This window comes from Microtus oregoni, unplaced genomic scaffold, assembly GCF_018167655.1.
Source record: "Microtus oregoni isolate MIOR12 unplaced genomic scaffold, Mior012 000033F_ref0000390, whole genome shotgun sequence".
Lineage (NCBI taxonomy): Eukaryota > Metazoa > Chordata > Mammalia > Rodentia > Cricetidae > Microtus > Microtus oregoni.
This window is the reverse complement of record NW_024543092.1, coordinates 14459601-14531689: the sequence shown is the minus strand read 5'-3', so window position 1 is coordinate 14531689 and position 72089 is coordinate 14459601.

Below are 72089 nucleotides of genomic sequence, written 5' to 3'. Positions count from 1 at the left end.
GCCTCTGAGACCACTAACCACTATGGCCCCTATGAGACAAACATTAGAGTCAATGTCAACTATATATGAAACACGGACTGAAAGGCAGAAATCTGTGCAAGGACTGGGAAGATTGCCCAACGGTTAGACTACGTCCATGCTTGACCACGACTGTTGGGATCCTGGGTACCCACATAAAAGCTGGGTTAGATGACATCCTGCCTGTGATTCTCAGCACTTGAGAGTCAGAAAAGAAGGAGCCTCGGGGCAAGGTTAGCTGAATCAGTGAGCTCCTGGCTCAGCAAGGAATTCTTCAACAAATAAAAGCAGGGGCTGATTAAAGAAAACCCCAGAGACATTCTCTACCTCCATATATACACATGTATGTAGGGTTTGGGGGACACAGACAGACAAAGACAGGGACAGTGAGAGACAGAAAAACATTCAGAAAGAAAAAGACAGAGAGAGACAGAGAGAGAGAAATAGGGAGACAGTGAGAGACAAAAAAGCTCACACAGAGAGAAACAGAGACAGTGAGAGACAGCAAAAAAAAAAGAAGAGGGGAGAGAAAGAGAAATTAGTAAACAAATGATGCTAACAGGCTTATTTATTATTTTTTAAGAGCAATGTTGGGTTCTGTTTCCTAAGGGAGAGATTCTAACATTCTTTAAGCAAGCTGTCTTGTGTATGAATAATTTAACAGGAAAGTCCAGAATAGATATACTCGCATTATTGGAGGGCCGTATACCACAACAGTCACCTGTGGAAATGAGTAAGAAACAGGTTAAAATTAATGGCCAAAGTGGTTCCCGTGTGTTTCCATTAACCAGATCGATTTTTGCTTTTAGATAACTAAAACTGTTGTCTTATACTCTCTTGGTTTCTTTTTAAGATTTATTTATTTCTATTTTATGTATATGAATATTTTGCGTACATGTATATCTGTGAACAACTTGGGTGCCTGGTGCCCATGGAGGCCAGAAGAGGGCATCAAACCCCTAGAACTGGGGTTACAGACTGGTACCTCATGGATGGTGGGAATAGAACCCAGATTCTCTGGAAGAGCAACCCAATGCTATTAACCACTGAGTGGTCCCCCAGCCCCTTGGTTTCCTTTTTAACAGTGGCTATTACCTGCCTCTCACCCATAAAATACAGTGATACTTTTCTAACTTCAAAAATAGGAATAATATAAATGTTATAGTGAGCTTGGCTTTAAGTACATCACTGGGAATCATTTGAATGCCGTAAGAGGGACTTTGTATCATAGGAGGAATTCAGCTTTGTTGTGTTAGAGTATATCATATTAGGAATATTCAAATGGTTCACTGTTTTGCAAAAAGACTCCATTTTAATTCAATGGTCCATTATACTCAGGCACATAAAAGAATCCTCTTAATTTGGTAGTGAGATTTCTTTTATAAAACAAATAAGAGTGTCTCCAATATATCTGGAACCCACTGAATATAGAATTATTTGGGGGATGCCTCTTGTAATTCTCCAGTTTTAATTTATAGTACCCATTTATTATTTACATGGTTTTGCTTTCTGCTGGAAGTTCCATGCTCTGCAGATACTCAGGGCAATGAGGCAAGTCCAAAATTATTTTTTGTTGTGCTATGTTATCATCCAATCTTTTTTATTTATGCTAAGCTCTTGTTTTAGATGATTCTTAGATTTTTCTACAATATCAGGGCTCATTCTTGCAGAAATGTATGCAGTTTTTGTGTGAGAGAGAAAAAAGGGAAGGTAAAAAATTTATTACGTTGCTTTTACAAAAAAGCCATATAAGTGTATATGTATACACATTTATACCATATATATATATGTACAATACGTATCTATACATACATATATAAATGCATACATATATGTTATTAGCTTTTGCCTGTCAGATTCCCAAATATTTTTGGAAATGTTTCTTTACATTTAAAGGGGAATATGCTATAGAGATTTGCATTGGTATGGATCTTGGTTTATTGATACAAATTTTAGATCAATTTTGTTCCATGTATATTTCTGCTCTTGATTAAGGTATTGTGTTTGGGTAGCTTATTTAAAAGTGTAATATATAATTTAAAAATATAGATTAATAGAGAGTCATCTACAATAGTCAAGATTATAGTCACGTTAGTTAGATTTTCTAAATGTACAGAGACATATTTCAGATGGATAGGCATTCTTCAAACCATTCAAAGACTACAGAATGTGGTATTTAAAATGTTTTAAAAACTTAGGACTTTTCATAACAATAAGACACAGCTGCTCCTAGCAGCACCAATTACTTCAAGAGGAAGATGGATATAGAAGAGACTCCTTATGGAGTTGAACAAGAAACTGCTCTTGCCTAGACTGCTTGATGGTATATTGGATGAACTGGACATGCAGGACCCACAGAGAAATGACTGCTAAATTTGCCTAGAGGTGAGACTGTTCTTTGAGGTTCCTGCTTCATGCACGAGTCTGTCAGAAAATCATCAGGACTCAGAAAAATGTGACAGAAAAACTGCCAATATAAAATTTCTTGCCTCATGGAAAAGTCTGATGAATACTAAGAACCTATAGGCTAAAGATGGATGCCCCAACAGTACAGACAAACTTTGGGTGAATGTCCAGGAAGAGAGAAGTCTGTCAATTCTAGAGTTTTGGAAGTTGCTTACAATGTACTTTCTGATTACTTAGGTAATATTATATCCTTCTGGAGTCATTGATGGAGTTGAAGAGTAGATAGTAATAATATAGTTTTTCTTAGCTATGATAAAAGATAAAATATATGTAAGTATTGTAATTGTAATTCTTACTTGATACCTATTTTGTTATGTGTAATTTTACTATGTTATTTAAACAGAAAAGGGGAGGTGATGTGGGATTCCCCTCTGTATGCTCTAAATACCATTGATTAATAAAGAAATTGCATTGGGTCTGCAAAGGAAATAGAGGTAGGTGAGGAAAATAAACTGAATACTGGGAGAAAGGAAGCAGAGTCAGGGAGAAGCCATGGAGCTGCTGCCAGAGACAGACATGCTAAAACCTTGCCAGTAGGCCATGAGCCTCATGGTAAAATATAAAATAATGGAAATGGGTTAAATTAAGATGTAAGAGTTAGCCAATAAGAAGCTAGAGTTAATGGACCAAGCAGTGATTTAAATAATATAGTTTCTGTGTGAATATTTGGGGGCTGAGTAATTGGGAACCAATGAGCAACCTCTCACAACATACATATATAAATAAGTGCACATATGTCATAGCTTTTGCCTGTCAGAAGCAAAACAGTATATCTTTTGCCATGCAATTGTATGATTACTAATTTTCCTATGACCTCTGATAAACAGAGTGGACCTTCACGACTGCTAGAAGGCAAAGGAGTCAAAGATAGCTCAACCAGTTGACCTCCAACAACTGCTTCAAGGGTCTTTTCAAAGAAATGATACCTATGCCTTTTGCAGAAGTGACAGGGACATAAGCTGACTTCAGGCAGATTTAACTGTGACTTTAATTAGAAGATCTTCTTTTCACTAATTAATTATAGAGTAATAAAGTGAACAGGTGAAAGGGCCTTGAGAGATCAACAGTCACAACCCACATAACCTACTAGACTCCATATAAACTGTTCTAGACCCACAGAAAATACTTTTCAACTCTTGCAGGAAAAATGTCCCTGCAGTCTTCTTCCATGTGCTGACCTAGGAGAGAGCAGCACTCACACAGGAAAATTCTTCCAGCACATCCCTCAGATGTCATTTTCAAGGCAGCCTGAAAGCTGACCTGTGTCTGTCCTCTGGTGAACTTGTGGCAGCCTCTATCATTGCATTCCTTTCAAGAGCCATTTCCTGGCCGGGGACAACGTGACCAGTGTTTCTGACATAGCAGCTATGCTCTTCCTTTTATTTACTTTTTAGTTGGAATTTGCTGTTCAACATTTTCTTAAAATAGTTCCCATTTTCCTTGATCTTTGGAACCTGTTCTTGGAAAATGCAGAGAAGCAGTTAAAGCAAAACATAGAAACAACCCCTCGTGAAGTCCCACCCCGCCCTGCTATGCTCAAAGACACAAAAGCTCACTCATGTTAAAAGATACAGAAGAAACTGGCTTCAAGGCTGTGTTACACCCACCACCAAGAGTAGGGGAAGTAGAGCAGAAGGGAGGGTACCTCTACATTAACATCCTTTTTAATTCTCACAAATGCAAGTCCAATCAGCTTTGTACTTTCTAAGGTCATTGTCAGCTGTCTATTGGACTTCGGTGCGCAGACTCACCAGGGCACAAATACCCTAACATTTGTTGTTGAAGCTGTAGGAACTTGGCTCATAATTTGTTGTTATCATTGATGGGAATGATAATGACAATAGTAATAAAGTATATTATTTACACATGCTTTTATTTGGGTCAGTAATTATATTAGTCTCATAAAAATTAAAATATTATATTACATTGGCAACTATCCCATCTAATCCTTCTATCATGCCCAGAAATTATCAAGCTAGTGTTTATCTGGCCTGTCAAGGAGAAACAGCAAGCCCAGTGTGGCTAGAAGAAAAGATTAGATAATGTAGGCTCTATGATAGAGCGCCTGCCTGGTGTGGGCAGGGCCCTGGGTTCAATTTCCAGTACCATCCCATAAAAGGCGAGCAAAAAATTAGACTGTAGTACCAAAGAAGGTGGCAGGCAATCAGACAGCAACTGTTACTATGCAACAAAGGAAGGAAGGAACACCATTGAGTGGTTATGGGCATAAGAACACCTGACTTCAATTAAAGATTTACATTTAGCTTTCGTTTTTGCTCATTTTTGAACTTACAATAAGTGACCAAAAGTAGAGCAAGGAGATTAATTAGAATACCAGAACAACCCAGGTAAAAGCTAGAGATGGTACAGGTCACACTGTAGTTAAGGCTGTGCTGTGGGGCAATGTAGCCTGCCACTTATATTTTAAATACATGCTGATTGGCCAGTAGCCAGGCAGGAAGTATAAATGGAGTGACCAGGCAGGAAGTAGAGGTGGGGCAACAAGAATTCTGGGAAGAGGGAAACACAGTCCACAGTCATGACCCAGTCACAGAAGAACCAAGATGTGACTGCCTCACCAAATAAGGTGCCCAGCCACATGGCTAACATAGAAAATATAATGGGCTGATATAAGTTATATGAGTCAATAAGAAGTCTGAGCTACTAGGCCAATCAGTTTATAACTAATGTAGACCTCTGTGTGATTTCTTTGGAACTTAATGACTGTGGGAACCAGGCAGGACAGAAACCTCAGTCAACGAGGTAGAGTTAGAGATTTTTTTGTGTGTGTGTTTTGGGAGGCAAGGCAAACAGGGTTTTCAGATGGGCTAAACATCAGGTGTGAAGAAATGAAAATCAAAAAGAAACTTGAATTTGAAGGTATGCTAGAATTAGAATAATTAAACTAGCATCTTTAAAATATGAAAAGTTTGGACAGGAAAATGAACTTATCTTCTGTTTGATTTGGGTGACTCTCAGAAAGTCATTTGGGCAGCCCAGAGAGTGTATGAGTCTAAAATTGCACTGCAAAAGGACAATCCAAGACTTGCCATTTAATGCCAGGAGATTGGATGAGATCATCAAACACATATGTGTACTTAGAGACAGGGTATAAAAAGTACAATCCTCAGAAGTTAGGGGCATGAAAAGAAAAGGAAGCCCAAAGAAACCACTGCTGAAGAAGGGGGGAAAAAACAGAGAAGGCCCAGGTCAGAGGCAATTAAAGCTTTGTTTGGAAAGCTACTTTCCAAAGAAAAGTGAGTGAACCCTTCTGGAAGATGTTAGTGGAGTGAATGAAAAGATTGCTGAGAAATAACCATGAGAATGAATGGCAGCGATCAGGATCAGGGCAAATTTAGCTATTGTGTGGAGCCGAGCACCACCAGAGAGAGAATAAAACGAGAGTTAAAAGACAAAGGATGTGAGACTCTGAGACTCTTTGAAGTCTGAGAACGGTGATCAGAGATATCAAATGGCAACTAATATAACAAGAGCAGAATATGGAGTCAGCAGAGGAAGGAAGTTAATCCAGAAAAAAAAGAAGGAAGAGAAGAAAAGAGGGGGGAAGAGGAGGAAGACAAGATAAAGAATGGGTGATTCTATAAATGTATTTGTAATATAATGTAATTGTAAAATAAATGTAAATGGATAAATGCTATAAAGGAGCCATGTAGGGTTTGAGCTAAGTCTATAAAAGAGACAACAGTTGGATAGAGGTGGTATTATTATAGAATTCGATTCAAAATTAATAAACCATGTTCAGAAGCATGCAAAATAAATATGCAGAGAGTATATGGTTAAACTGAGCTTAAAACATAAGAATAGAAGCTCAAAGGTACATCTGTGATGTGGAAGGCTACAAATCTATGAAGTCTTTTGAGGAAGAAAAGGTCAAAACTAGAATGAGCTGCTGGGAAGTTGTGAGTGCATAAGGGTGTTAACAGCCCATAATGAGAGTTTGAAGTCAATAAACCAAATTTTATCATGTTCAAGCTTTTGTTCAAGCCTTGAATATTATGAACTTGATAGAGATGGGATCAATAACTTAAGGATTATAGGCTTGGCAGCTTACAAAGATTCATCTACTTTACCTAAGGGAGAAGACTAGAATCTGTATCTCAAGTCTGAATTCTCATCCACTGTGTCGTTCTCAAAATTTGTTGTTGGCTCCAAAAGTTCTCTTTTAAAACTTCCTTTGTGGTGGCTGTTCATGTCAATGTGATGATATCTGGCATTAATAAAACACTATCGGCTGGGGTCACTTGTGAGGGAGGTTTTTCTTAATTAAATCATGTGAGATGGAAAGGCCCACCTTTAATCTGGGCCACATCTCCTGGTGGCAGCCTGCATTAAGGGCATGGGGGAAGCTCTTGCTCTTTGCCGCTTGCCATCACTCTCACTGGCAAATTCAATCATTCACAGCATTAGACTCTACTTTTATGGATGCCATAATCTACCGAAGGCCAGCTGTGACATCCAGACTAGTGGATTTAACAATTACTGAATTCTTAGGTCTTCCAGTGATAGAAAACCATTATTGTACTATCTGGACCACATCTGTAAGCCATTATAATGAATTTGATCTATAATAAATCATATATATATGTATATATACATATATATTCATTCTATAAGTTATATTCCTCTAGAGAATGCTGATTAATACACCCATTAACTGGAAACAGCCTCTGATATGCCAAAATAACCTCTATACAAGCCAGGGTTTCTAGCTGGAAACCTCCTTACATTCAGACAAAGCACACTGGGAATAGAGGGGAGGCAAGACTTGAAGTCATGGACATTAGCAAACCCTTCTTCATTTTTGTGTTTTTGTTTTTGTTTTGTTTTGTTTGTTTTGTTTTGTTTTGTTTTGTTTCATCATAATGGCACTAAGGTTAGGTAGCAACATGCATAGGGCTAAAACTCTAGTAATGTTCTGGATAGATAGACCACAGAAAGTATCCAAGCAATTATTGGGAAATCAGTGGCCCAATGCTGTAGAGTCCAGTATTCTGAATGTTAACCCATGCTAGACTGATAGACTCAATATCATGTCCATGCAGAATGGTCAAGCCATGATGTAAAACATTTGAAAACTGATATAAGACTTCAACAATTATCCAAAAAAAAAAAGTAAGACAGTTTTGGGGCCTCACAGAATTGGTGACCCAGTGAAGCAAAAACATGGACATGCTACATAACAGAATCCATGATCCACAGAACATACTATTCACTGCCTGTCACACACAATCGAAAATTAACACCAAAGAAATGGGAAAATACGGCCTACTCTTGAGGAAAAGATGATAAACAATTGATGATTTCAGCTGGACGAACCTCCGGAATCACCCCAATGAGCTAGTCTGGGCGGCTATTTTAACTGTGTGCCATGAGGTTAAAAGCATGTCCTCAAAATGAATAAGAAGACTTGTGGTCTCAACAGAGAAACAGAAACATTCTGAAGCAAACTCATAACTACTCAAGTGTTGAGAACAAGCGACTGATGAGTGCCAGGCTTGAACTGGGCATTGGTATCACACACACACACACACACACACACCCAAGGCTCAGGGGACACCAGAAGGGACAGAAGGAATACAAGAGTCAGAACTTTCAGAGGAGTGCTATTTAACTTTGTCTTCCTGCTATGACATGGTCATGGCTTTAATGAACATACAACATCTGTGATTGACTATACATGACCTTCATAAGACTGAGCCCTTCAGCATCCCCTTATGTATAGAATAGAGGCTCCTGAGATGCCACCCTTTCCTGAGGCACTAGGAAGAGTTGGCGGTTTCCAAGAGAAGACTTGTCATTTTCTTAACTATCTGGTAAGTGGCCTGGGCTCCAGTAAACAACATCCTGCTCGAGATCCTACAAGCAACCATTATTAAAGTTGGTGGATAAAGAAAGGAAGGAGACTATTTCAGAAGAAGACAGTTGGTAGGATTGGGAAGATAATGAGAGAAGGTGATAGAGGTGAATATAATCACATACATTGTTTATAAGCATGAAATCATCAAAAATGAGGAAAGGGCATCTTTCAAGAGCTGACCATTAGAGAAAATGTGAGTGACAAACCCTCTATATATTTTAAAATAAATTGTCCAATATGATGAATAGATAAAAAGAAGAATAGATCCCAGGGGAGTTATGTGAACCATCAAAAGATATAGTAAATATATTATGCAAGTGTCAGAATAAGGTGGGATGTCCTTCTGTATATGTGCTGCTTTTATTAGTTAATGATTAAAGTTGTTTTGGTCAATGGCTTAGCAGAGCAAAGCCAGATTGGAAAACCTGAACCAGAGAGATACATATTCATTTTTCTATGATTTTCTTCCTTTTGACATGGGGTCTCATTCTACAGCTCAGCCTGTATGTGACTTCACAATTCTCCTACCCCAGCCTCAGGTGGTAAGGCTGCAAGTCTGTGCCACTATATAAATGCAAGATTCCAGTCTGGATAATGTGGCACACCCCCTTACCTGTGCTCAAGACTTTTGCCTTCTGCCCCATGATGAGCACGACATGAGCAGAGGGGGAATGATGCGGGAGGTCCTTCTGTATATATGTGTTGCTCTTATTGGTTGATGAATAAAGCTGTTTCAGCCAATGGCTTAGCAGAGTAAAACCAGGTAAGAAATTTAAACAGAGATAGAGAGAATAGGCAGAATGGAGGCAACACCATGTAGCCACCAAAGGAAAAAGATGCTAGAACATTACTGTAAATCATAGCCTTGTGGTGGTACATAGATTAATAGAAATGGATTAACTGAAGATGTAAGAACTATCTAGGAATACACCTAAGCCATTGGTCAAACAGCGTTGTAATTAATACAGTTTCTATGTGATTGTTCTGGTCTGGGAAGCTGGGAAATGAAAGCGCCATCTCTATTTACAACCAGAAGGAGAGAAAAGAAAGGAAAATGAAGCTATGAAAATGGGTTTAAGTTCAGAATGGCCCCAAACTTCCCAAGATAAAACGTAAATGTTGAAGATGTTCATGACCCATACACACCCCAAGAAAAGACATAAATAAAGAAAATCCTAACTAAACATATCATAACCCAAACTCAAAATCTTGAAAGATGTGGAAGAAAACTTGAAACACATCAGAAGAAAGAGAAGGAGAAGGCATCACTAATACGGAGGCTGTACAGAACAGGTAAACACAAATTTCTCATTAGAGACCGTGGAAGCCAGAGACACCCTTCTCTGTCCTTAAGACACTGGAATTAAATTAGATGCAGATTTTACATCAAGGGAGACAGATCTTTAGAAATCAAACTAAAATAACATTTTTCAAACCTAAAACCAGCAAAATATGTCAGTGTAAGAATTCTCAATATGTATCTCCAGGCTGAACAGAAACTTATTCAGAGGAAAAACACCAAATTAAATGAGAAGCGTTGAAACTGGTCAACGTCTGGAAAGATTTTTTTTTCTGAAGTTTTATAAAAATGTACTGTTTCAACTCAAATTCCCAACATCTACTTGTGTGATCATCAAGGTAGACAGCTATGATTGTATACATTATGTATGAAATATAAATGACCATATGTGGAATTAAATCACTAGAAAAACCTGTGTATCCATAAGATTTCTAATTTGACACAAAATGGTACAATATTCACTTCAAGTAACCTAGTAAATTTAGGATATATATTGTTGTCTCTGTAAAAATCCTATTTGGGGCTGATGACTTTGCTCAATAGCAAAGGTGCTTACTGTCAAGCATGATTCTTTGATTTGATCTTGGTACCCACGAGGTGAAAGGAAAGGACAGATGACGGTAAACTGTCCTCTGACAGCCACCCATGTGACATGGCATGTGTGTGCCCCCACATACATATACATATGCACATACATGTAAATAAACACACACACACATCTTCAAAAACAATGAAAACCATGTTTTAAATGTAGAATGTTGTGTAACTAGAATACTAATGAAGCAAAGCAACACATAAGTTAAAATGGAATTAAAAACTATTCTAATAATCTAAAAATGCAGGAAGAGAAAGAGAGCATGAAAAGAAATTAATTAACCAATGTGTGGTGATAGTGTAAGCATATAAATAACTACATTAAATGTTACTGAAACAAAAACCTAATTAAAAGTCAGAACTGAACAAAGTAAATAATAAAAGTATCACTTCCATCAAAGAGCATTTAAAAGACACACATTTAATATGAAGAAGCAAACTATTCTAGAGAAAATACATGGAGCAGGAGTCAAGTAGTTAAAGACCTTATGACAGAAAGGATGCCCAGATAAAAAGACACTGCTTAATGATATATTCATGAATATATATATATATATATATATATATATATATATATATATATATATCAACAAAGAATCAATATTTAGGCACAAAATTATTACAAAATTTAAAAAAAATAGGCCAGGCAATCCCATTATCAGAGTAAGAGATACTAAAAACATCACTAAACATTAAGAACAAATATCAGGGAAAACATAAAATAAGCTATCCTGTTAGCCACCTTGATCTAACTGATATTTACAGAACTTTCTACCCAATGGGAGCAGAGAGGACACTCTTCCGTAGACATATGGTGTGTTTACCATGGTATGCAATTAATTGTAAGGGTTGATATGATACAGCAAAATTCCAGTGGGTTATCTCTGAAAATGTGGCACGGCTCTATAAACCACCAGCAAGAAGACACCTTGGAAAGCTTCAAGTATGAGATTGTGAGAATCACACCCCTCAATAATCCATGGGCTGAAGGGAATAAAGCCATAAATAAAATCCATGGTGCGAATAGGCAAATAACAAACACCACACTTTAAATGTGAGACTCATAAGCAAAGCTAAGGGTTAAACCATACTGTAGACATTTATATTGGAAAAGAAAAATAAACGAGTCAGTTATTTAACGTTCTGATGGAGACTTTAGGAAAGCAAGAATGAAAACCAAAACAAACAGAAATAATGGGATGCTGACTCAAAATCAATTCAAAAAAAAAGGACACAGAGAAAATGAATGAAAAGAAAAAAATGGTTTTCTAAAAAGGTAGGTAAAATAAATGAGTTCCTACACTGCTCAGACAATGACAGCACACATGTAACATGTAACAGGGTTTTGCTAGGAGATCACCATTATCTGTATTACAGTTATTAGAAGGAGAGCAGAATGTTTCAAGGGGATGGGGTGAGGCGCTAGTATTTGACAAATGGTGAAATACGAAACCACATTGAAGAATGCTATTTATGCAAAGGTCTCCCAAAAAGACCAAAAAAATGAAGGGCAATTCAAGAAAATAAATTGCATTGAATAAAAAATGTAAACAGCAATGTATAATCAGCCACAAATGATTTCCATGCAGTACTATTAAAAGTCCCCCCCCCCCCAAAATAGAGCTTATCTTTCACTGACATGCTGGCAGGAAAGGAGGAGACACTGACAAGCCAACTTTTGGGGTGCAAGCTTGAAATCCACAGAAGGTGCCCCTCAAGCACACAAGTAAGCAGCCCTTGAAAACTACCAGCAAGTAAATTGTATATATGAAAGATATTCCACATTCTGTGCATCGTGGAAAGGCAAATTAAAACACATGAAAGCAGAACAAAAAACACTCTGATTTCTTCCATTTCATGCCAAGTCCAAAACAAGACACGGGCAGGTTCAGGGTCTGTGAAGGCCATTTCCTGGTTTTATAGCAAATCATTCTCACGCTGCACGTTCTGTAGTGAAGGGAGTCCTAAGTGCACAAGTTTCCTTCATGAGGGCTCTGTAATGTCACCAAATCACCCCGCACGGGCCTTGGGTTCCATACGCTATTGTTGGCGTTCACATGGGAGTCTGATAAGGGCCTAAACATTCAGTTTCTTGCAGGGAGGCCAGGCGTAGAGATGTATAGGAAATATGTGGGAAGCCTGTACCTTCTGCTCAGCTTTCAGTGAGCCCAAAACTGCTCTAAACATAGAGTTTATTTAAAACCAAGGTTTTATAAGGTGCCCTCATCTAGGCAGCTCAAAGTTAGTGAACATATAAATATGCCCAGAAACAAACCGCTAAGTCTTGTTAAAGATAATAAGACAGTTGAATCAGAGAAGAACCTTTTATTAAGTAGTACTAGAACAAATGGTTCGTCCATTTAACCTCACAATTTAACACTTCAGTGCCCACAAAGCATAGAGATCAAGTCAGATCTTGGACTGTGTGAGCTTTCTGTTACTGTAACAAAATATCTGAGACAGTCAGGTTATAAACAACCATGGGTTATTCGGCCACAGTTGTAGAATTCTCAGTCTTTGGCTGACTGTCTGCTTTACTTTGAATTTATGATAAGATAAGACACTATCAATTTTTTTTTGGTGGTTTTATTTCTTTTCTAGACAGGGTTTCTCTGTGTAGCTTTGGAGCCTGTCCTTGAACTTGCTCTGTAGATCAGGCTGCCCTCAAACTCCTAGAGATCCGCCTGCCTCTGCCTTCCAAGTGCTGGGATTAAAGGTGTGTGCTGCCACCACCTGACCAACACTATCAAATCTTAAGATGTTTAAAACAGCCATTCTCAACCTTCCTCATGATGAGATCCTTTACTACAGTTCCTCATGGTGTACGGACCCCCAACTATAAAATTATTTTCCTTGATATCTCATAACTGTAATTTTGTTACGGTTATGAATCCTAATGTAAATATCTGTGTTTTCCAACGGTCTTAGGAGACTCCCATGAAAGGGGTCATGAGCAGCAGGTTGATAACTGCTGCTCTAAAAGCACAAAGAAAAGACAAGGAACATGAAATATTACAAAAACCCCTTCTTCCTTGACAGAGCTAAAACCAATAGACTGCCAATACAGAGGGAAGCCACATGGACAACTGAAGTCTATATGCCCTGCAGATGGGAAGATAGCAAAGCAAAACAGCTCATAGGTTCCTTCAAAAACTGAACAAACCTACGACGTAGCCCATCCACCCCATCCCTGGATATTTACTTAAGGAAAGGGAAATACACAGTCACAAAAAAGGCTTGCACAAGGATGTTCAAAGCAGCTTCATTCACAATAATCCCAAACTAGAAAATCAAAATGTCTACAGAAGTGTGGGTAAAGTCTGTGATGTGCATACACCACAGAATATTGCTTAGAAATAAAAGGAACAAAATATTAACATGGGCAACAAACGGATGAATCTTAAAATCACTACACTAGAGGAATGGAAGACAGCAAGTCAGAAGGAACCCTTATGATTTCATTTATAATCATCAAGGAAAATTGCGTATTACTCTCTCATTTGCCTGGAATGGAAGTGTGGGGATGGATGGGTGATGAGAATGATTTTATCCTATGTGAGAATGTTGACCGGTGGGTGACTGTACATGACAAAACTCATCAAATTATGCAATTAGATATGTGCAATTTATTTTAGGAAATGTATCTTTCAATAAAAGTTGGAAAAGGCCTGTGAGTGTTCTAACTCTGGCCAAAAAGTAAATGGGGCTACCAAGAGTACAAAAAAGAACTCCTAGACTCTGGAAAGCTAACCAGAACAGACCGTGGTAAATGGGAGACCTTTCCGTTTCTCTCAGCTAGGTGAACATAGCAAAGCCATAGGACTGCAACATCCCATGTTGGCACTTTACTGTTCTGGCTCAGCATTCACTGGGAAGGTCCGTTTGGTTTAGAGCTCCAACAGGAACATTCTGGTCGTGACTCCGTCTTCAGTTAGAATTGTCAGAGACTGTGTAGCTAAGCTGGAAGGCTTGGCATCATTTCCTTATGAGAAGAAAGTCGCTGACAAACCCCCAGCTCTACCCTTGACTGTACTTTATTGAACTGAAAGCATTCTCTTCACAATTACTGGGCAATATTTCAGCTAATCAATGACCTATTTCAGACTTGTAATCAGACAATCAAATGTAACAACAATCTGTAATAAAATAGAAATAAAATGGCAATTCCAGCTTCCTTGGGATTTAAACAAATAAACAAACAGATAAACAATCAAAAAACAGGTTTTAGGGCTGTGGCATTGGTTCAGTAGGTAAAGTGCTCTCCAGCACCCATGGAATGCTGGGAGGGTATGGGTATGACAGCTTACCTGTAATCCCTGCCTCCGGAGGCAAAAACAGAAGATCCCCAGAGCAAGCTAGCTGACTAGCCTACTTGAATCAGAGATCTTGGAGTCCAGACGAGAGCCCCTGACTTAAATATATTATGTGGAACATAATTAAGGAAGACACTTGGTGTCAACCTCTGGCCTCCATGGCTGTGTACACTCACAAGGGCAGCCACACACAAGAAAAGTCATGCACACACATGCATGCCATATAGATTTACATGAAAAGAGTGTTTTAAATTTGTCATTGCCTTTAATTGAATTGTTAGAATAAACAAAAGATATTGCCTACCATGCTAGCATGTACGATTAAGACATTGAGTCTCCCAAGAAAACAGTGGCCAAGAATCAAGCAGCCTGAAATCATTTTAATTTGTATTCTTCTGGAAAAGGCACAAAAAGGATTTACATGTGTTTTAGAATTCAGCACATTGGTGAGATAAACAAATGACTTTTTATTGATACGCTAATTATGTCGTCTGTATGTATTACTCATCCCCAGCATGACATATAAATCCTGTTAATGAAAAGGACAAAAATAGCTTAAAGACTGAATGCAATTAATTAATGAGAATATTGTACCAGTGGGCATGACATAGTGTGACTCACTGCAGACATGGGGCTATCGGCAGCTTTCCTAATGTCATCTTACTGATCAACAATCAATAACTTACTTAGACCTTCCAGATATGGTCTGGGCTTGATTGATTCTTTGTGGTTTGGGTCAAGGCTGCATTGTAGGAATGGTGAGAACTGGTGCAGAGCCACAGTGAGCAATGCGGTGACAGAGGGTGTGGGCACTCCGTCCCTGAGTGGTGGCACAGGTGTGTAAGATGACCTGAACATCCGAACAACCTTGCCAAGGTGTAAGGAGCTGGACATAAAACTCTCAAAAGCATAAATGCAAATGGCTAGGGAACACTTTTACAAGTGTTCAACATCGTTGGCCATTGGGGAAATGCAAATAAAATTATCGTTGGCTTCTACCTCGCCCTGCTCGGCAAGGCCGTCATCAGGGACACTTACGATGGCAAAGGCTGGGGTAGATGTGGTGAAGGGGGAACTCTGATACCCTGTTGGGGACACTACAAACTAGGGAAGCCACTTTAGAAATCAGTCCAGAGAATACTCAAAAAGTTAGAACTAGAACTGCCATATGACCCAGGTTGACCACCCCTGGGAATATATCCAAAGAGCTGTGTCTCCTACGACAGAGACACCTGCGCGCCCATGCTCACTGTTGCTCTATTCACAACAGCGCGGAAAATGGATGAACCTAGATGTCCATCAACAAATGGATGGATAATAAAAATACAGTACATAGACATAATGAAATATTACCCAGCTGCAAACAAACGACAAAATCAGAAAATTCATGGAAATGGATGGAACTGAAAAAGAATTACATGAAGCAAGCTAGCTCAAGGCCAGAAAGACCTTATGTTCTCTCTCATATGCTGATCCTAGTTTCAAATATTTTGTTTTGTGTCTTTAGCCAGGATTACAAGTGAAGCCAGAGAACTAGAACTGGGTTTCAGGAGAGGGGTATTTTAAGGGAGGGCGGGTAGTAAATTGTGGGTGAAAGAGAAGCATCAAGGTAGACTCCTACACATAGAAAGGTTCAGTGATATGGAAGAAATCAGGGTGGGAAGGTAAGGGTTAACCCAAAGGGAAGAGAGATGAAAAGCCATATGGTAGCCTATTAGCTCACAACTCAACTTCAAACAAACACACAAGCTTCAGGACAGCTAAGGATAAAGAAGAGGGACATCCTGAGGGTTAAAAGATTAGGTAGGGATGGGGTTGAGGAAGGAGGAAGTAAGGGGTGAGTAAAGGAAGGCCTTTAGCCCCAACTTTAGGGAAAGAGAAGAAGGCAGATCTCTGAGTTCGAGGACAGCCTGGTCAACAGACTGAATTTCAGTACAGGCAGGGTTACACAGAGAAACCTTATCTCAACAAAACAAACCAAAAAAAAAAAAAGCCAAATATATATATATATGTGTGTGTGTGTGTGTGTGTGTGTGTGTTAATACCTTATGAAAACCCAGAATGCTAATTTCAAAACACAACCTTCAAAAAAAATTCTAACAAAAAAATTATTCCACATGGGTAGTTAATGTAGTTCCCAGGAGACATGGGTTATTAAATGAAACTTCTAGCGTAGCACATGTACCTGTCTGTCAAATATTTATTTGACCCAGGATCTTGCTTTAAAACCATGACTGATCTGACCTGGAACTTGCTATGTTTGTAGCCCACACTGGCCTTGAATTTGCAGTGATCCTCCTGCCTCTACCTCTTGACTCCTGGGATTACAGACATGAACCACCATGGCTAGAGAGATAAGTAGCATCTTAATTCTACATAAAATTATAGCAAGCATGTACAGTCATGACAAAGTCCCTTTGTGTTGATACTAAGAAAAGTGTATGTGTTCAAATGTATAAAGTATGACCAACATTGCAGACCACAATCAAATGGTCTTCGGTGGCCATGTGTCACAGACAGTACACAATGTATGGACACAAAGAAAGAATTTCTGGGGGGTGGGAACACGTGTTTGTTCAGCTATTCCCTATTGCTCCCAACACTAACTTTGAAGCCCTTTTCCTCTCCAACAAGCTGACTTTCTTACAATCTGGCCCTAGTTTATGACAGCTCATTGTGTAAACATGCCTATCTGAACCATTAAATTGTCTCTTGAAAGCTTCATGCTGTCTTTCCCTAACACACAGTGAAAGCCTCCGCAGCTCAGTGTGACTGTTTTGCCCACCTGCGAAGTCTAGAAGATTCCTAAAAAAACAACTTAGCCCTGTAATTCAGTTTAGCAAAGCACTAGGCGAAGCAGATTCCGGCCTTGGGCGGGCTCTTGCGTGGATCCATCACATCTGAAGTCTAATAACTTTCCAGGAGTGCAATAAAAGAATAGCAAACCATTTTTATTTGAATAAACTTCACTTTCACAAAACAGAAAATTACCAAACTACTTCAAAGGCCATCCACTGAAACCCCCAAGGAAGAGTTTTACTTTAAAATTTAGAAAAGGATTTGAACCAATGGTTCAGAAAGAAAGACACGAAGGGTTTTATTTACAATAAGAAAGGCACTGAAGTAAACTGAAGGTGGGGGTGGAAATCTCCTGAACAGGTGTAGAAGAGTTCAAGGGATACCAGAGCACCCTGTTAGGAATACCAGTTAGGAACTGCTAGAAAACAAAGGCATCGAAGAGTCCAGCTCTCTCCTCCTCTACAGTTAGGGATACCAGAGCACCCTGTTAGGAATACCAGTTAAGAACTGCTAGAAAACAAAGGCATCGAAGAGTCCAGCTCTCTCCTCCTCTACAGTTAGGGATACCAGAGCACCCTGTTAGGAATACCAGTTAGGAACTGCTAGAAAACAAAGGCATCGAAGAGTCCAGCTCTCTCCTCCTCTACAGATTTCTTAAGATTGTGTTAGCTTTTGCCAAGGTAACTGCTAATGAGTCTCTCTCTACTAGACATCTGGCTGCCAACCACGGATCTCTCTCCAAATTGGCTTAAGAACAATGAAAGAGCAAGAGGACAGGAGTGTCACCTGGGTTACCAGCAAAGGACTGGGTCAGATGAAATGAGACAAAGCAGAGAAACAACTCTCTGAGAGACCCTCCCACACAAAGTGGCTTAGCTCACTGTGTCAGCCTTTCTTCAGGACATGTCCAGGCCCTGGAGTTTATAGAATGAACTCATTAGCCAATGAATAGAGGACATTCTGAATGTGGACGACAACATGAGGCTTAAAAAGTTATAAATGAAATTATTTTAAGGTCATCAGTTCCAGAGAAGGAAGAAAACATTTTGCAAGCAGAAACAACATAACTTGATTTGTTAGCACTTAGGGAATGGTTCCTATGATTACCAGGCTAACACAAGGACTCTAGCCAGAGCTACAGCTGCTTTTAGAGGCCATCTTTCGTGTCTTCATAATACCTTCTGTTCTAGTTTGCTTTCTGTGGCTGTGACAAACAACACAACCAAAAGCAACTTTGAGGAGGACAGGATTTATCTGAGTTATACTTACAGGTCACAGTCCACCATTCCAAGTAGTCAGGGTAGGAAGTGAAACAGAAACTAGGAATATCTCTCAACACCCTTAAGCTCTCTCTCTCTCTCTCTCTCTCTCTCTCTCTCTCTCTCTCTCTCTGTGTGTGTGTGTGTGTGTGTGTGTGTGTGTGTGTGTGTGTGTAACTGGGTCATTGACCCACAGTGGGCTAGACCCTACCATATTGATAGTCAATCAAGAGAATTTCTTACAGACATGGTCACAGGCCAGTCTGATTGAGACAACTCTCAACTGTAGTTGCCTCTTTCCAAGTGACTCTAGATTATGTTAAGGTGACAAAAATAAATCAGGATCTTATGTCTTCTTTCTGTCTATAGACTTGCTCATCTCTTTTTTCTTCATTTTTTAAAAAAGATTTAAAGTGTGTTTATTCAGGAACAATGATAGAATTTAGAATTGTAAGACAGTGTGGAGAGAAGACACATGTAGCCGTGCTTCCAAATGCATGGCATGTTACTCCTTGATATACAGGGAAAATAAAATCGCATTCCCAAGGATTCCCAGAAATTCCTTAATGAGAGTCTCTTGATTTTGTACCCATGGCCCACTTTCTGTTCTCGTCACCGTTTTCAAATGTGGCTGTAGTTGTCTCCTCTCCACCTGTTCCCTGTTGAAATCTTCCAAATTCTCACACCTCCCCAATTCTCAGGGACCATCAAGATGGCTGTTGGTACCCATGACCCTGCTTCCCTAGAGCAGCATCTGAGCCTCAAGAGTTGCGGACTGTCCCTCTGCTCTGAGCCAGTAGGCCTGAACTTCCTGCCTATACTCTTTCCTTCTTCCAGCAGGCTCATCTTTACCCCATTCTACAGGCATTTCTTCTGAATTTCTTTCCCACATTATCTTCATTTGTCCAGTCTCTATCAAATGACCAAATCTGCCCCCATATCGATTTCTGGATTCTACTGCTCAGATTGTTCCCTAACAACAAGGTACTGCACACATATTTGCATTAAGTAATTCTACCAGCTTCCAAGTCTGGATAAACCAACACTACATCTAACTGAACCTCTGCCTTGCCATCCTTCTGTCTAACCCACGGCTCGTTAGAGATTTGCTTCTTCTCCCAGGGGTTGCCCAATTTCACCACTTTTCCACAGCTGCAACTCTTTTGACCTTCTCCAGACTGACCCTTCACCCCTTCCAGCACACAGATTTTAGATGAGTCCGCTTTTTATTCACTGACCTGTTCAACAGAAACCTTTGCAATGTTTCCCATGCAGTAGGCATGTCAGACACTGGAGATAAAAACACACAAGACACGGTCACAGTCCTTGCTCCTCTCTGATTGTTTGATTCAAGTCTGACTGAGTTGTGAAGTGCGTTCGCATACACTTATGACAGCTTTAATAAATAATACAGTGGTGCCCAAGCTGTTACAGAGAATGATCAAGGGAGTGGCCTAATGCAGAGTGTCAGAAAAGGCATCTCTGGGAACCTGCTGCAGTACACGTGGATTAGAAAGTGGGAGCTGAGGAAAACTAGTCTGAAAAGACTTACTGGCTGGCTCCAGCCCTCCCAAACCTCCTAGTGATGACCCAAGAGTAACTAGTAACACTAAAGGTAAGGGGATTGGGCAGCCTCCTCTTCTCCTCCTTCCTCTTCCTTCTTCTTCCCCTTCTTCAAGTTCATAAAGTCCACAAATTATTATGATGACTGATTTTAGATGTTAATTTGACTAGGTCCCATGGTAAGCAGATATCTGGTTAAACACTACTCTGCCATCCAAGGCAATTCTCTCTAAAAAAGTGGTTTTGAATGAAACCAACGTTTGAACTTGGCACACCAGATTAAATAGATTCCCCTCCCTTATGCAGTGACTTCATTCAATAAATTGAAGGTTCAAAAAGAACACCAGGGCTAACTTTTCTCCAGGTTAGGAAAAGACTCTTCTTGTCCATTGCTTCTGAAGCAGGACATCTACTTTTTACCACCTTCAGGCTCACAGTGAAATGTTGCTTTTTTTTTTTTCTCAAGACTTGTTGCCCTCAGCTTGGAGCAGACCATCGACTCTCTTAATCCCCAAACCTCCAGACTCAAAGGCAGCTGCCCATCAACTTTCCTGGTTCTCTGCTTTGCCAGCTCACACTTATATACCTTAGGAATTAACACTATGTTCATGTGAGCCTATTCCTTATAATAAGTAACGCAAGGCTATATTGTGTGAATGTTTGTGTGCACACTCGAGTACGCAAAGGGTTGGTGTGTTTGTGCTTGTGCCTGTGTGCCCTATTGGGTTCTTTCCTCTGGAGAAACTTGACAAACTCAGTTATCAGACCTCTAATGAAATTTTCTAAGGCAATTTCTCATATTGTTTTCATGTTAACTCACTATGTAAAGAATGAGAAAAGCGAATTGAGTACTAGTTTACTCTAAATAGATTTGTAGGAAGCCTTTTATATTCATCTGGGAGAACATCTAGAGACATTTACGAAGACAGAAAAGGAGAAATATACCAAGGCCACAAATCATGACAGGCAAAGCAGTTCATTTGAATTGAAAAGCAAAGAAACAAGTAACTTTTGCTTTGGGAAAGGGATGGTAGGGTAGAGTAGAAAGGGTAGGGCAGGGACAGAGAGAGAAGAGGCCTCGTTAATATGATGGACAGGAAGATGGGTCCCACAAGAAACAAAAGCATGGGAGAACATGATGGCCTCAGACTTAGACAGCTATCAAACTGCCGACATCAGAGGCTGATCAGTGGGTATGTTTGTGATTTCATAGAAGGCTTCTAGGTGTTCTCTCCTCACTCAACAGGTACTTTATTAACACAGCAGGCAGTTTCCCCAGCCATGACCCAGGAAGAAAATATTGAGTAGTTTAATCTAATTATTGTAATTACACTTTTTTTTCTGGTGCAGTTAGGCATGGATGTGTGCCAGAACCATGATGCTGAGAAGGAGGCCAAAACTCTTCAAGGAATATTTATAAGGTGGCCTGGGAAGATAGCTCAGGTGTTAGAATGCTTGCTATGTAAGCATGAAGACCCAAGTTCTATCCCCAGAACCCAGTTAAAGAGCCAGGCATGGTAGCCTGTGCCTGTAATCTCACCACTAAAGAGAAATGGACAGCAGGATCTGTGGGGCTCACTGATGGGCCAGCCTAGCTTAATCCTCAGGATTCTGATCCCAGTAAGGGACCATCTTAGGGTTTCCACTGCTGTGAAGAGACACTATGACCACAGCAACTCTTATAAAGGAAAACATTTAACCACTCCCTGTGAGCCAAGCATTCAAATATGTGAGTCTATGGAAACCATTCTTATGCAAACCCTCATGATACAAGAAAGCCACCTCCTGCCTCAGTGTGCAGGCATATGTTCCCTATACACGTGAACATGCACAGACACACACAAAAAATGGAAAGAAGGAAAAAGATATCAGGGCAATGGTAAAATTGTAAGCACAGGTATATAATAAATAATCTAACCACACACTTGAACACATACATATAAATGTACATACACATGCAACACACACAATAAAGACAGTAACAGACCAGGCCTAGAGTGCTCCCCTCACTGCTACGCATATGTGAGAAAATTATTTCTGTTTTTCAGTTTTTTAAAAAATCAAGGTTTCCTATTATTTACTACCCCAAGGCGAGAGAACTAAACCTGAGGTTACTTGTCGGGAGTCCTGATGAAAGAAACATATGAAACTGATGGAAATAAACTGGTTTAATATATTCCTGATTGAAAATTTTATGATGCATAACACAATTTTTCAAGCAATCCTACCATGTTATCTCCCAGAACATAATTTGTTAATCTATTTAAATATCTATTAGCTAATAAAACTGCAAGATACTTATTATATATGTTTTTAATGTCCCTGAAAAGTAAATAATGAATGACATTAAAATCATTTTACATTGGCAACTTTTTAATGTTCTGTATATAGCTAGCTAATAAAAAGAAAAGCTGTGCAGGGTATGGAATTTGTCCTAACCCATTTTATTCCTAAAATTATAACACAATCCCCCGAGTATTTTGATTAAATTTTTCTATACCTTTGAGATCATCTTCCCACTTTCTTTAATAGGGATAGAATGTTGCTCACTTTCTATTAGCAACATATATTTCTAACCTAAATTAGTTCTTGTAAAATTCTAATAATTAGAGAAATAATAATAGCATCATTGTTTTCTAGCACTGAACTTAAACAGCCTGTTTACACCATCTCAACCTCAGATTCCCTGGTGCTTTAGATGAGAAGCCAAGACTTAACTTGAGTGTAAGCCGGCTCTACCTGTGTGCAAAGCCATCCGACGGCAAAACACTTAACAGCTTCCTTCTAAAGCCCCGCAAGTCCAGTGCATAATAGCTAAAGCTCAAGCTCAAAGTTGTTTCATAAAAAGATCGGCGGTTTTTTCCCCATATGCTTTATGAAAAAATTTGAATAAAATAACCTGGTTGTTTTTACAAATATTTAGTGATATAAATACAGAGCTAATAAGATAAAGGTGAAAAAAGACTATCCAAGGCAGACCCCACATTTATTTGAGCAACACAAATTAAATTCAATTTTTCAATAGTATATTTTTTCAATCTAATATTTTATTGATTATTTGGAAATTTCACTTAATGCACTCCGATCACATTCACTTCCCAGTCCTCCCAAGTCCAACATCCCTTGTGACCTCCCCAAGGACAGAGAAAGAAATTATACACCAGGTCCAATTCGTGTTGCCCTTATGCTCACTGGAGCATGATCAAACTCCCAGTGGCCAGCCCCTGAAAGAAAAGTGAACCCTTCCTCATCACTACCCGTGCCAGAAGCCATCAGCCACGAAGAGCTACACTTCAGCAGACAGATCACAGTTTTCAGAGAGTTCTCTTCAATGGCTTCCTGTCAAGACTGTTTCTTTTGGGGGAGAAGTGGGTATGGGGGAGAAGCTGTCACAGAAGACTTCTACATCTCCCATTCTCAACTGTGAGTCTACAGTCGTCAATACCACTGCAGCTGCACAGATCATAGGTTTCCACATGGTCTCTGGCGACAGTATCGACCCCAGACCTCAGCATGGTCTCCGGTGGAGGCACAGCCCAAGGGCATCAACATGGCTTTAGGTGACAAGAAAGAACACAGACATCCACACAACTCTTGGCTACCGCAAGGATTAAAGGCACCATCATGGCCGCTGACAGCAACAGGGACCACGGACACCACCGTGGCCCCCCAGAACACAGGTATCAACATAGCCTCTAGTGGCAACACAGACCGTGGACACCAGCATGACTCCAAAAGCATGATGGACCTTAAACATCAACATGGCTTCTTGTTGACTACATGAATCACAGATACCAACGTGGCTTCCAGTAGCATCATAAACCATGAACGTCCACGTGGACCATGATCATCAACACAGCCCAGGGCAAGAACATGGACCCGCAGATGTCAACATGGTCTCGGGGGCATAACAGAACAAGAAGGGCTTTTAAGGAGGCTCAATTCAATAAACGAGCTGTTCATTCTCCATCTCAAACATCCGGTCGCTGCTCAGAGCCAGGCGATCATGAACTGGGCAGAGTATTTGAGGTCAGCACCTGCTCAGGCTCCAGGCTGCTGCACACCACACTGCCCGCCCCACTCAGCAACAGCATGCTCCTCCACCCACCACAGCCTTCCCCCACGCCTTCCACTCCTATAGCTTCTCTAGATCCCCTCTCTGTACTGAGCATGTGCCGCTCCATTCCTCCATCTTCCCCACACCTCTGTTACATATATGTTCATCGAAGCAGCACTACAAATGCCACTGACTCACACCGTGTATGTGTACGCATGTGTGTTGAGTACATGCATGCGTGCATGCATGTGGTGTGGGTGTGTACATGCGTGCAAGCGTATGTGTGGTGTGTGCATGTGTGTTCATGCGTGCGGTTTGTGTGCGTTGTGTATGCATATGTGTGATGTGTGTGCATGTACCTGTGTGTACAGTTTTACACGCAAATACTCATTGCAGCAAGTCATTGGTCTAGTTCCAGGTTTCTGAAGTACCATAAATATTGGACCATTGCCGAGACGCATCTCAGATACTCTACTGTTCCAAGGGTGATCTTGCAGCTAGGCAGGGTGTCATGGGATAGGATCCTCTGAGCTGCAGAACAGGCATCCTATTCCACTCCCTGAGTACCGGTCACCTAGAGCCTCACTGGGCATCAAAGGTGTGCTTGCAGTGTGGGGCAGTACCACAACCCCAGGAGGGGTAGCTCCATGCTGTAGGCTGGCCCAGGCCAGCCCTCTTCAGCCATACCATGTTTTTCGTCCGCTGCTGCAGCTGTGCTCAGGTACCCCCTACCCCCCCACACCCTTCACCTCAGTGACTCTCACGTCCCCATTCTTCACCTTGAGGGGCTCTGCTCTGCCATCCTTCCTTCCAATTTCACTAATCTGCTTTTTAAAAAGCATCTTCCCATAAGGTCTGCCTTTTTTGTTGTTGTTCTTGAGATTCTGCGGGCTCTGCAGGCTCATCTGCCCAGGCAGCAGCTCCCCTCCGAGCCTCCCTGGGTCTCTCAGGTTCCTCAGAGCTGCTCTGTGCTCCCACTGCCATCTTAAGCCAATGTCGATGTTTTTGTTGATTTTTTTCCTAAGGAGAGTGAGAACATGAAGTTGAATGAGTAGAAAAATTGAAGTAGATCTGGGAGGAGGGTAAATATTATCAAAATACATCATATGAAAATTTCAAAGAATTAATAAATATTATTTTTAAAAATCCCACTAAGCTGGAAGGTTAACTTTGTTATATTTGTGTTTAGGAAATACTCCCTAGCCCTTCTATACATTAAAAATTATGATATAATTTGATCTTATGATATTAGTTGATCTACTAAAGTCCATTTGGATAGTGGTCCATGATTCATTTAGAATCATTTTCTCTCAAAATGTCCGTTAAAAATCTCTTGTAATTTAAGTGTAAATCTCCAATTGAGGATGCGTCTACTAAAGGAATTAAAAAAAAAAAAACGAACTCAGTCATCATGTGAAATCTTTAGAAGATGTGTTACTGTGAACTGCTTTAATGAATGTCAAACCTATTGTCTTCTGTGGAGGTTTTCTCTAATTACCAAATTGATTATAATAAGCTAAGCCCTACAGTGACATATTTACTGTGAAAGCTGATAGTTTTTATATATGTGGGTCCTGAACTCTGCATGTTAATGAAATATAAGTGTTTCACAGGCAAGCATGGACTCTTCCTTGCTGAAAAGCAAAGACAACTTTGCTCATTTGCCTCCAAAAGGATGTTGAAGCTAAGAGTATATAATCCAAAGTTAAAATTGTGGAGCTCTGAATTCTCAGGCTTAGCATTTTTTTTTAAATCAAAAGAATAGTTCAATTTTAGCAGAAACAAAGGATGTGACTTAGGTATAAATCTCTCGAAAAGCAGTAGTACAACTTTTATCAGCAGAGATGGTAGGATACCCGGGGCTGCAGCAGTTTTAACGAGCAAAGCTCAGACACTTGTTTCTGATATGCTGATTAAAGAACTGTAAGTGATGAATTCAGAGTGGCCACATTAGGATGAGGAATAAGGGTCCAGTGACGTCCAAGTCCCTTCTCAGAAAATAAAATGAAGTATGTGTAAAGGGTTGGCAAGAGCTACAGACCAGTAAGCAGTTTTGTCAAGATGTAGTCTCTTCTCATTCAGTGACCATCATTGTCCCAGCTCAGGTTTGTCCTGCAGGGTAGCCCTATAAATTCTATAAATTCTCAGTCTGTTAGTCATTGAGGATCCAGCCTCCCTTCCATGGACAATAGTCCTCATCTGGGAGAAAGTTCTGTCCTACAAGGCTTTGCTGTTCCTGTAAAAGGTAAAGGCAATGGCTTACCTCCTGCCTTCCACACAGATACTGGCACAAATGAAGGCGGAGGTGCCAGGCAAGTGTTCTTCCTAAAGGAGGGAGGGGGTCAATGATTTTCAGCAAAATCTCTAGTTGCCTATTTCAGTTTGACATGAGTTTTACTTAGTAAATGGATGTAGATCACTGTTTCCTCTGCTGGGTTCTCTCAGTCCATTTACTTAAGCTGAATGCAAAATCTTGCCCACATGTAAGTAGCAACCAAAAAAGTCAAAATTGCAAAATACAATTTACAAATTATAAACGGAGAGAAAATTGATGATATCATCCAGGAGCACAGAGAGAAAAAAAAAAACTAAAACATGCCCACTTTAAAATATGTCTGGACCACATACTTCCATAGCTTCTCCCTTTTGGAAACTCAATAAAATGACCATTAGAGGGATAAAAAGCTATAAAAATAAAAGAACCAAGGGTAGAGATGCATAAATAAAGCTATCAGTCAGAAGATGAAAAGCAGACAACTGAGGGAAATGGAGGAAGTCATATTTTATGAGCTCCTAGGGTGGACAGAATTGTGACAACACACCCCAAGGAAGGTGGAAAAACGCAGAAGGTGGAAGCACCAGGAATTGTACAAGGTACAGAGCTGCCTGCCAGCAAAACAGGGACTTTCGGGGAAAGTCTGGAGAAGAGCAGGCATGAGGTGTCCCCTCCCACTTCTCCCCACCCTTCCCAGGAATAGAAGAAACTGAAATTCAATCCCCTAGAGAAATAAATTGTGCTGGAGTCAACTCCAGAATTGCAGGCACAACAAAAGGGTCTGATTGTGTCCTTCCTCCTTAAGCTTGTGTTTTGAAACCTAATCCTCAATATAATGAATTGTATTAGTAGGTGGGGCCCTAGGGAAATGGTTGGGTCTTGAGATAAAACCCACAATGATGGGATTAGTGTCCCATTGATAAAAAGGCCCCAGAGAGCTATTGTTTGGCTGCAATGCTAAGTGGGTGGTTCCACTTGGGATTTTTCAATGTTTTGACTCAATTTTGTGTAACAGTGCTCTTTCTTAGGCTTGCACTCTGTTGAGGTTTGCTTTTCCTGGGCTAGCAATATGCAATATAAGACACACACAAGGGAAGATAGTGACAGCAGAAAGCTGTGACTGACAGCCATGATCAAGACTGAAAACAAGGGGTACTGGATGCCCACTCTGCTGATGACCATTGGTTAGATATTTAAATGCATTTTCAATTTCTATGGGTTTATAGGAATGTAATCCTTCGGTAAGATGAGAAGGAGCTAAATAAAAAAGACAGCAAGAGTTCTAATTCATGCTGATAGCAAAAACCCTGAAAGCAAATTATAGAAAATTTCACTTATAAATATAGATAGAATTTTGAAATAAAATTTGAGTAAATTAAATATAGAATTATAAGGCAATAATGTACTATAACGAAATAGAGTTTATTCCAAAATGATTCAATCCAGTATTTGAAATGTTCTTTATTATATTTAAGATGTGAAGGAAAAAGTAATATGATTACAGTCATATGAAGAAAATGTGTTGGGCAAAATATAGCAGCCCCTTATTAGTAAAAAAATGAATAAAAATCAAATAATAATTTCTATACATGATAAAGAACATTTTCCAGAAACTACCAGCAAATATATTAAAAGAAGTGCTGTGAAATCAGAACTGAACACATTAGGAACATTATTGCTTAACATTCTCTTAGAGCTACAGGGGAAAATAATTATATAAATATAGGGCAACTAGAGAACAGGAAGTATCAAGGATCATGTATTGGGAAATAGAAAAGACTCACTCTTCTCAGTAATGCGGTATTTCTTTCATGCTTTGCATAACTTGCTTTGTTCTAAAACTATTTTTTATAAGGAGGAGGGTACAGTAAAGTGTGTGTGTATGTGTGTGTGTGTGTGTGTGTGTGTGTGTGTGTGTGAGAGAGAGAGAGAGAGAGAGAGAGAGAGAGAGAGAGAGTTCCAAAAAGACATGATACATATATCCTCTTAGGCTAAGGTTTCTCTGCTTTGATGCAAGCTTTTGTATATTCAGAATCTACCTGGACCACACAGGTATGTGCCCTATGTGACTTGGGGGGAAAAAAGACAGACATGAATGAGTTTGAAGCTCATACTGAAGTCCTGTGTCTCTCATTTAGGAACAGTGATTTGAGAACAGAAGTCAGAGATAAAAGGCAAAGTCCTCAGTCCTGGTGATGCTTGGCAGAACCAGAGCCCTCCCATGCCTGGCAGGCATCCAGTAGGCACCTTCCTTTGCACCCTTCTTAAAGATGTCTCAGGGTGCCTCTGACAATTAGCCCGTTCCTGCCTACACATAAGGAGAGAAAATAGAAAACATATTGGTATAAAAAGACCTCTCTAACTAAAAGATGAACACATAGAAAGAATTGGCAGTGCATAAAAGCTGAATTTACTACAAGGTGATGTTAATTTCAATAAAAACAATAGAAACCAAACGGAATTGATAAGGCAGATAGAACAAGTCTTTAGAGTAACTATGTGAAAATCCTCATTCTCATGACACTGTGTATATCTCAAGAATAAATTTAAACTTTGAACATAAAAAGGTAAAAACTTGACTAGTTAAAAGATTGATTAAAGAGAGAAATGTTGGGTTTAAAGACTGAACCAACAATTTCAGAATGTCAAATCAACTGGTTAAGAGATTAGAATTACAAAGGAGTTAGAAGACATAAATATAGAAACCATAGGGCTTCTCAAAGGGACATATCCAAAAGAATGAACAATAACTCCATTCTAAGAAATAACAAAGAAAAATCTTCACATTATTAAGGGAAAATGTCTTTAAAATGGTTCATCTCGCTTTGCATAGAGGTAATTGAAGCCTGTATACACACACACATGGCATTATCACTGGGTTTCACGCGATTATGAATTAGTATAAACTCTTGAGTTTTATAAGAAAGACAAAAAGGGAAAGATATGAGATTTTGACAGTGCTTATCATCAGCAATGTGAGCAAACAATGGAACAATAACTTCAAACCTTCTAAGAAAAGTAACTTAGAACCTCTGGGTTTATACTATTAGATATTAATTATATAGAAAGGCTCATAAAGGATGCATGTGGGTTCTGAAATAATTCATGGGTCATGGTGAAACACACCTAAAACAACACCAAACATCACTACCCAAAAGCTATAAAACAAGAACACTAAGTATCCAGAGATCTAAGGGGAACAAGCTTGTGTGGGGACACACTCCTATAAGCCCTACAAATGAATGAATTGCTGCAAAGACAAAGCCAGCCCAGTCTGCACGGAAGTTTAAAACTGGCCAGAACAGTACGGGTAGACTGTTTCAAAGACACAAACAAACAAAACTCCTAAAGAAGATAGCCAACGTGGTGCTTGGAGGGAAAGATGTCCTTAAATTATTTTATGGGACTAAAGCGTTGGCTCAAAGTTGCACAAACCTGAAGATGTGAGTTTACTCCCTGAGGACTCAAGTCAAATGCCAGCATAGGCCAACAAGTCCCACGCTGGAAAACGGAGAGAGCAGAATCCCAGGGACTTGCTGGCCTGCCAAGCTGGTGAAAATGGTGTGAACCCTAAGTTCAGTGAGCTTGTCTCCAGATGATGATGACGAGGAGGAGGACGAAGAGGACAAAATAATTGAGAGAGACATCTGACATCAATCTCGAGGCTCACACCTCACACACCTGTGCACACGTGAACACACACACACACATACGTGCGCGAAATGCATTTGAAATAACAACAAGCAAAAATAAATGAATTTGTTTTAACAGAAGAGTCTAGGTAAGTCCCACAAAAGGAAGAAAGAATTACAAGAGACAAGGGATTACAAGAGATGTTTAAAAGACAAGAAAAAAAAATAAGTCAGAACCCCAATTAAGTGAGAAATGCATCATTGGGACTATTTTGTTTTGGATCTCTCTGAAGTACCATAAAATAGAGAAAAATGGGTTGGAGAGATGGTTCTGCCAGCAAAGCATGCACTGCACCAACATTACAACCTGGATTCATAGCTCTCACTCAAACCGTAATGTAAGTGGCACCTGGAAAGCAGATCCATTGATGATCATCCAGCATGGAGCATTTACAGGTCAGACCAGGGTTAGGATGCGCCCGAAGCCTTCCTATCAATCAGAACAGCTAGCTTTCTTCCCTGTCTCCCCCTTTCTTATCTCCTCTCTCCAAATGTTTTTTAAATTATCCTTAAATAAATGTTTGTTGGGTTTAATTTAGCAGAATTTCTTTCCTTGCGTTTAGTGTTCCCAACAGCCCGATTATCTCAGCCTGAAGGAAACTACAGCCGTCTAGGCAACCAGGGTTTCAGCATTTTTGTTCTTTGGGGGTTTCTCCTCCAGAAAACGTCTTGTCTATAATTAAATGGTGAGCCCAGGCTAGAATCCGATCCCCTCACTTTCAGGCTACTGCTCCTTATATGGCTAAATTGCCTCCGAAATCGTTAGAAAAGGCAGGGAAAGGGTGGAACATTGCAGAAAAGAGCGACAGACGCCGTCATTTCTGGGTAACTTGAGCAAAACGGAATTATTAAAAGAATGTTGGAGCTTACAGAATTGATAGGGAGGCTGAGGACAGTAGATGGAAAATGCCAAGCTCAAAGAAGGCACCTGGGTTCCAGGGAGAGCTCACAAGTGTCTACTTCTCTGGGAGCCGACTGATCGTCAGGACGCCACCTGAGTAGAAATGACAGCAAATTGCTCCCATCTGCCCTGTACCTGTAAAGAGTCAACTCTTTATTCCTCAGCTTGGAGGCGCTTTTATTTACTTTAAATTGAAAATGAGTCTTTTTCATTTACTTTTGTAATCAGGACTAAAACCTGGATGCAGTACTGGTTGCCCAGTTTGGACTCGAGCAACTGACCAAGTGATTACCACAATGTCATAGACAGCAAGCACCTTTCTATAGGTGATACTTCCATCTGATGAGAGTCTTTACTGGAGTGTACCACACTCTCTCTAAACGGTATTGAAAATTGATGTACATTTGAGGCCCACCTCTCACAAATCGAGGTAAAAACAAACACACCAAAGAGAATGTAGGTAACAGAAACAGAGAAGGCAGACAAAAACTATAACCATGATAGATAGATAGATAGATAGATAGATAGATAGATAGATAGATAGATACAGACAGATAGATAGACAGACAGACAGATAGACAGATATATAGGCAGATAGGCAGACAATTATGCACACAAAGTACCACAAGAAATTGAAAGGCATGGGACATAATTTCAAAAACAAAATTAATACAAGAACTAATGTAACAAATCTCCATAAAATAAGATTTGAAGACAGAGTTTGAAAATAAAAACAAACTTGAAAGGATCTGGCAAGATGTTTCAACATTTGAATGTTAAGTTTTACACTAAGAAAAGAAAAACCAGAAAGAATGTGTTAAAGAAATAATTCTCAGAAGTTTCTCAGAATATGTACTTATGAATGTGTAGATCAGAAGGTCCCATAGAACAGTCATAAAAAATGCAACAAAAAGAGATCTAGAAGATAAATCCCATGAGATGTGAAGACATGTAGAATAAAGGCAGTTCTAGCAGTTTAGCAAGAAGAGTTGAATGAAGAGCATGGGTAAAAGAGCCAGAATGCAGGCGAACATTGGAACCAGAGGACAAGGAAAATAGCATTCAAACTGTGAGGGAAAGAAACGTCCTGCGCAAAACAGTTCCAACCAACTCAAACCAAATACTAAATGTGAGCGCAGATGAAATGCTATTAGCTAGGAGAGGTTTAGAAAAAAGGAAAATTTACATGGATTAGAAGCTAAATTGTGTTCCTTAACAAAGGATAATAAAATAGAGTATTGGTCATCTGCAGCTCATCATAGCCAGCAGTGAGGGAGAGAGGTGGAGCTCCAAACTCAGCATCCTAGGGCTCCACACTGTCACCTCAGCCCCCTGGAACTCCACACCCTCCCCTTAGCACCCTGGAGCTCCACACTGTCACCTCAGCCCCCTGGAGCTCCACACCCTCACCTTAGTACCCTGGGGCTCCACACCATCACCTCAGCCCCTGGAGCCCCGCACTGTCACCCCAGCCCCCTGGAGCTCCACACCCTCACCTTAGCACCCTGGGGCTCCACACCATCACCTCAGCCCCTGGAGCCCCGCACTGTCACCCCAGCACCCCGGAGCTCCACACCCTCACCTCAGCACCCCAGGGCTCCACACTGTCACGTTAGCACCCTAAGGTGGTCCCTTAACATTTTAGAGAACTCAACCCAGGCACCAGGTTTCATATCCTTTGGTGGAAGAAAGAATTTCAGGACTAGTTAATACAAAGCAGAGTTGAGTTTTTATTAAAAATAGAAACGTACTTAAAATAATAAAGCAAGCATGTGAGTGGGGAATTCTTAAGGAAGAGTCTTAGTTCATTTGAAGACTCTGTGGATAGAGGCATAAGAAAAGGGAAAGACTAAGACACATCTAGGTACCAGTGTGGGCTTCTCAAGGAGGATCCTAATCAAGTGTCTGGACTTTATCTCAAGACACTATTCAGAACCTTTTCTTCCTTTCCCTTTTGTTTTGCTAAGCAATATTATAGGGTGGCTCTAGGGCTGTCGCAGAAGGGATCACAATCTGGTTAAGTCAAATCAGATAAGAACTGCACCAGGGATTTCTCATAAGATTCTTTAGAATTTGAACATTTTCACTTGGGAAGGCAGAGAAGCCTTAACCAGGAGTTAACTGTGCTGGAGTTCTTGATTCTCTATGAAGAAGTTGCGTAGTCTGATCCTGGAGATTAGTTCCCCTCTTCGTGTTTCTATAATTTTTGTCCCCTGTCTTTTTATCCTGCCCCAATCATGAATTGTTGGGTGGTGCTTGAAATGACTGTCTCCATGCTGCCCTGTGCTAAAATCTCTTCAGCAGAAAGAACAGGGTCAAAAGACCATTGTGTGGCTTTGATATGTGTCTTTTTTATCCTACTGCTGCAAGAACATACCATTGCCCATTCAGTGACTTAAAACAATACCCACTTCTTCTTGTCTGCAAACTCGATGATTCAACATCCAGGCCAGAATGACTGGCCCCTCTACCACAGTTCATACAGTCAAACTCAAACTGGCTGCGGGCAGGGCTCTTATGGAGAACTCTAAGAAGCAGCTGCTGCCACACTGACTCAAATGGAATGCAAAATCCAACTTCTTGGAACTGAAAAACTGTCCCATTTCCTAGGTTCCAGCAGGGCTGAGAGTTTTATTTTTCACTGACCTCTCTCCATCCTTACACGCCCCTCTGTTTCTTGGTGGCAGCAATTGCAAGTAGCCCTTCCCACCTGGAATCTCTGGTTTCCTCCTCCACCACACCTGTGTGGTTCAAGCTCTGTCCTACTCCTCTCTTCTATTCTAAAGCCTCCTATGATTACACTGGACCCATCACAGAATCCAGCCTACTCCATTTTGAAATCAATTAATTAGTAACCTTAATTATATCTGCAGAGTTTGTCAAGGAAGAGGAATCTTATAAGATTCCTCTTGGGGTGCCCTTTAGAATTCTACTGGTCATGTAACAGTCTTTAGGGAGTGACTAGGAATTCTAAAAATTGGAACTTTAGAAACCATTGCATTGTCACCAAATATAAAAAGTAATTCAGAATGATTGTTTCATGAATCATAATCAGAAATGGCCCCCAAATCTTTACAATTTCCAGAGCCCATCATGAAACTATCTTATTTTCAAGTTCAAAAATCAAGTATCAAAAATCAGCATGACCAGTGATGGAGAAGACACCAGTTGTTTTGTTTTCTTGTTTTTGTTTGTTCATTTGTTTACATTTCTATTGCATGAAGAACTTCTCAAAGGTTTCAGATGAACATGTTCAGTCGAAGCTCACGTTGGTATAGGTTGTTTGTGGCCCTTCTCTGTATTTCCTCTCCATCAGGTTTCATGAAATGTACTTTCCATGAACTTGGGTATATTCAAAACCTTTATAACAGAAATTTCAAAATATCTGTGTTATCTCTAAATATCAATTAGTCCATAGCAATGAATCTGCATTTCTATTTTCCTCATCTGGAATATTTGATACAGTCTCAAACCTACAAGTTAGTCATTAAGTCAACAATTAAATTTGTTTATGACCCACAAAGGTAACATATCATTCCTAGCCCTTTCAGATGGCGTAACATATAGAATAGATTAAACGACACATAGAAGGGTTTGAAGATGAAAACCATGATCACCATACCGTAACAAATAAACACCTGGATACTAAAAGGTCCTGAAAGGATTTAGGAGGTGTTATGATAGGTTATAATTTTTTAAAAATATTTCTTGTTGGGAGTCCGTAGAACTTAAACTGGTTCTGGAGAGTTGACTGTGAACGGCGTATAGTTGTTATTTTGAATGCTGATAAGAACAGGAGAGCTATGGGGATGAGGTACTACCACTGATTTACAACCCTACAAAAGTGGACCAAGGAAGAACCAGTCTGATGGAAAACCTCAAAGCCTATTATTAGTGGATTGCATTTGATGCAGCAGACACTGGGCCTCTTTGGGAGAGTTGGGGGGAAACAGAGGGATATAATCAAGGCAACAGGCCTGAAATAGAGATTTATCGCACTGTGTAAAATAACTTGAAAAACTGGACTCTGGAAGCAAGCAAGGGGAAAGACAGAATAATCTAGCAGCAATTTACCGGTGGTCAAGAGATTGCGCTGTGGTGATGGTGGCAAATGATTTGATGGCTCTAAGTGGAGAGGAGATGGGCTCAGAGGGCAATACCGGAAAATGTAGTGATTGCTCATACTTTCAATGGCATTATTTTATAAGATGTTCAATTACTCTTACAAACTCTAAGACCAATCCTGATTTTTTTATTTAATAAACTTTTGCCTTGTCTCCTTCTCATAAACAGCTTACTTTTCTATGATTTTTTTTTAAAAGAAACTTCAATATACAATTGGCTTTGAGAAGTTAGAGCCTCTCCACATTGAGTTTGCTGTCTCTACTCTCACCATGTGATTAAAGGAATGGCCTCTCAGCGTCCTTCTTGGACTGCCCTGCCTCCACTAACATTATGGTCTCTCCCTCTGGGATCAGAAGACAAAACAAATATACATTCTGTTTTTCAAATTTAACCCCCAGAAAACCAGACAAGTTTTCTCCAAGTAAGTGACTGCTGAGCTGAGACGGAAGGGTGGACAGAATTCAGCTCCTCTTAGAAACCTGACATAATCAGATCTAGATCCCAGAAGATTCTCCAGGGTAAGTAGTGAGCAGAAATATGGGCAGGATTGACAGTTGAGTGACTTAGTAAGTACAATCAAGGAAAAGGGCAAAGGTGTCTTGAACTATGGCAGCCGTGGCAAGAACGAAAGGTATTGGGCTGAGAGGTCTTCTAGAGAGAGAATAAGTTGACCATGGTGATATGCCCAAAATGAGGCACTAGTGTGGAAAGGGGGCATATTTTGACGAAACTCTACATTTCTAGATATGGTATCTAGAAACTGATATCGGGTTTTATTGGTGTGCTGTTTGGGGAATAAGATAATGAGTCTGAGATAAGGAATTTGAGATGGTAAGGACGTGTGTGTGAGAGACTGTCTTGGATGGATATGTGGAGAGCAGTTAACCTTGTGGGTCTGAGAGTCCATAAAGAGGCCCAGATTTTGGAGCATTTAGATGATACTGAACAAGGATGACATGAGTAAGCTTGCCAACGTACACAGGGAAAAGCCCAACACTACCATAGAACCAGAGGCAACTGGGAGCAGGAGAGGTGGTCGTCCCCAGGGAAGAACACATCAATTGGTTTTCCAATGCCAAATGATCAGCCCTGAAAACATACACACAAGTAACATTATATGGAGTGAGCAGGTTATACTTTAGAATAAATACATATATACATACAATAACAGTTAATGGGGGGAATTGGTTATGAATTTGAAGAAGAATAGGGAAGGTTGTATGGGAGGACTTGGAAGACAGAAAGGGACAGGAGAAATAGGGGGAGGGTGATGGCTGGTGGGCCAACATGTCAGCTCAGTGGGTAAAGGTGCTTGCCACGCAAGCCTAACCTGAGGTTTCTCTCTAGAACATACATAGAGGTAGGACAGAACTGTCTTCACAGCGCTGTTCTCTTACCTCCACATGTGCGTGGTGTCACATATGCCTGTCCAAGCATACGTATCATAGGCACACACATACACACTTCACACACACATCACCCTTCCTAGCTGTGCTCTTTCTTCCCTCTTGACCCTTCTTTATCCCACTTGCTTTCACTTTATAAAACTGTAACTACTTATGGGTGACTATTATTGCTCAGTACACATTTATATAAATATTATGGGGGAAGCTATGTATGCCAGGTACTATGCAAATAACTGTCGATAAAGAAACCCGGACATATGCTGGGAATAATCTATGCAATCAGTCACTCACAATTTTACTAACACTACTGTTTATGTCGCTTTCCTAGAACTCTTTTCACCGTAGAAGATTGCAATGTGGACAAGGTGGAAAGCAAGTGGTTGGAGAATGTGTTTGGTTAGGTCTGACTGTCCCTGATTAAAAGTGGGCTCATTTTCAGTTATTGTTTCTTAGCTCTAAATCCCAAGTACCTGTGCTCTAGTGAAGAATTGACTGTAAGTATTTCTTCTTCACAGAGATCCGGATGGAAGATCTGTGGGTAGAAGAAGACCCTAGGAAAAGTGATGCCCACTGGAAGAGAAAGGGGTCTCTCCTAGTAGTGCTGTGCATCAGACCTTTGAGTTTGTTAGTTATTGTTGCTCTCACATGGGTATATCATAGGTATAGTAAAATTATCAGCTCTGCTCTGTCCTGGGGTGTGATCCTTTGCTACGCCCTGGCTTGATGACTTTCTGTAGTCCTCTTAAGGCAAACGACACACACACTGGGCCTCCTGCCCGCAGCAGTACCGATTCCTCTGTGCACCTGCCCACAGACTTGCCTTGCCAGCCTTCACAGATCATGCCCTTTTGACTCTCCTGTGCCATAGAAACTTGCTCCTTGTTTCTTACCACTAAACCAATTCAAGTCTAGGAGATCTGGAGAACATCTGCACCATCCAGTGGCTGTGAGGAGACCTTTACCACTCAGTTCCAAATGTCTTGGCTAGGGACACACCTTTCCAAGTTTATCTTCATTGAGATTCTGTTCTTCAGGGTGAGAGTACCCATTTAAGTCCTTAAACTTCTATGCTATTCTTTCATAAGTCAAAAATTCATGTTAAGTTTCTATTCTTTATTATTGTGGATTTCTGTATACTGGCTGAACCTAAACTGATGTAAGGGGCTCTTTAGACAAGTCTCAGGACAGTGAGCAACATTGAAAGACAGGATATGAAGAAGATAACAACAAATGTCACCAAGGGCAACAGCTTCTATGAAGCCAAGCACAACTTCAAGAAATGAATCCCCTCTTCTCCTCCCCTGGGCATTGCTTTTTCTCCTCCTCACATTTGAACTTTAGGGCCCTAAATGAGAGACTACAGGGAGGGTAACCTTGACACCATTCTCTTCCTCAAATCTTGTAACATTCAAATAACTAACTTATAAATGGATTTTAGAAATAGAAGATATTATATTACATGGACAGATCTGCATAGGACAATTTGAAAATCAGATTTAAACAAAAAAATTTTAAAAAGCTTGGCTTGCCGGCATCTGCTTGAAATCTTAGCACTCAGAAGTCTGAGGAAGGAGAACATGAGTTGGAAGCCAGGCAGGACTTAATACTGAATACCTCATCTAGGGAAGGAGGAAGAGGAGGAGGAGGAGGAGGAGGAGGAGGAGGAGGAGGAGGAGGAGGAGGAGGAGATAAAGAAGAAAAATATTGCATGTGATATGCATGCATGCATGTGTGGGTTCAAAAGCAAAAGCATTTTGACACTACAGTGTGAATTAGTAGGAGTGTGACTTATACATCATGCCAAAAGGTCTTAACTTCAATTAGAGTGTCCATCCCTCCAAGTGCCTGTATGCATGCTCACCCTGAGAATCTGCTATCTCAAATACAAGATGGGAAAATCATTCCTTTCTCACCGGATTCCCACAAGAGTGATGTACCCTATACATAGAGCACACCTACCCATGAAGAATGCTACTCCGTAACCATGTGTCTTCCCTTTCCTTCTTTCTCTTCTCTTTAAATCAAATTCATTGTTTTCTATCTAAAAGAGGGTATCTTTTCCTGAGATCTACAGAAACACACAATCTGCCTGAGACATCTTTTTCTGCTTTTACAAGTTTGCCCCATGAAAGCCCTTCCTGAGGAGCAGTAATTGAAAAGATTCCTATCTCGAACGTGGCTGGGGCTGGACTGCAAACACCGTGCAGCTAGGAAGCCACTCTTCACACGAGGGCTTAAGCCGGGCCTTGGTCAGAGCTCCAACTACAACTGTGTACATGTTCACCTGGACTGTTTTGGGTGTATTCGCATTTCTGTGACATATGAGGTCATGCAACTCACAGAAGTGAGAAATAGGTTCCCACTGTGCCTGAAAGAATCTGTTTATGGCAGAGGTCAGGCTCCTTTAAGAGGGAGAGAAAGGCTGGGGGCTGCAGAGAAGCCGGGAATGCTGTGTGAGGAATGCTTAGTCAGGAGCCGCTGCTTGGAGACCTGGCTTGGAGCCCAATTAAGATAGAACAAAGATGGAGATCATATGGCTAAGCTAAGGAATCCTTAATTAAGGGACTGGAAAGCCACGGGTCTTAAAGTTCAAAGGATATGTGGGCTTCTGTCAAGCTCTTCTCAAAGAAGAAGACAGGAGAGAGAGTGATAGGCACAAATAAAATTTTTGAATGAAGCCTTAACTTAATTAGAACCCAAAAAGAACAATAGGGTTTTACTTGTGTCTGAGTCCTTTCCATCTCCCTCCCTCCCTTTCTTCCTCCCTCTCTCCCTCCCTCCCTCCCTCTCTCTCCCCCTCTCTCCTTCTGTCTCTGTCTCTTTGTATCTCTGTCTTTCTCCTTCTCTCTTGTCTCTGTCTCTGTCCCTGTCTCTCTCTCTCTCTACCTCTCTATGTATCTCTATCTCTGTCTTTCTCTCTATCTATCTCTATCTCTGTGCATGTTCATGCATATGGGAACCATGTGTATGTACATGTGTACATGTTCACATAACTGTGGAAACCAGAGGATAGCCTCATTTGTCAATCTCGGGAATCCTGTTCACCATTGAACTAGGGTCTCTGTTAGCTATCAGCTGACCAATTAGTCCAGGTTGGCTGGTCAGTGAATCCTAGGGATCCTCCTCTCTCCAACTCCCCATTACTGGCACTACCTGCCATCACTTCCAGGGTGTGTGTGTGTGTGTGTGTGTGTGTGCATGTGTGTGTCTATGTGTGTTTCTGTGTGTGCATGTGTGTTAATGCATACATGAACATTTAAAGACTGGAGGTCTGCCATGCACCGTGCCCCTGTGTCTGCGCACTGTGCACTGGCACCCAGTTCGCGAGCTTCGGGCAAGGGGGCTGGAGGTTAAAATACACAGACACACACAGACAGAGAGACAGCGACACGGGTCATCCTTGAATTCCCCAAGAATGCCCCCTTTATTGTGTTTAGGGGCAGCTTATATAGAGATAGCCATGCCCCAGCCAAACCCACCAGAAACCACTCTCCTGCCATCAGGAACTCCTGAAGGTCTTGTGCTCAGAGCAGCTGTAGGCACTCAGATCAGGGGAAAACAAGTTGTTTACAAGATATTCAGGATCTGGGGTCTCACTGCTCCCAACACAGGTCAACTTCAGGTCTCTTCCTCTATTGTTCCTCTCCTTGTTATTCCACCCAAGGTCTCTTGCTGAACCTGGAGTCCACCATCTCACCTGGACTGGCTGGCCAGCGAGCCTCAGGGCCCACCATCTCACCTGGACTGGCTGGCCAGCGAGCCTCAGGGCCCACCATCTCACCTGGACTGGCTGGCCAGCGAGCCTCAGGGATCCTCCTGTTCCCATCTTCCCAGTCCTGGGGTTACAGGTATGAGCTGCCACAGCGGGATTTCCTGTGGTTACTGGAAAGCTGAACTAAGAATTGAACTTAAAGCACACACTTTAGCCACCAAGCCATCTCCTCAGACACTGTGTGCTGCATGCTAGTGTGGGGGCTCAGAATCAGACTTGGGTCTTTGAGTTTAGGGAGCAAGCACTTCACTGACTGAATCACCTCCTCAACCCCTGGTTTATCTTTTATGACAAAGGACATATCCATGAATGCTCTTGAAATATAACCAGACTTCCTCTACTAGAATCATGTTTGTGTCTGTGAACTTACTAATATTACCTTACCTTTATGAATGGTAACAATCTGTAATTGATATAAAGTCTTTCATAGAAACTGTATCCCTTAGAACACCCAAGTGCCAAGACCACTGGAATGTGACTTATGTCTCTCGTGGCTCCAATTCATATAATAAAATTCATCTTGCTAGAATTTGATAAAGATAAATACGTAATAAATAAATACTAATAGTGACAGTAACGAAACACCCATTTCTGCATCTTTTTGTCATTAAGTCTGCACAGATACCTCTGGTATCCTTTCATTCACTCCCTCTTCTGGTGTACAAGCATGGACTGACTTCAGGATCTCAGTCTCCCGATACCTATCTGTTTCAAAGGCCCCGACAGTATTTTCCTGCCTCCTTTGTCCTCGTAGACAGTGCTGTCTTAATCACTACAATCTTTTGTCCATCACCTCCACCTGTATTCCAAGTGGACAGACATTCCAGAGACTTTAGCCTGGACTCTTAACCTGCGTCTAAGGCCTTTCATTCTAGTACCATATCTGTCCTCCCACTAGCACTTCCTTCTACCCTTCCAGAACCTTCGACACTCCACATTGAATTAATCCTATCATGGATGATCCCAAGTCCTTGTCTATTCATGCACTCACCGCTGCCTGGGATGACCATATACAGCCTTGCATCAAGGCAATCTAGCAATTGGCACTCTGTCAAAGTAATACCAAACTAGAGAAAAGATTGCAAGATTTTGAGGTAAGTCTTCACCAACTAATCATGTGAGTTAAGCAGACCTAGCTCCCAGGAAGCTACTTAGTGGTCATCTGTTGTTCCAGGAGCATAGCCTTTGAAAGGCTCTGTCCTCTACCCCAGTCCACATTTCATGGTATTCCTCGGAACTACAGCCAAGTGCCCTCCCTGCAAGGAATTCCAGCAAACACCACTTCACCATCTTTTGTTTGTTTGGTTGGTTGGTTGGTTTTTTTTTTTTTTTTTTTTTTTGGTTTTTTTTTTTTTTTTTGAGACAGGGTTTCTCTGTGGTTTTGGAGCCTGTCCTGGAATTAGCTCTTGTAGACCAGGCTGGTCTCGAACTCACAGAGATCCACCTGCTCTGCCTCCCGAGTGCTGGGATTAAAGGCGTGCGCCACCACCACCTGGCCACTTCACCATCTTTTAATAATTAAGGGATGTGTCAGCACCCTGTAAAGCACGGCACCCTGTTGTTGGCCATCTGATCCAGCCCCTTATCTACGATGACAAATCCCTGCCCATCCTTCAGAAGTCAATTAACACATGGTGTCTGTGACAGTTTCCTGACTCCCGCAACTCCCTTGCAGAAAGTCAATAGACACTAAAAAGTCACAAACTCTAAGCCACAGTTTCAAGGTTTTAAGTTCTCTGTGCTTTCCTAATATCATCTCATGCTTCCCTTACGGAATGGCTCCGCGAGCAAGCTGCTACTTTCTATGCACCATTTGTATGGAGGAACCGTGTTAGACAACTAGGAAGTGATGCAGGGCAGGTTTCCAACCCTGCCAAGGAGGCTCCAGGATGACTCTCAGCCTTTTTGCCTAACTTAACTTATAATTCCCTTCTGTTGGCAGAGCCCTTACAGTGTCCTCTATCATAAGAGCTCTCCTTAATGTATTAGACATGTATGCCGCTTACCCTCCAAAGGGAAATCTACAAAAGTTGAGCTTCTACCCATGAATTTATTTCCAAAACTTGTTTATTCTACATTCATGATAAGAATTTTCTAAATCTTTGATAAAAATGAATTAATAGAAGCTGAAGACCTACTCCGTCTGCTCAAAATCAAAGCCCATACTAAAGATTCTTCAAGGCGAAATTGTAAGGCTGTAGACCCACAGACAAATTATCTTAGGCTATCTTCAGCACCCTTCATTACAATCTATTGTCTATTTCTTAATCTGACCTAACAGAAAACAAAATAATGAAATCATCAAGATGAATTCTTAGCAGACCGCTAGCCTCCCCCAATCCAAAGCTGAGGCTAGCAGATAAATTCTACAGAAGAGTTTGTCTTGCTCTGTTGAAACCTCATGCTCCAATCAGCATACTTGGAGAATGCCTAAATTTATAACAACTTTATGAGATGTGACTCTAAAAATTTCCACGTTGGAACATGATATCCAGGCCAAAGTGAATCCATGCCCTATGGCCACAGTCATCCGCATTTGACTCAGCCTATATGTTCTCTTATTTCCTTGAAGGTCTGCATTGTTCTGTATAACATGAGTGAGCCAATCAATCAGCTGTCATACATGATGCGTGTGTTTGGATCTCTATGTAAGAAAACAAGAAAGGTTTTCATGAATATACTAAAAAGGTTGCATTCCACGTGGGCTAACTGAGAAAAACAGAGAAGTGGTGGTATCTCCAAAGGGAGTGAGATAGTGTATGACGGACTATTAGTCAAAGTGTTTTCAGTGCCATCAACATAATTATAAAAACCAAGTAAATTCTCTGGCAACCCTTTCTAAAGGAATTATAGCAGTGCAAAGATAATTAAGGCCAACCAGGGAGATTAAAAAAAAAAAAACCCTTCAAATCCAAGATGTGAAGAAATGTCAGAGGGTGCGAAACAATTGTTTTAATTTTTTTCTCATTTGTAAATTCATTTTCTGCCTTCAAGTGCAATATAAATTATTTACCAAAATTAGCTGCAATCACTTTACAGGGACAAGTGCAAGCAAATTCACACGCGAATCTGTATAGCTTTATTTGCATGTAAACCGTGCTAATGCCTAATTAGAAAGGTAACATTGGAAGTAAACAATGCTTAATGTTGTTAAAATAGAAAAAAAAAAACCACTACCTCCTTCTTCTGACTTAAGGAAGAGGTAAGGAGTATAAAAGTGCCACAGGTGAGAAACAGAATGGTGGCCAGGAGCAATGGCACACACACATCTGTGACCACATCTGGGGTGTGGAGGCAGGAGGGTCAGGAGTTCAAGGCCATCCTTGCTTATGCAGAGAATGCATGGCCAGCTTATACCCTGTTTCAGTGAGACAAATAGCAAATAGGGAAACCATGTTGTTCTTTGAAAACCTTTTCTAAAGATCAGGTCTAGTTTTCAGAAGACATGCTCTAACACAGAATCATGGAGCGTTTTGTGTCTTTCTAATTCTGTGTATTCAGCTTTGTGGAATATGCAGGAAACTGGATTTTAGATTTGAAACCTATATGATCCCAAAAGCATATATACTTCATCATCCAAGAAGGAGTCCCTCTCCTACCAGTGCCCGAGCTGTTGGTCCTCTACCCCTTTGGACGTCAGTCTCCATCCTCTGTGATCCTTATGGACAGGGACAAGACGACTTGCTAGCTAGCCAATAAAGTTCCATGAAAAGTGTATTAAGGAAAGCAGCTGAGCAGGCCAAGCTTTTATAAATTAATTTACTTTCCTGATTTATTTGATTTCAGTTGACCTCCTTATTCCAAGCCAGGACAGGGGCAACAGAATCCTGCCTGAGCCTCTAGATGCATATACATGCCTTGTTTCATTGTTAATACCTAATTTTATCTGAATACAAATGCAAAGGGAATAGAATGATGGAAAACTAGCCTCAGGATGCTAGAAGCACACCTGTGAAAGGATGAAGACCTTGCTGAAATCAAACTGCCATTTAGTCACATTGTTCCATGGCTGCCTCTAGAATGAGACTAGAAAAGCCCCTGTAGAGTGTGGACCTGGGGAATATCTTGTAAAGAATTCTACTGTTTTGTTTGTTTCTCCAAGGTAATACTCGGCTTTGAGACTACTGGTAGAGATGGCCCTGGAGAGAATATTGTTGTACCTGATATACTTTTATAGATGATTACTGACCATGCGCAGTATGTTCTTGAGAAAAACCTAATTCCTAATCATACAGTTTTTACCTTGTCCCATATGCACATGTTGGACCCTGATGGAAATGAGTTGAACATTTTTTGCAAGCTATTATTCGGCTGAGAGGGATAGTACAGATAGTTAAACGCTTGCCCTGCAAGCTCGGGGACCCAAATTCAAGCCTCAGAAGCTACATCAACAAGAATAATGATGACAATGATAATGCAGGTCCAGCAGCATCTGCCTGTGATCCCAGCGATAGGAAAGCAGAGCTTAATCCCTGGGGCTCAATGGCCAACGAATCTAGCCAGAGTGGCAAGCTCCTGTCTCAAAAAATAAGATGGAGAAAGACCATGAGAGATAATTGACAACATTGTGTGGCCTCTAAAGTTGTACGCACACACAAACACACTAAAAAAAAATCAAACTGTTACTATTGCTCACTCTTGCTCTGCTGTCATACCTCCACTTTCCAAGACATCATACATGCTTGCGTGAGCATGTGTGCGTAGACAACATGTACATGCATGCTCCGTTTGCATACACATGCATCGCTTATGTTGGCAATGTGGAGAAAAATCTTTTGCGTTGTAAAACGCTTCCTGGTGAATGTCACACCCAGCATAACATCAGGTTCAGCAAGCCACATCCATACACGGGTGGCAGGTGCTCCGTGGAGCCGGTGTTAAAAGCTAAGTCAATTTATAAGCACTGCCATGCCTGCATCTTTAACTGTGCCCGGAGCTGTAGGCTAGACTGCATTTCAATCAGTTCGAGTTCAGCTGTCTGTTTTATTACACCCAGGCCAGTAACACTTTGGGGATTTTTAGTCCCTTCAATGACAAATGTATATTCAACCACTGCTGGGAGCGGTGGCGCACAATACAGGTCACTAAAGGACAGCAAACCGAGTAGGTTATGTCAGGAAAATGTTCAGAAAAATATCTCTGTAGGGATCGACAATTGTCTCCACCTCCAATCTTTTCAATTTGGGGGAGGCCTGTAAAGCTGTTTGCTTCTGAGTCTTACAAAAGAAACAGTCTGAATCTCCTCAGAAGAATGTCGGGGAGTGCCTGGGTTGTTGCTAGCAAAACTGTATACAAATTTAACTCATTTACCTGACAAAGACAAGTTCTTTACACCACCTCCTGCGGTGGGTGGTGGGGTGCGGCGTGCGGCATGCTTTAACACAAATCGAAAAAGTCTATTCGCAGATGCCACTCTGAGGTTCTTATTTCCAGAGCTGAAAGAAATAGCCTTAAATCACACAATGGCTCAGCCTTGCTTACTGGGACACTGAGAGAAAACCCCTGCCATTGTGTTGTCACTTAGCCCACAGAGTTGAGGGGAAGAAAAACACCTTCCAATGAGAGAAGTGTCAGGTTGCCGGTTCAGAACACGCTCTGAAATGGCCCTAATATATTTCCACTCTGCTGCCCAAGCCTGTTGTTAAGATCCAGGCTGCACTGATGTCCCCAAATTATCCCTGTGAAGTTCTTTTATTCCATCAAGGAAGGAGGAAATTTTCATCTCATCAATCAACGGAAAACTCTCTTTCTGCTGACCCTAGATCCGGCTCCATCTGTTATAAAATTCCAATTAATTTGCACAAGATGCAAATTTCACTTAACTGAAAGAAAAGTCTGGGAGATTTTAATTGTCGGCCTCCCCTCCTGGTCCTCCCACCGCAGAATTCCACTTTCAAATGCATCTTGTTAGAGAGCTGAATGCAGCAATAACTTTTGATTTGGCTTTTTTCAGTTCTTGTGCCTTTAATATCAGAAGCTAACCGCTTGACAGCTAATGTCAGATCCCAAAGAGAAGAGATGTGTCTGATAGCAGGGTCTTTTTGCTTTTAGCTATGCGTGATCTGCATGCTCCATTCCTACCATCTCTTGAGCCTAAGAAATAAATCACGGAATTTTCCAGACAAGGGTCTCTCCTTGCAGGAGACTCTGCAAAGGCCATATAACCAGGTTTGCCTTAATCAAGAGAGGGTAGAGAGAAGCACCCTCTGAGAACAATCAAAGACCATTTGCTTTTCTAATAGAAAATTCACAATGGACAGTAAAACCATATTCGAATCAATATTCATTTAATATCACATTTGTTCCCAGCAATAAACATCAAGAGGAAACAGTGAGTGTTAATATGGCAGAGTCTAGCACGAGTATATAAATGGAAACAGTATAAATATGTACCCCGTGTGCTACTCAGTATTTCTCCTTTGTGTTAGTTCACTGGGAACTTGGCAGTGCTTCAAACAATTAGAAGGGAAAAAAGTTATCTTCGGGGAATAGTCTTCAATAATATTTTTTGAAGGTGCATTCAGTTCTCTGACACAGCGCAGGTTCCTTCCCACTTTACAGCCACACAGTCCTCAAGCCCCTAAGATATCTGTTGTAAATGCAGTTGACGGGCTGGTGAGATGGCTCAGTGGCTAATAGTGCTTGTCGTGAAGCCTGATGATATAAATTCATTACACAGATCTTATGTGGAAGGAGAGAAGTGTCTCCCGGAAGTTTTTCTGTGACTTCCATATGAGTCCCATGGCATACGTGAACCCCCTCACAATACAACAACAACGACAATAATATGATATGATGGTGGTGGCAATGAAGCAATTAAAAGATAGGAACTCTAAGATATTTTTTTTGAACAAATAAAAAACTGTGGAGTAGTAGATACCATAAAAGCACAATTAACTTTACAATCTCTACGAACATCTCGTTTGGAGTAAGAGATCCTCAAAATCATTTTTATGAGTCAAGTACACAACTTAATTTTACTAGACTTTGACCTTATTTCTCCAAATCGCTCTTTATATTGGTCTCAAGTCTCCATGAAACCATCACTTACTGGTCACCTTCCCTTTAGTCATTGGTGGAGGAGGATGCAGGGGAAAGATAGGAGTTTGGTCCAAAATTAGCAATCAGTGTGTTGCAACTGCCAGTGATGTTCACCTCATCTGCATAGATGTCAACACGTGATATTCGGGGGCTGCTCTTTCGGGGGGTAGGGGGAAGTGTGGCTGGAGCAGAACCACGGCCATCATCTGCTACCGCTCAGAAGGGAACTTTGTCGTTCCGAAGACTCTGTTTCTGGATCTATTCTTTATTTTCAACTGATCACCTGGTATTTACCATCTGGGATGGTTTGAGTAAAAACAATCTTCCGCCAGAAGCCCAAAGAGAGTAGCCCTACTAGGATGAGGAGATATGGCCTTGTTGGAGGAAATATGTTACTGGGGGGGGGGGGGGGTGTTGGAAGCTTTGGGATCTCAGAAGTTCAAATCAGGCCTAGAGTGTATCTGTCTTTTCCTGCTGCCTGTCAATCCATATGTTGAACTCTCAGCTCCATCTCCAGCACCATATCTGACCGTGTGCCACCATGCTTCCCACCATGATGATAATGGACTGAACCTGTGAACTCAAGCCACTCCTAATTAATTCAAACGCGTTGCTGTGGTCATGGTGTCTCTTCATAGCAATAGGACCTTTCCCTGGTGCATGAACTGGCTTTTTTGAACCTATTCCCCATGCTTGAATGCCTCGCCCAGCCTTGATGCAGGGGGAGGAGCTTGGTCTTGTCTCAAATTGATATGCCATTCTTTGCTTACTCTCACAGGAGGCCTGCCTCTTTCTGAATGAAGGAGGAGTAGATGGGGTCTAGATGGGAGGTGGGGAAAATTAAAAGGAAGAGAGGAGGGAGGAGAAATTGTGGGAGGTATGTAAAATAAATTTTATAAATTAATTTTAAAAAAGAAACCATAAGACTTCATCCCTGCTGAAGTTTTTTCCATTTTGTTAGTCTTGTAAAAAGGAATCTTTTTTTTTTTTTTTACCTCCACCCATATAGTTCCATTGAGGTTTATCTGCTATTTCACTCATTTCTTTTTTAAATGTAGCTGGTTTATTTTCTTCCTTCTACTTTCTGGACAGATTCTCTATAGTTCGACTTCCCAGTTTCTTGGATTGACTGATGACCTTGACTTTTTAAGGTTCCCTCTTTAGAATGCCTGGATGTTAGTCATCTCTTTGTAAGAAAACCTTGGCTTGGGTTTCCCCAGGCTTGATTATGTAACAGTTCCATCGTTTTTTCTGTTGTATGCATCATTCAGAAGGTCATGGTGTAGTGTTGGATACCTAACATTACCGGTTAGACAGCGCAGTCCACACGAACTCATTCTCTGATATCTGAGGTCCCGTTGTCTTGGAACATTGCACCTGTTCCATGTGCTTGGCAACGCACTCTGCAGCCTGCCCCATATGCAGAATTATTTAAGAAGGTTATACACAGCTTTGTTCCAACTCTATGATTTTATTTTGTTTATGACTGACATAGGAAAACATCTTGGGCACATGCAATTTCAATACACAGATGTGCAAACATCCCCTTAAGGTTATGTCAGGTTTACTTCATTAAATTTGGGGTAGCTATGGACAGTACAAAACTGTTCTGTCCTCCTCAGAAGTGGCTCCACGTAGTGCCATGTGACAGTCCTCAACGTCCTCGTCTTGCAGTGCAGTTTGTTCTGATCCTGACAGACATCTGTGTTCTTTTGGATAGACATCTCCCTTGCTTCCTTTTCTCTCAGGCCTTGGAATTATGTACTAGAAGGTTCTTCTTGGAAATAACACATGGGTGACTTTTCATAACGAATCTCTGTACCCTCATGATGAGTTTCGTCTCTTTACATTTACTGTGATTGCTAACATAGTAAGCCTTATGGGTAGCTGTGGAAAGTACGCCTTATATGATGGTGCGAAACAGCCCGATAAAAAGAGAAATCAAGAGTAAAGAAGGGGAAGAAGGTGAATGGAAGTCGAGCCTGGTGGTTTTACTGTAGAGCATGCAAAAGGCTCAGAGCAGAGGTCACAGTTACAGTGAGCCTCCACCTGGCTCAGATCCTGGTCTCAGGATAATGCAGGATGGACAGAACAAGGAGTCCTTGAAGGAAATGGCTGAGGGAGATCTGTTTAAAGGAGGTGAAGTGTGAGCAAGAATATCGTGTGCTTCTAGAATGTTCTCATGACTAATGGGATCTGTCGAAAGGACCTAAGAGTCAGCTTGGAAGAGTTCTTTAATAGCCAGATTCCTGTCAATTTTGAAAGGAATAAAAATTTCAGTACTGAAGTCAACTGAATCACTCGGCATCAATGAAAACCCATCTGTTTATAGGAACAAAAAAAATCTTGAAATTAGAAGGGAAAAAGTTTAAATGTCTTTGTTATTATTTGAAATCTTGCTTTGGAATTGTATTAAATAAAGGGGAGTTTTGAAACCTTTATTTTGCTTTTCCAGGAAGAACTTTAAAGTAACCACGTAATCTCAGTTGACAAAGTGTGCTACTGTCTTCAGTAGAATGCCACGAGACACTCAATAAAACATGATAGAGGAAATGACTAAAGAAACAGATTATATTTACAAAGAGCACAACTGAGCCTCCAGGAAAGTATGCCTTCATGCTGGAGAGATGCCCTTCACAATCATAAAGCTGCCATGGGGGCAGGCCAAACCTACCATGGACTGGAATGGACTTAATGTGCTTTCTGATTCAATAAAAATAAAATGCATGACATCATCAAAGATATAATTCGGGGGATAAAAGGATTATTTTGAATCCATCAAATCTTTATCGTGTTTGCAGTTCATAGGAAATGTACAGGGACAAGGGAATAAGATGCTTCTTACCCAGAAAGCTGCAATAAAGAAATAAGAAATAGGCAAAGTTGTCTTCAAGAAGCCAGTACCGCAGAGAAAGGGACAATTAATTCTAAACTAAAAGAAAAAAAAATGAACTAGATATCATACAAGATTGATACACTGGCATTCTGGCTTCTAATAGAAACTGTTTCCTGAAGATCCATGTGATTGGCATGTGGCCTCAGCATAGGAACAGCTGTGAGTGGTGATAGCTTAGCATGTAGAAACTAACTGGAGGATACTTCCCAAGGGTCATGGTTTTGAAGGTTCTATCTGGTCTTCACCCATTCCTTCCCCCCCTTGTTTCCTGTCAACCCCAAATTGAAGAATTCCACAAACACAATTCCACAGCCATGAAGTTCTGCCTTACTTCAGCCCAAAGTAACAGTAGCTAACAGACTGAAACTATGTAACAATAAAGGAGGGGGAGCTGATTGATTCAACTGACTTCCACATAAAAGAAAGATCTCCTCTAAGGGATAGGTTCTTTCTCATTTTTATCACATATATTTGCTTGTGTTTGTATGTGTGTGGAGAGGTGAGGATTACACGCATGCCATGGTATGCATGTGGAGGTCCATGGACTACTTGGCAGGACTTTTCCTTCAACTGTATAAATCCTATATAAATGAACTCAGGACATCAAGCTTGTTAGCAACTGTTACTACCCACTGAGCCATTTCAATAGCCTATATAGGCTATTTTTTTTTCTAACAACTAAACAATGTTTCTGTATAATAACATGTAATGAGAGATATAAAGTATTTCTTACTATGTGCAATGTTGTTATCTTTGTTTATAGAGAAATGTTTTCTCTTTGAAGGAACCAACTGAAGCAGAAAAATAAAATGAAATTTATAATAAAATATATCCATATAAACAAAATTCACCACATTAATCATATCATTCTTCTATGTTATCAATTGCTTCTGTTGTAGAAATGTTTCTCGCTTCTTTAGGGGGAAAGTCATTTTATGCAAACATATAAATACACACATTCTGGATCCTTCTTATTGTTTGTTCCCTGTCCTCGTTAGCTTCAATCAACCATCCACAGCCTAGAATCATCAAACAAGAGAGTATCAACCAAGGAACTGCTTAGGTCAGATTGCCATCTGAGCATGTCTGTGGAGGGCTGTTTTGATGTTAGTTTGTGTAGGAGGATCCAGTCTACTGTGGGCAGCACCATTCCCCATGAGTGTGGTCCTGTGCTGTATAGGAAAGCTAGCTGAGCAGGAGTCCTAGAGAAAGCCAACAAGCAATCTTCATGCATGGTTTCTACTTCAAGTTTCTGTTTGCGTTCCTGCCCCAACTTTCCTCAGTATTGACTATAAACAGGTCATCAGAAATAAGCCCTTTCCTCCCTAAGTTGCTTTTGGTCACAATGTTTTATTACACCAACAAAGATATCACCAGAAGACCACTATCCATAAATTTTAAATAACTAGCACAATAACATGTTAAACAAATAAGCACAATAAGAAAGTGTAAGATTAATCAGCTTCTCATATCCCTCATGGACAATGAAAGACCCTAGAGGAAGTTTTGACCCTAATCCTATTTCACTGATCTTCCATTAGCATTGCTCTCTATTTCAATTCAATCTCATGTTTACAATCCAACAAATTCATTGTTATTGTCACATCGTCACCCCCACCAGCACCACCATTATCATGTCCAGACGTCCCAGACACTTGACTGACTTATCAAGACTTTTCTGAATTTGCAGGTCCTCAGCTACCTCTTGATTTGATACTTCTTTCAACCAGTGACAAATTCTTCAAATGGTTTTTTTTAAATCTGAAAATGTCTTTAGCTTTTATGCAAACCACAGTTTAGCTGGGCATTAAAAAATCTAACAGAAGGTTGTTTCGCGATTCATTTTAAAATCTTATTTCTTTGAAACTGACTTTCTTTTGTTGCACCTGAGAAATAGGATAACCTCATTGTTATTTATTAGTAAATTAATTTAGTTTGATTTTGGGGCATTCTTTCACACTAATTATTTCTAGAAATGACATTCTTTGTCCAGCCAGGAGTTCAGCATGTTACCCAATCCCAATGGTTCTGCTTTTCATTAATTAATTCTAGAAAAATCTTTTGCCTGGCACCATTCAGCATGTTACCTGATCCCAAGAGTCCTGCTTTTCATTCATTTCAGAAAAATCTCTTGCCTGGCACCACTGAACTGTGTACCTACCCCCCTCACCATTTTCTCCTCCCAATTCTATTTATGACATTGAAACATATTTTCTTTTTAATGTCTCTTAACTTCCTTTTATATTGTTAGTCTTTTTATTTATTTTCTGAACACAGAAGAGTCCGTCAGATATATTTTATAGTTAATAAAGTCCAGCTCCTTAAATTGTTAACTAGATTTTTCAGAGTATCTTTTTTAGTTTTCTGAAACTCTGTTTCCTTAACATTTTAACACCATTTCCTTGACATTTTAATATCGTAATATATACTAAACATACAACTTTTTTAATATTCTACTTCATGTTGTCATGTTCCTATCCAAAATTCTTAACATGTAAATGCTTGCTTTTATGCTAAGTTTAGAGAATGGTGGGCTGTTTCATCCTGAGCTTTGAGATGTTGTGTTTGACTTCATTATTTGAAAAACAAGCCATTAACAACAAACATCTCTGAGAGTGAGGGTTAGAAAGTGCTTGTGGGGGAGAGTCTTCTGGCTTGTGTTAATTTCATTGGTTAAATAAAGAGACTGCCTTGGCCCTTTAATAGGACATAAAATTAGGTAGGCGGAGTAAACAGAACAGAATGCTGGGAGAAAGAAGCTGAGTCCACGAGTCGCCATGATTCTCCTACCGGACACAGACGCAGGTTAAGATCTTCCCTGGTAAGACATCTCGTGGTGTTACAGGGATATTAGAAATGTGTTAGATCGATATGTAAGAGCTAGCCAATAAGAGGCTGGAACTAATGGACCAGGCAGTGTTTAAAAGAATACAGTTTCCGTGTAATTATTTCGGGGCATAAGCTAGCCATGTGGGTGGTCGGGTGCTGGGGACGCAACCCTGCTGCTCGCATTACAACAAGTGCTCCTTCTCAACTTTCCTCTTTGGAGACCTGGGGTTATTTCTAACTTTGGACTGTTTTATATTTATCTGCCATTGTGGAGTTTCTAGTCAAGAGAATATAAATTCAGTCCCCACACCAGTGTGGGGCTATACCACCTTCACTTATACTCCCAGTTGTAGCTGAGACCAGGAAGTTGTCTCTGCCACCTTCCTGACCAGGTAAATAGAAGTCTTCAATATTGCCCTTCACTGAGCACATAGTTTGTCAAGAGTCTTGGCTTGTGGAGCTATCACTGGATCTCCGTTCCTTCTCTTCTTGGGTAAGCCCTGATTTCTATTATCTCTACTTGGGCAATTCTGTGACAAGCACTCCTTAGCTGTACAATGGCAATTCTCACATAACAATGACTTGATTTGATTTTCCTTCTTGGTCCCTAGGCCAGGCTTTCTTTCTAGTTTAGATGTCTAAATATTAAATAATTTTATTATGCTTCATTTTACATTTATAGTCGCTAGGTGTAGATAGATTTCAAATGATCTAGCTTGTCATGCTGTCATAATAGAAATAGTCATTCTGATTTGTTTATCTTTTAAACTTGTATGATAAAGACCAATTTTCCTTATTGTTTTTTTTTCATTTTTACTGATATTCAAGAAGAATGGATTTATCCACACTATCCTTGAGCCTTTTTTCATGAATGTTGACAAAGATGAATTATGCTCCTCTGAAGTTTCCAGTATACAACCCTTCGAGCTCTGCCTCTGTTATTTCGCTGCCCTACATTTAGTCCATAAATTTATTCCTGGAAAAAGAAAGTAGGCATGGAAAGAAATGTCACCTCTCTCTTTGAGCTGCTCCCGGTTTTTATGTGTTAATCTTCATTTTTGCCGGCTTTGATATTCCTGGCTTTGCTATGTTTCTATACCCTGAGAATTATACTTGATTTGTCTGTTATTTCTTAGCAATCATTTTGTATACCACTGTGTTCTTTTCCTGCCCATTCTTCTGAGATGTTAACTCTGTTCTCTTTTGAAGTTCTCTCCCTTCTTGGTTTACTTAGTGCACCTACATAGCAGGGCCTCTGACGACAGCTTCTGCACCTTTAGATGATCAATTTCTACAGCCTTGATGCCTCGGATTGGGTATTTTTGACTCTGACGGAACAGATTGCACTTTGTGGACATTCCAAATGTTCCAAACCATGCAAGTTCTTTCTATAGCCCAGTCCGTGTGTTCCTGTCCCACTTTATGGCACCTGACAGTGTAACTTCTCTTCTGGAGAAAATAGTCCTCTGTGCTCAAGTTCCTGATGGCCTTTCTCTTCTCACTTCAACCTCTGACCTTCACACTTGACCCCTGAGTGGCTGTTACTCTCTAGACTACACTCCCAGAATTCTGAAGTTAAGGTTTTTCAACCCATTACACTTACCCTTCTTCCTTTCCCTTCAAATCAAGGCTTACTAAATGCCCCAACATAATGATTTGTGCTAAATTTATCAGTTAAAAAAATTAGAACCTATTTATTGATTTTATATTTAGAGAAACATCTCTACTGTTATCCACTAGCACCATCCTACACCAGCTGGGACAATAGAAATATAAATATGTAATTAATCATGTCCTTTTTCCTTCCATCATAATTATATGTATTACATGTGTATACATATTCTTTACCATCATCCATCATATGCGTAAAATAATCTCCTATTCTCTTTTTATTTTATCAATAAACATTGTCTAGATGAAAGCAATTTCCATAGTATTAAGTTGAACCAGGAGAGTGTCTGAGAACACATTAGCAGGAGATCTGGAAGACAAATCAATTAATAAGTATAAATTACAATTAATATTTGACGAGCACCAGGCAGAGTTCCTGCCCTAGAGGACCTTACGGTTCTTTCCTTGGGAGGAAAATGGGATGAGAGGTAGGGAAATTAATCTTTTCAGGGATATTAGGGGTGTGTGTGCATGTATTGGTGTGTGTCTAATGTGTTTAAATACTACAATGGTGACAGTCAAAAGTTTTTCAGAAGTTGGAAATATGGAGCTTGGGATCGGGTTCCGTGGATGAGAGTGCTCTCTTTGCAAGCATGAAAATCTGAGTTCAAATTACTAGAGCCTGTGTTTGTAGCTGAGCCCAGCTGTACTCAGGCCTTTACCTCCAGTGCTATGTACATCTGAGACATAACCATTCTGAGGCTCGTTGACTTCCAACCTGGCTGCAGATTCAGCACAAGAGCTTAAGGAAATAAGGCAAAGGGTCATTGTGTAGAATAACCAAAACCTCTTTGGGCCTCTGCATTTGTGCATTCCCCTGCACACATATGCATGCACATGACAGATATGCACCAACTATCACACACACACACACACACACACACACACACACACCAGTTGAAAATACAGATAGTTTCCCCCCTTGGTTCAATCATCTTAAAAAGTCTGTCTCTGTTATCCCATCTCCTTTTCCATTTCTGTGATATTTGAAAGATGTAAAGGAGGGTGTTGGGTAAAATATAGCTGAATGATTGTTCTCAAAATGAACCAAAACGAGAGTCAACTATTTAAAAAGAAGAGCCAGTTCATGGTCATCAAATTCACTGCCTTGCCTGCCCATGCGATCGACTATTCAGAGATGAAAACTGGCCTATTTTTTCTAGAGCTGGTTTAGCCAGGATTCTTCCAGGCCTCTGAGGAAACCGCACTGAAGGCATCCAGTAGACAAAGCAGGTGACTCCAGTGGAGTGTCCTCTATCCTCTCTCACTGCCTCCATCCTCTCTCAGACAGAATGTTTAGCAAAACCTGAACATGTCCCTGCACCACGGATCCACAAGATGGCAGTAGTGTTCATTTTTTCTTTTTCTTTTAAAAATGTTAATTTTTATGACCACTAAACGCCCTCTCTCTCTCTCTCTCTCTCTCTCTCTCTCTCTCTCTCTCTCTTTCTGTGTGTGTGTGTGTGTGTGTGTGTGCATTTTAGAAAAGGATGATATTTTTGTTTCTCCTGAGATATTTCTTTATATGATTAACAATGATTAATCTGAAACTCTGAAAAGACTGCAAATAAAAGAAAATTACCTGCCTGCTCCTTACATCTGTGTTTTGAAAGCTCATCATCCCATTTGTCAAATGTGCCTCCCTTTCTTCTGCTGTCCTATGCTGTCCAGAACAGCCACCAGCATCCACGTGTGTCATTTACATTCATTAAAATCAAATACAATTTAAAATATAGCTTCATTCAATTCAGGGCCACACTTCACATTCTCAATAGTCACATCAGGCCAGGGGCTTCCAGCATGTCATGGAGCAGACATTAAACACTCACATCACCACTGTGAGTTCTGCTAAACATCAGTGACTGAGTCACAAAAACAGAAGGACTTCATATCAGTTACTTTTCTACTGCTATGGCAAAACACCATGATCAAAGCAACTTATAAAAGAAAGCATTTAATTAGGTTTGTTGTCTCAGAGGGTTAAAGTATATGATGGCAGAGTAAAGACATGTCCACAGGAATAGCCAAGTGCTTACATCTTGCTCCAACAGTAGGAGGCAAAGAGCTACACACTGACAATAACAAGAGCCTTCAAACTCTCAAAGTCCATGCCTTCTAAATATCTTATTCAACAAGACCACACCTCCTAATCCTTCTCAAACAGTTCCACCAACTGAGGACCAAGTATTCAAATATATGAGCCTAAGGGGCTGTTCACATTCAAACTATCACAGATCTCAATATATTTCTAAGGACAGATTACACACACGACATTTTTCTGTTGAGTCTATCTCTGAGCATTCTAATAGAGAAATTCAGGTGATTAAAAACATGAGATTAAAATGTAAACCTTCACACACATAATGGGTTCCAGGGACCAAGCTGAGGTCTCCAGACCTACATTATCAGACACCAATTGTCTCTATCACTGAGCTTTTTTCTCCAGCATAAAATTATTAACTTTAATGCTTAAAATCCACTCACCTAGCTTTCTGGAAACAAGGGGAAATGGAAGCAGACGACTGTAGCATTTCCATTTTCTGGCAGGGAAGCATATGGCTGCACATGGAATATGGTAATACACCCATACTTAGGCAAATATCAGGGCTAGAACACAGGTGAGCCCTCAAGGAGAATGGAGTTATCTCACAAAGAGAAATTTTACCAGTAATAAAGAAATGCTTTTCTAAAGTCACCTTTTCAGTTGACCCTAGGTAAAGGCCAAGACCAATTGTTCTACTGGATGCTTGTCAATCACTAATGCACGTGAATCAGTCCTTCCACAGAGCATTTGAGTGACACCATAAGGCAGTGTGAAAGCTAGTGAGTATGAAATAACAGGAGTCAACTGTGATTACTCCTTTAAAATGTGCAAAAATTGTGACTTTACTCTGTCCACCAAGATTCTACCAATATCAAAACAAATCCACAATATAGCTAACAGAGAGACTGAAATGGAAATTGTTTAAAACAGATATTGCACATAAAACATTTGGTATACCCTGAAACTACCAACAAATATAATTTATCCATGACCCTCCCTATTGGTAGAGACTGCTTATTCATTTCCTGACTGCCCAGACCCAAAATAATCACACAGAAACTGTATTATTATAACAGTGCTTGGCCTATTGACTCATGCTTCTTATTGTCTAGCTCTTATATTTTCAATTAACCATTTCTATTAATCTATGTATCACCACATGGTTGTGGCCCACTGGTAAGTTTCCATCTGGTGGCCAGCATCTGTGTCCTGTGGCAGTTACATGGCTTCTGTTTGACTCCACCTACTCTCTCCTACTCTATCTGCTTAGAATTTCTGCCTTGCCCTATTCTGCACTGCAATAAGCAGTTTCTTTATTAACCAGTAGTATCCACAGCATACAGAGGAGAATCTCACATTACCTCCCCTTTTCTGTCTAAATAAAAAGGAAGTTTTCAACTTTAACATAGCAAGATTACATACAACAAAGCAGTTATCAAGCAAGAATTATAGTTACAATATTTGTATCTGCTTTATTTTTATCATAACTAAGGAAAACTATAACTATCTGTTCTTCAACTCCATTAAAGACCCCAGAAGGATACAATGCTACCTAAGTTAACAGGAAGTGCATTGTAAGCAACTTCCAAAACTCTAGAATTGACAGAGACATCTTGTTGCCTGGACAGTCACCCAAAGTTCTTTTATATAATTGTGGCATTCATCTTCAACTTACAGGCCCATAATAGTATCCAGCAGACTTTTCCATGAAGAGAATATTTTAAAGACTTTTTCACCTCTATTGGCAGTTTGTCAGTAACTTTCTTTTGTATCCTCCAGAATCTCTGGCATGAAGCAGGAACCATGAAGGACTGTCCTTTCTTTAGCAAATTCAGCAGTCATTTTTCTATGACTTTTGCATGTTTAGTTCATACAGCATGCCATCAAACAGTCTAGACAAGAGTAGTTTCTTGCCCAAATGGCTAGCAAACTCCATAAGGAGCCTCTTCAGTACCCATCTTCCACTTGAAGTAGATTGGTGCTGCCCAGAACAGATGTGTCTCATTGTCATGAAAAGTCCTAAGTTCTTAAAACCTTTTAAATGCCATATTCTGTTCATCTTTGAAAGATTTAAAGAATAACTATCCATCTTAAATATAACTCTGTACATCTAGAAAACCTAACTAATGTGACTACAAGCTTGACTATTATAGATGACTAACTATTAACCTGTATTTCTTAATTATACATTACATTTTTAAATGAGCTGCACAAACACAATACATTAATCAAGAGCAGAAATATACATATAACAAAATTGACCTTAAATTTGTGTTACTAAACCAAGATCCATACCAATCCAAAGTATTCATTTCTATAGCATATCCCCCCTTTAAATGTAAACAAATATTTATAAAGAACATTTGAGAATTTGAATATACTTCTCTCTAAACTACTTACTGCTGTTTATTGAGTGAAGCATTTCCAGGGTTCACAGAGACCTCTCAGGCGAGTCTTGTTCCATCAAACTATATTAACTTGGAAAGAATCCACAGGTTCTCATCCTCTGTGGAAACAAAATCAGAACCTCTTTTCCAAGGTAACAAACCCTTAGCTGGGCGGTGGTGGCGCACACCTTTAATCCCAGCACTCGGGAGGCAGAGGCAGGCGGATCTCTGTGAGTTCGAGACCAGCCTGGTCTACAAGAGCTAGTTCCAGGACAGGCTCCAAAACCACAGAGAAACCCTGTCTCGAAAAACCAAAAAATTAAAAATTAAAAAAACCAAGGTAACAAACCCTTAAACTGAAATTTTGAAATCAAGATACCTTTAAAATAAATATGTTGGTTTAGATTAACAGTTACCAGAATTAAATATCTCTCTGTAGTCAAAAATTCAAAGAAAATAGAATAATATACATAATCCAGACTCTCTGTATGTATTCTATGTTCATGTGGCTTATTTTTTTATTCTTTTATTTTTTTTAATTTATTTATTTATTAAAGATTTATGTCTCTTCCCCACCACCACTTCCCATTTCCCTTCCCCTCCCCCAATCAATTCCTCCTCCCTTGTCAGCCCAAAGAGCAATCAGGGTTCCCTAACCTGTGGGAAGTCCAAGGACCACCCACCTCCGTCCAGGTCTAGGAAGGTGAGCATCCAAACTGCCTAGGCTCCCACAAAGCCAGTACATGCAGTAGGATCAAAAACCCATTGCCATTGATGTTGGGTTCTCAGTAGTCCTCATTGTCTGCTATGTTCAGCAAGTCCGTTTTTTTTTTATTCTTTTAATCTATGACTATCTGTACTCTGTCTCTTTAAAGAGTTTGTTTTATTTTTTAAAACAATTTACTTCTTTTTATAACTCTATACTATTTTCCTTCTCTCTCCCAAGCCTATGTACATTTTTTAAACATATTGTGTTTAAAAATACATTACATTTAGAGGTCTTTTATGTTTGAATCTGTCTTATTTTGTATCTGTAATCCATTTCTTTCCAGGAGCACTTCTTAAAATGCTAAGCAGCATGGCTAGAACTAAGGTTGCTTTGCCTTTTTGCTTTACCCAGTCCAACATGGTGGAGTCTATTCAGTGCCAGCTTTCTTAGTCATGCTCACAGCCCCATTTTCAGGCACACAGTGGGTCTATGTTGCCATTAAGCAAGTTGTAGCACTCTGCTCACACACCCCGTTTATATGCCCAGCCTCCTAAAAAACAAAAGCCAGAGCTGTTCATGCAACTAGCATGAACCAGAAAGCCATTGTTTCAAAACCATGCAGGGTTTTTGTTGTTGTTGTTGTTGTTGTTTTTTTTTTTTTTTTTTTTTTTTTTTTTTTTTTTTTGGCTGCTAATGCTGAATGATCAGGAAGACCTCTTTTAAAAAAAATGGAGGCACCCCTGCTTGCCACCAGCAAACAGAGCCCATCTGAAAAACATGTGGCTACCAAGAAACTGTGCTTGGCTCCCATTTTTGTGGGTCTACAAGTCTTTTCTTTTTAAGCCTTTTTAGGCTTTATGTGGATGTACATTGCCAAACATTGGGTGTCATTTGGTAGATGGAGGCTACTCATTCATTTTTTAACCACCCAGAACCAAAATAATCATAAAGAAACTACATTATTATAACACTGCTTGGCCTATTGACTCATGCTTCATATTGTCTAGCTCATTTATATCTTAAATTAACCCATTTTTATTAATCTCCGTATCGCCACATGGTTGTCGCCTATCCGTAAGGTTCTACCTGGTGTCCTGCATCTGTCTCCTGTAGAGGCTGCATGGCTTCTGTTTGACTGCCTGCTCTCTCCTCCTCTATCTGCTTGGAACTCCCACCTTGCCCTACTATGTTCTTCAATAGGCCCAAAGCAGCTTCTTTGTTAACCAACACTATCCACAGCATACAGAGGGAAATCCCACAACACCTCCCTAAAAACAAGACAGTAGAATGTTGTGAATTCTCCTTTTTATGTTTTCAAGTCACAGCAATGATGATACACTGATTAGCAGATCACATTTTAGTGTGATTTTTTTTATTGTGCTTAAAAAAATAAAATTACTATCTGAAATATTTTCAGTGCATGGTTCAGCCATATTCAGCATATTTTCATTGTTGAGTCACAGGTCCCTTAAATGGTTTTATCTTGCCAAATGCAACTAGATTCATTAAATAAACATTCTCCCCCACCCCGCCCATGCTTGTGCCATCTTTGACAACACCCCTTTCAGCTTTGTGTTTCTTTTCCTTTAACTACTTTAGATAATTTATGGGTAAAGTCATGCAGCATTTGTGCTTTTGGGACTAGTGTGTGGTATATGACAATATTTGCTCCTTTTAAAGGCTAATGTGCACTATAGTAAGTATCAAAATTATATCTGAAAATTATATTGTATTATAGTAAGTAAATACTTAAAATGCAATGACATATATCATTGACAAATTCTTTTCATTTTTTTAAAGTTTAAATTTTTAAGAATTTCACACATGAATATGATATTTAAATCATTTCTGCCTCTCTAACTTCTCCTGATGCCCCCCCACACACTTTTTTCTCAAACCGACCTTCTTTTCTTTAATTATTATTAATGTTAAGTAGACCCATTACAAAGTAGATCAAAAGGAGAACAAACCCAGATCTCTGTTATGAGTCTAGCTAGATGGGGACATGCACTTGAATTACAGGCAAAGGTCTGAACATTTCTACCAATGACTGGTTGGCAACCTAATGCCAGAAGGACTGTAGGTTCTGGCTGTGTTTTTTATTGCTCTGAAGACTAGAGGAGTAAGCCACTATTTTACAGCTGAGCAATGACTATAGCGTTACATACTTGGGGAGGCAAAAAATGGACTTGCTAGTTGAAACAGAGCTTTGTCTGGGCCTCTTCCTATCATGTTTCCTCCTGTATTCACCATCCCAACTCTGGAAGAGCAGAGATACAATCCCAAGTTGATGGACAAACTCAGTCCACTAGTGCTAGGAGATGAGAATGCCAGGATCTACTGAATATCTTCAATTCCAGCTAAGGCACCCCTTGTATAGATGGAGACCGGCAAGCATACATTAAGCAATCTGTTGTCAACAATAGTTAGTCTTTTCTGTACCGATAAGCTTATCTTGAGGCTTATCCTGGGATTTGTGCCTAATTAATTGAATTGAGTTGTAGCTTTGAATTTGGTCAATCAAACATCTCTCTCTTCCCCTCTTTTTGAGTTATATATCATTGCAAGAGTAACAGCCTATAGGGAAATAATCTTTCTAAATCACAAAATATAACAATAGAGTTGTATTAGAACCAGGTCAATTCTTGATACCCAGGATTCCTTTAATCACTGAATCGATTTAAAGATGACAAATGCATATTTAGCCAGTTTTCTACTTGAGGCTAAACAACAGGACTTTTGTGTGCCCAAGGGTATAACATGAAGGGGCCTGCTTGTTGGGGTTTATGTCCTGTCCAGTTCCCCACATGCAGCAAGCCCCAAAGAAAATCACACAGTTATAAAACTGATTGGCCCATTAGCTCAGGCTACTTATTAGCTCTTGTGGCTTATATTAACCCATTATTCTTATCTATGTTAGCCACATGGCTCAGTACCTTTCTCAGCAGGGTAGCTCACATCTTGCTTCTTCAGTGTGGTCTGGGCAGAACTGCAGAGGAAGCTCCCTACTTTCCAGAATACTCCTGTTCTCATTGCCCTGCCTCTACTTCCTGTCTGGTTGACCCACCTATATTTCCTGCCTGGCCAATCAGTGTTTATTTAAAACATGATTGACAGAATATAGACAATTCTCCCACACCACAAGGGTGGCGCTCTCTCTCTCTCTCTCTCTCTCTCTCTCTCTCTCTCTCTCTCTCTCTGTGTGTGTGTGTGTGTGTGTGTGTATACCTGATAGAAACACAAGCAGACAGAGGCGATGGACAGAACACGTTTGTTTAGAACCAGACTGCCACATCGTTCAGTAAGGGACTAAGAAATGGCTTTACATTCACTTGCATTCAGATCATATAAAACAGTCTTGTTAATAGAAAGCTGAGAAGCATAATCACAAAGTCCTGAACATGACCAAATATGTATTGGGGTTATAGATTATTTTCTAAATTATTCTTAAAAAAATAAAGCAAGAAGAAAAAGAGACAAATGGATTCAAAAGCTCAGAATATAATGTGCAAGGTATTATGTAAGATTCCAGTTTAGAATGTAAGCTTTGCTCATAGGCCTAGGTTGGGCTTAGACTCCTACATACACCTATAGAATTGCTGCTGGCCCAGCCCACACTTTCAGCAGGACTACTTTAGATCATGCTGACACCTAAGGCCTCATTCCTCTCATTGAGAAAGAAGCCACCCACACAGTTTATATAACAGTGGTTGTAGGATGCCCTTGAGTCCTCTTGAGTTCATGGTTAGTTTATTGATATAGCCATGATTGCATTATGGGATAGAATCGCCATTTTATTAGTGTGCTATAATTTATGCTGTCTTCCTCTCACAAGCCTGCACCATTGGTGTTCTAGCTGAGTGTGGGCTTCTAGCCATAAGTCTTTACTGCTTGAGTTCCAGGGCTGTGGGGTAAGTGTTCTCTTAAGCCCTTTATATGTTTGAAAAGAAAAAAGAAAGAAAGAAAGAAAGAAAGAAAGAACTGTTGGAATATGCAGTGGCACTGTGGAGACTTGGTGCTCCGAATGATTGACATCATGAGAGGGCCACTGAGACCCCTCAGAAGAATATAAGCTCCCTTGGAAGTTTGTGTGGACAGATTAGTCCACTCAGCCTTGAAGAGTGATGGAGTGTGATAGTGCCCCCAGGAAGGCCGGGCAGAGAGCAGCTCTAGGAACCCCACAGCTTGGTGCTGTCTTGCCCCACACACCAAGTGCCAAGCCCCACACTGGGCCATTGTGATCATGGCAGTCTCTCCCCAGGGTATATTCAACCTAGGAGGCTGTGTGGTTAACAACAGGGAACCAAAGAAAGGAGGTGATTATGCGGAGAGCCTAGTCAGGTGGAAATATCAAATAAAAAGTTCTCGGCTTGCTGAAAATTCAGAACTTGTATAAAATTCATTTAATGTAGAGCGGTTCCCACAGAGTTCTCCTGGAATGCCCCATTGTGTTGCGTCCAAAAAAAAAAGGAAAAAAAAATGAAAAGAAATCAAAGCAAAGTCAGGCAGCCTTCTCCCCCATTGTGCACAGAGCCAATGAGGGAGCCTGAGTAAGGAGAGACATTCCAGAGACAGCAAATCACCCACTTGTGAGCAAGAGAAAACTCACAGGCCTCGGCACTCTGGGTCATGTGCTTGTTTAAAGATCAAAATGTCATTTGTAGGCCTTGTAGTATCATAGTTCTCCACAAAATTATTTTGGTTGTGACATCAAACTGAACATTTAGTTGAAAGAAGAAAGGGGAAAGATGGGGACCTCACTCTTCATTCAGTAATTGTCGTGTCACAATGATTTCTCTAAAAAATGGAAGAAAACACCCTGTGGTGTGTAGATGAGGTTGTCATAGGTTGAACTGTGTGTTCCTTACTCTTCTCCTAGCCCTGACAGAAGGGAGATGGGTACAGGGAACTCGTTTTTTTCAGAGGGTTCATCCAAGGTCACCTGACTGACCTTTGGAGAAGCAGAGCAGGAGGTAAAGGGTATGCAGGTGCCCAAGGAAGCCAAGAGAGGGCGTTGGTTTTCCTGGAGTTGCAGTTACAGGCTGTTGTGAGCTGCCTGGTGGGGGTGCTAAAAACTGAAAACTCTGGCCCTCTGCAAGAGCAGCAAGCCTTCTTCACAACTGAACCATCCAGGCCCTGAAGGAGCTTCTTAATGGCAGATTAGAAGCAGAGATAAAGGGGCAATACAGGAAGGTCAAGACATTATATACGAACCCCAACCCTGCTCCCAGTGGTACTGGAGCTCGGATGGGGAATAGGCAGTCCCTGAGTAGTCCTTGGGGAACTACCAAGACAGCCGTGCTCCAACATCAGTATGTGTAGATTTGATATAATTTAGCATTGAAACCATGTGAACTCACTTGCTAGAAGCAATGCTTATTGCTTTCAATCCCTCAGGTGGTTAGTTGTATCTGTTTGAGCACATCCCTAGAAAATGTTATAAAAACCTTTTCTAGTAACAAGGAATGCCAAGCCTTGTGACAGGAAACAGATCCCCAGCATCCACATGGTGGAAGGAGAGCACCAGCTACTACAGTTCGTTCTTTGACCTCCACATGTACGTACACACACACACACACACACACACACACACACACTACACAAATGAAGTAAGTTAAACTATCAAAATGTAATTTTGAAATGTTGAATGTTGTATGGAGAGAGAGTCTGTTTTTGGTCCTGTCCCCCCAGCTAGCTTAGCCCTGAAATAATTACACAGAAACTGCATTAATTTAAACACTGCCTGGCCCATTATTTCTAGCCTCTTCTTGGCTAACTCTCACATCTTGATTACTATTTCTAATTATCTGTATGTCACCATGAGGTCGTGACTTTCTGGGAAAGATTCAGCATGGCAGCTTCATGGAGGCTCGGTTCTATCTGCTGCTTTCTTCCTCCGAGAATATAGTTCTGTCTTCTCCGCCTAGCTAAGTTTTGCCCTATCAGGTCAAGCAGTTTCTTTGTTGATTAACCAATGAAAGCAATACAAAGACAGAAGGACCTCCTACACCAGGTGAAGAAGAAACCCCTTTCTAAACAGCTTTCTCATATTCATTTTACAGGAAAGAGGCCCAGGAAAGGATTGGTGTCAGCAATGTGTTCATCCCTTGCTGTGGTCTAGTCTCACCTACCAGGCAGTGATAACCCACTGGCTTCCTAGTTTCAGAAGGAAAAAAAAAAAAACCAGACATAGGTACAAATGCTTAATAACTCAAGTGCATCTCCCTGCAGAGTAGACTTGCAACTGAGACCTAGTTTTTCCATCATCTGGTCTATTTGGTAATGATACATTAGAAGAGGATTTGCCAAGGGGATGCTAGATCATGTTTTAAGGATTTATTTAATAATGCTATCCAAAGTCACTCTCAGAAATGGTTCTAATGATTGTCTTATGAGACCTCATCATGCTGAGTGGACTTTCTGAGTATCCACTCATTCTATAGTATATTCAGTGCTCCAAAACAACCAGAGCAGGATACCACAAACTAGGTGGCTATGAATACCAGACATTTTTCTCACATTTCTGGAGGGTGCCAGTCCAAAATCAAAGAAGGTATCTGTGGGAGGATCTGTTTTGTCTCTCTTGAGTGGACCCACACTGCTGTGCTCCCACACAGTAGATGCAAGAACAGCCCTCTCAGGGATAGTCCATTGGGGCACTAACACCATTCATCTGGGCTCCATCCCCATGAAACTACCTCCTAATACCATCATTTTAAGTGTGAATATTTTATTACATGAATTTTGTGGTAGGGAAGAATACAAGCATTGAATTAGAGAGTTAACGGGTCAATTCTTAGGATGCCTTTAAGGTATCTGTATGCATCTATGTTATGTGCACATAAGAACTGGTTTCGGCATTTTGCCACCAAGATGTATGTACTTGTATATGCATCTCAATCCTATCTATTTTACTCACTAAAAAAATCCAAATTATCTTTCTTAGAATCCTTTGTGATAGGAATTAGAAATACTTCCGCAGTCCTCATGAAAACAACATCATTAGGTTTGCCACAGCAATATCCTGGTCTCTGTTCTATGTGGGTTTCTACTGTTTTGATAAACACAATAACAAAAAGTAACTGGGGGTAAAGGGTTTATTTTATCTTACAGCTTAATCAATCATGAAAAGAAGCAAAAGCAGGAACTCAAGCAGGATAAGAAATGGAAGGAACTGAAGCAGAGACCAATGCTTCAATCCCATGCCTCTTATTAAACTACCTTTCTGGTACTTACCAAGACCACCTGTCTGTTAGTGGCACCACTCACAGTGGGCTGGGTCCTCCCACGTTGATTATCAGGCAAGAAACTACTCCCACAGACTTGCCAATCTAAGGGAAGTATTTTCTCATTTGAGATTGCTTCTTCTCAAATGACCCTAGTTTGTGTGAAGTTGACAAAAAAATAACCAACCCAGGCATCTATGCAATTTTTTACACAGTTACGAGTACAGTTTAAATGAAACAGTTGTGTGTGTGTGTGTGTGTGCGCGCATGCACGCGCGCACGTGTGCACATGTATGTATGTGTGTGTAAAGCTAGTTGACAATATGGAAATTAAGCCTACAAATTTGGAGTCATTAATATCATGTTCAACCTGTCTTAGTTAACTCCTAAGGGAACATAATTATCCTGAATTACCTAATTTATAGTTATAAATCAAAACACAATCTCCTAACATATCAATATTGCTGGAATGGACAACATCCTAACAATATTTCAAAGACAAAGTAAGAAGACCAGATCAGGACTTTAAAAATATTGAAAGACACTGGCATATTCCAAGCATGTGCAGAAATTCCTAGAACCCGGGTCAAGAGAGAGCTGAGAAGTAATGGCCTGCCAGAGAAGTCGGCCAAGGTGATGGATATGACCAACTACTTGCAACAAAACAACAAGGACATTGTGTAACAGAAGGAAGGGCAGACACTGGAGCCACATTGGTAGCTCTGTTACAAGACAAACCTGTTGTTTAAAGTCAAGCTCCACAGAGTCAGGAGCTTCCAGCTGCGTGTTGCTGGTCTTGGGCGGCCTTGCCTAGGAGTTAATTCTTTTCCAGGTGGCTCTCTTGGCAGCAGGTTTGCCTGGGAATAGTACCATAGAGACATACATGAAAAGAGGCAAGAATAATGTGGAATTTGTAATAGTATGATGACAAGGTGAGGTATAAGAAAAGAGGGAGAAGCAGTCAAGAGCTTCCTCGAGTCTTTGAAAACATCTAGTCTGCAGTAGTTCCATTAATCAAAGTAAAGTATGCTAATCCCAAGAGTCTGTGCGGGAGGGCAGTGCCAAAGAATGCTGGTGCTAAATGACACCATTAACGTCATCAGTATTCCACAGTGGGAGTCAATACTAGAGCACTGGTCATTCAGGTGAGTGAAGTCCCTTTATGATAAAAGATAGATTGAGGCTCAATGCATGAAAAGGAAGGATTTAGTTTGTACATGTTCATTCACTTGTTCAACAGTAATTAAAGAAATAAAAACCATTCAAACCCTGACTGCACATTTCTACCTATTACTATTTAAGAATGCAATCGGGGACATTTAGGCTAGATATAAAGAAAGTCTCTCTGACAATGAGAGTTATTAAACACTGGAATGGATTACTAGAGGAAACTGTAATTTTCTTTTCTTTTATAGCACTTAAAATCAGACTAGCTACCTAGTTATCTGGTATGTGTTCTTGGGCAGAAGCAAAAGATGAACTAATTGACCTTTCAGAGTCCCTCCAGACCTATTATTGTCATGCTGAACCTATTCACATGGTGGAAAAAAAGAGTCTAACAGTTTGCCTTTTATTCTTACCACTTAACACACATTTATTATAGACCCTCTCTGTGTTTGGTACTCTGTTCGGTACTAGGGATGCAATTCCAGCCTTTAAGGAGATCATAGGCTTCGGTCAAAAGGTGGAGCACAAATGTTCCATCACCATTAGCAATGCACGAGGGTGATAGAAGATGCTATTTAAAACAGGGAATGTCTTCAAAGGACAAAGGATACTGTGAAAGAAAAGATCCTTACCCTAGGACTCTGCCTAGCTTTTATGCTGGCCAAAAGAGCAGAAGGCTCTTTTGTTCAACTTACCCCATGGATGGCTTTGAGACAGACAAAGAGGTTTAGAGGAGGACTACAGGTTAAGGGCTGGAAAGAACAGTTTCCTATATAATTGAGAATTTGTGGGCCTCTAGAAAGTCGGGAGAGTAGGTTAGTATAGAGGTATAAGAGCAAAGGCAAGAGGCCAGTATTTAAAAGGGTACTTTAGATCTCTCATTTTATAGTGACCAAAGGATAATTAAGAATCCTCTTTAACTTTTTGCAATGTGTAACAAGGGAGAAAGCCAGCATAGATACACCTCACCTAGCTTCTCCCTTTTATATTCAAGAACAAAGCCTGATTATAATGCATAAGTAACCCAAGGAAGAAATAAGGAGACGGGGAAAGGAAGACAAGTCGATTTGGGACTCCAGGACCAAAGGGTTAACAAAAGATGCCTATCAGGGCTTCTCCCAGTCCTCGTCTCACAGGTGGATGTATCCTAGGCATGCCACAACCTCAAAATACAGCAGAAAGGAGTCTGAGTGACAATAATGTCTGATGGAAGACCTGAGTACGACATCCAAGGTGCCAAGAAGAGCCATGGCATTGGTGGAGCTCAAGCCACGGTGACAGATGGCAGACAGTGCAGGTAAGATGGTCTCCTTCTCTGTCAACCTCCCTTCTTCCATCCAGACACCACCGTGGGGGAGTGTTGGCCAGCAAAAGGGACGACCTCCTCCAACCAGATATGAGCCCAGGAATCTGGCTTTGTGCCCACAGGTGTGAGACTCCATTTCCTCATCTAGAGGCTCATTTAAAATGACAGGTCAGTGGCCTTTTACATTGCACCAAGGAGAACCATTAGAGACCAGTTAAAAACCCCAGAAGTCTGCAAAAGTAATAGTCAAAGATGGTTCTTCAAACAGAAGCAAAGTAAAAAATGGAAGTATATCTGAACATAGAGAAAGATGAAAATAACAATGCCAGACTAGAAACTCCATCTCCTCCAGAGATTCCTAAAATTAGACCTTCATATGCACACACACACACACACACACACACACACACACACACACAGCATAGTTTTATATCCGAGATAACTCAGAGATAGGAGAGACAATACCTGTCCTGTTCCAGATATTGACCTAACTTCTGTGGGGAGGTAATGCAGAATGGACAGACATGTGGATACATAGAAAAGCTGGGATCAAGTAGCCCAGATCCAAGATGGAGGAATTCTTGTATCTGAAAGATCAATGTGCTTGTTACATACAATTGAATGGGGAGCAGGGGTATTGTACACATCAGAACATGGAGGCAGTATAAATGTATGCAGATAAACAAGGAGGCTGGGTTATTCTACACAGATAGAAAAGAAGGCAGGTTTAGTTAATCTCAAGAGGAGCAGTCTCTGTAGGGGAACAGTCTTCAGGTTGTAAACATCCATGGGAAAAAGTCATGGTAGACATTTTCTTGCACACACTGTCAATATTCTTTCTCTGACCCAAGGAAGGCATTGCCATCCCTCTGAACCTCACCTGGGGAAGTCTTTTCCAGTCCCATGAACTGTTGCACTTAGGTCCTTGACATGGTGATACCCATGTCAACAATATACATTCTCTCAGGACTTCCCCCATTTCCTACAAAATGCATCAGCTCTTAGGAGCATTTGTGGCTCTTCCAAAGCAGAGCTAGGATTCTAGTGTCTACAATGGATGGCTCAAAATTGCCTACAACTCTGGCTCCAGGAGATTCAGCATCCTTTGTGGGCCTTATAAATATCTATACACATGGAACACACATAAAACCACATACACACACACACACAAATGCCCACATGCAATGCACATGTATACACACTCATGTGTGCATGCACACATAAACAAAAATAAACAAACAAATGAAAAATAAATTTTTTAAAAACAGAAGACAAGATTTTTTTTCATGCCCTGTTTTTAAGAAAGAGGCTTTTCTCTGTGGGGCCAGGCCTGAGGAGCGACCTCCACAGGATCAGGAGCAGGTATGGGAGAGCAAACACCAAGGGAGCAAGCAGGCCTCAGACAGGGACCACCATGGGGAGCAGGCCTGAGCCAGAGATCTCCACCAGAGCAGGCTGGAGACAGTGACCACCAAAGGAGCAGGCCCAAGCCAGAGGCCTCTGCAGGACTGGTTCTCGAGCCAGGAACATTTGCTGGAACAGGCATAAGTCAGCAACCTCTGCTGGAGCAGGAAGAAATCAATTAATCTCTTTAAAAAAAAACAAGAAAAAATAAACAAAAGAAATAAATAATTCAAGAATTAAAAAACAAAATAGAGACAATAAGAAAACACAACAAGGGAATTCTGGAAATGGAAATTATGAAAAAATGATCAGGAACCACAAATGCAAGTATAAACAGCAGAATACAAGAGATAGAAGAGAGGATCTCAAGCACTGAAGATACAATAGAGGAAACAGACTCATCATTCAAAGAAAACATTAAATTTAACAAAAGCATAACACAAAATATCCAGGAAATATGGGACAGCGTGAAAAGATCAAACCTAAGAATAATAGGGATAAAAGAAGAGGTCCAACTCAAAAGGACTGAAAATATATTTAAAAAATCATAGAAGAAAACTTTCCCAACCTAAAGAAAGATAAGCAGATGAAGGTACAAGAAGCATACAGAACACCAAATAAACTAAATCAAAAAAATTCCCCCTGCCATCTAGTAATCAAAACATTAAACATACAGAACTTAAAAAAAAAGAATATTAAGAGCTACAAAGGGAAAAGGCTAAGTAACATATAAAGGCAGACCTATCAGAATTACATCTGACTTCTCAATAGAAACAATGAAAGCCAGAAGGTCCTAGTCAAGCATTATGCAGACATTAAGAGACCATGGATGTTAACCCAGAGTACTAAGTCCAGCAAAATTCTCTATTACTGTAGACAGACAAAACAAGATATTCCATGACAGAACTAGGTTTAACCAATACCTAGCCACACACCCAGCCCTACCAAAATAAGAGAAGGAAAACTCCAACCCAAGGAAGTTGACTACATC